The sequence below is a fragment of the Ochotona princeps genome, chromosome X, assembly GCF_030435755.1.
Source record: "Ochotona princeps isolate mOchPri1 chromosome X, mOchPri1.hap1, whole genome shotgun sequence".
In the NCBI taxonomy this organism is placed as follows: domain Eukaryota; kingdom Metazoa; phylum Chordata; class Mammalia; order Lagomorpha; family Ochotonidae; genus Ochotona; species Ochotona princeps.
In genome coordinates this window covers 89,029,605-89,088,333 of record NC_080865.1, presented here as the reverse complement: position 1 = coordinate 89,088,333, position 58,729 = coordinate 89,029,605, and the positions used below count along the sequence as shown (strand labels likewise).

General features: G+C 43.6%; 1 protein-coding gene and 1 non-coding gene across 2 annotated transcripts; one reads left to right on the top strand and one right to left on the bottom strand.

Moving 5' to 3' along the window:
- Positions 1–12,360: 12,360 nt before the first annotated feature.
- On the bottom strand, positions 12,361–12,467 carry LOC118760510 (U6 spliceosomal RNA). The gene has a single exon (XR_004996818.2). It is a non-coding gene; the product is annotated as a U6 spliceosomal RNA (small nuclear RNA).
- A 9,721-nt stretch (positions 12,468–22,188) lies between these two features.
- ZDHHC9 (zinc finger DHHC-type palmitoyltransferase 9) lies at positions 22,189–58,189 on the top strand. The gene is made up of 10 exons (XM_058658242.1): positions 22,189–22,396; positions 23,988–24,289; positions 37,462–37,622; positions 42,488–42,646; positions 48,668–48,805; positions 50,027–50,065; positions 50,789–50,901; positions 53,534–53,637; positions 54,007–54,103; positions 57,984–58,189. The coding sequence occupies exons 2-10, from the start codon at positions 24,123–24,125 to the stop codon at positions 58,098–58,100; spliced, it is 1,095 nt and encodes a 364-aa protein (XP_058514225.1). The 5' UTR covers positions 22,189–22,396; positions 23,988–24,122; the 3' UTR covers positions 58,101–58,189.
- Positions 58,190–58,729: the final 540 nt, after the last annotated feature.

Below are 58,729 nucleotides of genomic sequence, written 5' to 3'. Positions count from 1 at the left end.
TTCTGAGTGTCCCACAAATGTACAGCGGCCAAGGGCTTGGGCCGTCATCTGCTGTTGCTTTCTCAGGTTAGGAATGGAGAGCTGAATCAGAGGTGGAGCAGCCAGGACATTGACTATCACTGGTACGAAATGCTGGCTGCAATGGCCGGAACTGAGCCAATCTGAAGCCAGAAGCCATGAGTTTCTTTGGGGCCTTCCACCAAGGTGCAGGGTCCCAAGGTAATGGGCCATCCTTTACTGCTTTCCCAGAGCACAAGCAGGGAGCTGGATGGGAAGTGGAGCGGCTAAGACATGAACTGGCACCCATATGGGATGTTGGTGCTTGCAAAGCAGAGGATTAACTAATTGAGTCATCGAGCTGGGTTCATCTTTTGATAAATATCTTGAAACCTCACAATCTTGCTTACTCACAGTACTTAAAGTTTGCCCCATTTTTCTGGCAAAGAGAACTAACTGTCCAAAATCTCACTGTGATGAACCCTGATGGTTCGGGGTTCCAACACTGCTGGACCCTGTCCTTTTTGTTTCTGTTTCTGTTCCTGGTCACTTGTAGCATTGTGTTCAGTGATTCTTCCTCTCGAGACTGGCTGTTTGTGTGCCAATCACCATGACCTGTGTGGCATGAAGTTGGTTAGAAAAAGAGGTGACCTGCAATTGAGGAAATAAAAAATGAGGTAGGCACAAGATAAAGTTCTGTGTGATGGCTTGGTGACTAAATCCTCGCCTTGCATGTAGCAGGATCCCATATGGGTGCTGGTTCGTGTTCTGGCTGCTCCACTTCCCTTCCAGCTACCTGCTGTGGCCTGGGAAAGCAGTAGAGGATGGCCACTTGAGGAGTGAGCCAGAAGATGGAAGATCTTTCTCTGTGTCTCTTCTTATCCTTATAAATCTGCCTTTCCAATGAAAATAATAAATGTTAAAAAAAAAAGAAAGAGGGGTCTGGCACGGTAGCCTAGTGGTTAAAGTTCTCCATATGGACATTGGTTTGTGTCCCGATGGCCCTGCTTCCCATCCAGCTCCCTGTTTGTGGCCTGGGAATGTGGTAGAGGACGGCCCAAAGCCTTGGGACCCTGTGCCCACGTTGGAGACCCAGAAGAAGCTCCTGGCTCCTGGCTTTGGATTGGTTCACCTCTGGCCATTGTGGCCACTTAAGGAGTGAATCATTGGATGGAAGCTCCTCCTCTCTGTATCTCTCCCTCTCTGTATATGTGACTTTACAATAAAAAAGTAAATAAGCCTTTTAAAAAAAGAGAAAATAAGTGGTCAGAGATAAACCCCCTTTCCCCTACCCACACCTTCTTGGGAGTTCTATCCAGAAACCTTGCTGTCTCAACCTTTTATTTAACAGTTTGGGGAGTCAAATTGCATGACTGGGTGTGGCCTAAGCTTTGATAACCATACCCCATATTGATGTTAACCAGCTAATGCTTGATGATCAGGAAGGAATAGCATGATCCAAGTATAGAAGTCAGCATGTTTCCGTGGATATCCTTAAGGCACACAGTTCTGTGGCCTTGGATTGTTGCCCAACTGCAGACCCTTGTCCACAGGCCTTGACCTTGGTCTTAGACCGTTGCCAACCTGCAGTCGGTTGCCCAGTTTGACTTGGTTTTTGGTGCCATCAGTCTGTGAACTGAAGATTCCAGATACAGTCTACCCTGCTTTTCCTTATCCAGTCAAGCTGTTATTTATTTATTTAGTTTTACAAACTGCCTGTATCCAAAGCTACAGAGCTTGGTGATTGATTTAATGTAGCAAATAAGCTAGATGGAGGGGGCAAAAATGATTAACAAGTTTCTAGTGTGACTGACTGGGACATGATAGCACAACTGAGATTTAAAAAAAATAGTTGGTAGGTGTTGTAGCATGGTGGGCTAGGTTGCTGCTTGAGACACTTGTATCCCATATTGTAGTGCTTGTTTTGAGTCCTGACTGATCTACTTCCTGTCTAGCTTCCTGCTAATGTCCTGGGAGGCAGCAAGTGACTCAAGTACTTGGATCCTTATGACTCATGCCCTGGGTGAGTCCCTGATTCTTGGCTTTGGCCTGGCTGTTACTGGATATTTGGGGAATGAGCCAGTGGGTGAAGATGTCTATATCTTCTACCAGTCTCTGTCTCTCTACTGCTCTGCTTTTCAAATGAGTGTGTAAATATCAACACAGAATATGGGGTAGTGTCTAATTAAAAAAAGATGATATAATGGCTAATTGTATGAATTGATGTGCTCAGATGTTTGAACATTCTGGGTATGTGTGAGAAGATGAGTCTTGAGATTAGCATTTGAAATGGTGTACTGAGTACAACAGATTTGTCTCTCCATGTGTATGTGTCTTCCAATTCATTTGGAGGTCTTTATGGAACAAAAGGCAGGACAAGAGCAAATGCTTCTTATCTGTTTGGCTCATTTCAAGCTGAGATGTTGATCTTCTCCTGGACTGGGACTGGTGCTTGACACCATTGATTATTTTGGTCCTCAGGGCTTTGGCCTTGGACTGGAACTACAGCAGCATATGGGTGATAGCTGAAATCATGAAGGTCATTGAACTCCACTGGGACTCTGATGTATTGAAATAGGAGGAAAAGCAGGAAGAACAGGTGCAATGACATGTAGTTTGTTCGTTTGGTGGTTGGAATGTGGACTTTGTACTTTTTTGGGAGGCAGGGAGAGAGATGAAAGAGAGTAGAGAGTAAGTATCCCCATCTTGTGGTTCACACCCCAAATGGCCACAAGACTAGGTGGAACAGATTGAAGTTGAGATTCAGGAACTCAATCTAGGTCTCTCATGTGGTCACCAGGGACCCACCACTCGAAGCTTCACTGTTGCCTCTCAGAATGTACAGTAACACACAAAGCTGGAATTCAGGAGTAGAGGCAGTACCCAGCCAGTTCAACTTGTGATGGGGGAGTCTTAACTACTACGATAAATTGTCTCCTTGGACTTCCTATATGATGTGTGCATGGTGTGTGTGTGTGTGAGTGTGTGTGTGTGAGAGAGAGAGAGAGAGAAAGAGGAGGAGAGAGAGACGCTTGTTCATTGTGAAGTCAGTTGTTCAGTAATATGCACAAAAGTAACTTTGTAGTGTGGTTCAGATACCCTTGACTAATTTTTAAAATTGCTCTTCTAAAGTTCTGAGTTGGAAGAATCCGTGCTGGTGGTGTAGGTAAAAGCTTCTATCGGGGTAGACCTGGCTGGTGACTGCAATCAAGATTCTCTTAGAGAGAGGAAGATGCACTAAGTTCTGACCCTTCTCTTGTGTTGCCCTAACAGGGCTGTGTTTATCTAGCAGAGCCGTATGTTATATTGTTATATTGTGTCTTACATTCATTTTTAACTGTCAGCAACAACTCCCTCCCCCAACACCTTGATATAAATTGCTTTCATACTCTAACAGAATTTGGGGATGTTGATATGCTCAAGCTATGGTATCCTGATGTTTCCATGGTAACTAATGCACACCAAGGGGGATAAGATGGAGGATAAATGAGAATAACATTTTAACAAAGTAAGTGAGGGGCAAAGAGGCTTTAGACATGTGATTACTTCTTGTTTAGGAATATGAAGATATTCATCTCCTTAATAATGGGGTTATAAAAGTTGCTACAATGAAACCTGTCAGTAGCCATTTATATTCCATTTCTCTCTATAATCAACACCATCAAAAGCATTTCAGTTCTTTTCGGGCCAACAATACTGTGGTGAATGAGTTAAATGGCCATAGTTAGCATTTTCCTCTGAGCCTGCCATCAGGATGGAGCAGGTCCTACCAATGTTCACATTCCAATGTGCCAAAGCAGAGCTCTGACCCAGTGGGGAATATGAGGAGGAGAGGCTCAAAAAGCCTGCTCACTCCTGCAGAGTTGGTTTGTGTTGGTGCAAGACTCTGCTAGCGCCTTACCACTGCTATCCTGCTTAGAGACTGTGTGTACAGAATGAGGCTGCTATTTCTTCCCTAGTCCATCAAGTGATTTCCCCTATTGGTTTTTTTTTTTTAAGTTTTATTTATTTCTATTGCAAAGACAGATTACAGAGAGAGAGAAGGAGATCGGTTCTCCTTCTCCCATGGCATCCCCGTACTTGCAAGGTGAGAATTTAGCCATTGAGCCATCACACTGGGCCCTAAATTGTACTCTTTAATTCCTGTAATCCAATTGGTGAAAGAGGAAGCAGACATCTTAAGCCTAGTGGGTCAGATGCTCTCATTCCACATCAGAGTGCCTGGGTTTAGCTCGTGGCTCTGGCTCCTGATGATCAGTTTCTTGCTGATGCCCTGGGAGGCAACAATGATGACTCAATTGGATTCCTGCCACTTGTGTGGGAGACCTGGATTATATCCTGGTTCTCCGCTGCAGCCCTGGCCCAGCCGTAGCTGTTGTTGAGTGTACCCATGGATGGATGTGCTCTCTCTCTCTCACTCTCTCTCTTTCTCTCTCATGCTCTTTCTCTCATTACTACTACTACTAATACATGATGGAGAAATAAGGTTAAGCCTAATGCCTGCTGAGTCACCTACCTAACTCCCTGGAGCTAATCAGTTACACTTTCTCTCCTATGATTCTTGTTTTGAACTGAATAGCTGTCTCACAAGTTATTACATTTATCTTATAGAATTGTAACCTCTGTTATTCTAAAGCAAAACCCCAACCCCCCCCCAAATCCCTCATCTCTTCACCCTTACAGAGTCTGTGCTTATCTGACAAAAGTGTAATTGACTGTGCCCACCCACTGATATCTTATTCTCATCAGACTGCCATAACCAAATAAAACAGATTGAGTGGGGCCCTGGCGGCGTGGCTTAGAGGCTAAAGTCCTCCCCTTGAAAGCCCCGGGATCCCATATGGGCGCTGGTTCTAATCCTGGCAGCTCCACTTCCCATCCAGCTCCCTGCTTGTGGCCTGGGAAATCAGTCGAGGACGGCCCAATGCCGTGGGACCCTGCACCCATGTGGGAGACCCGGAAGAGGTTCCTGGTTCCCAGCATCGGATTGGTGCACACTGGCCCGTTGCGGCTCACTTGGGGAGTGAAACATCGGACGGAAGATCTTCCTCTCTGTCTCTCCTCCTCTCTGTATATCTGACTTTGTAATAAACTGAATAAATCTTAAAAAAAAAAACAGATTGAGTGATTTACACAAATTGATTTTCTCACAGTCTTGGAGGTAAGAAGCCTAAGATCAAGGGCATGGCCAATTTGACTTTTTGCCTGAAGCCATCAGAAACAGAGAGAGAGAGAGAGAGAAAATATCTCATATTTCTTCCTCTTTAATAGCCCTATCAGATTAGCACTTGACCCTAACGACCTCATTTAACCTTTATTGCTTCCTCATAGACCCTATCTCCAAGTACAGTCATGTAGGGTATTGGGACTCAAACATATGAATTGCAGGGAGGGATAAGATAGGATTTAGTCCATGGGTTTGACAATAAAACAGAATTTTTCCTGTTTCAGGAAAGTGACAGGTTGTCTGAGGTATGTACGGGGCATATGTATGTATGTACAAAATTTTAGAGCTGGGCAAAAGGAGAAGCAAACAAATTCCTGTCAGTGTGGATGGGACTGGAAGGATGAACAGTAGAAAGTATTAGGGGCGGGGCCGGTGCAGTGATTCCATAAGATAATTCTCTACCTGCAAAAAACCAGCTTCCCGTATGGGTGTCAGTTTGTGTCCCTGCTGCTCCACTTCCCGTCCAGCTCCTTTCTTTTTTTTTTTTTAATATTCATTAATCATTAATAACATGACACAATTTCATAGGTACTGGGATTCCCCCCCCCTTCACCCCAAACCCTTCCCCCATCATGAATTCCTTCACCTTGATGCATAACCACAGCTCAAGTTCCGTTGAGATTCCCTAATTAAAAGTTTACACCATACAGAGTCCAGCATCCTACTTGTCCAGTTCAAGTTCAACGGCCTCTTAGGGAGGCCCTCTCAGGTTTGTAGGCAGAGCCAGCAGAGCGTCACCTTGATCAATTAGAAGCTCCAATATATCATCAGCAACAGTCCAGGTATGATGAGGCTGGTGCAGAGTCCACTGATTGACATAGTCCATCTTAGGGTTTCCCCTTGTCCAGTTTTCCGCTGGAAGCATATAGCTGAGGTGGTTGATTCATCTACTCCATTTTCCATCTTTTCTTGGTTAATTGCTTTGATTCCTCCATTTTGTTCAGGGGAATCCCCTAAAAAAACTTTGAGGCATTCCCAGTCCAGGCTCCTACATGTACTACTAATAAGCACAGTGCCCGCCACCGTCCATCACTCCGATCAGCTGGTGGTTTTAACCCCTGGGTTGGTTCTCTTCTGAGCCCCGACCTCTATTGGAACCAATGAGTATCGCATCTCTCCCTGGCTCTGCCCATCACACTCTCGTCCCTCACCTAAACCAGTGGGAGGAGTACTGGTCGGGTGTTGCATTCCCTACTGGCACAGGCCATTTCACCTTGGCATTTTGTGTTTTGTACTGTTTTTTTTTTTTTTTTTTTATCGCAACCAAACCCGGCCAGGCCCCCATACAGTTTCAGCACTTGGGCTTGCCAGTGGATGACGTGAACCGACTCAGCCTGGTCTGCCCCAACCCGAGCCAAGTGTATGCCAGTGGGTCACATTCCAAAGCCTCTTCTGGGTTATTTACCTCCATGCTTCCTGCGTTTATTTGTAGAGTCAGTGTCCTGTCAGAGGAACTGTTCAGGTTCCTCCCTCCGACTCCTTCCTGGTGTCGGGCTTCACGCATTCCAGCAGGTCCTTCGGCAAGCTCCGCTCTTCAATCCATTCTGGTTCCTGCTGTTGAGAGTTTCAGCCCAGCCATGGCTCGTCCATACCCACGCGTATCTCATATATGGCTCAGATGGGGTTGAGGCCTAGCCGAGCCCGTCCAACGTCTATCCTGGTCCTCTGGAGTACCAAACTGTGCTGTGGTCTAATCCGGCATGGTGCGTCAAATCCGAATTGATATTTGTGCCAAGGGATTACAACTGTGACCTGACCAGAACTCAGCCTCCCTCCAGTTCCTGTGCCCCTTAGTGGTAGGCTCCACGCAGCCAAGGCCTCCCCCACGCTCTCCAACCAGGCCTGTTGCCAGCCAGTGTTAAGTATGCCAGAGGTTGCTCTGGTCAGCCCAGAGCGCCCTATAGACTGTCATGCCTCCTGCATAGACTCCACCGGCCCTTCTAAACCGTCCAATGGGGTCAGAGTTTCAGGGGATTGGTCCACGCATGCCTCACACATTCTAGCCCCGAGTATGGTTCTCGAATGCCAGTCAATGTCATAGTCCTGCCTTCTGTGACCCCTCTGCTGATCCCTCATCCTATCAGGTAATGGGGTATCCTGCTGGACAAGCCCGGAATTTTGCCTTTTAAGTGAGCTGATGTTGGCGATCGGCACTATAAAGTGACTACAGGTTCTTCAGAGGAAGATTAAATGCCTTTGAAAAGCTTAAGGACTAATACATATTCTCAGAGTACTGTGGGTTCAGCACGGAGCGTCTCATGCAGCATATCAGAGAAACCAAATTCCAGAACTTCCTGGCCGGGCGGCCAGCAGGCACAGCCTGGCGCCAAAGAGCCGCTCACCCCATGTACGTACCTACGTACGTGGTGGAAAGCTTGGCTGTGTTAGGCGTCCAGCTCCTTTCTTATGGCCTGGTGAGAGGATAACGTAAAACCTTGAGACTCTGTACCCACCTGGGAGACCTGGAAGAAACTCCTGACTCCTGACTTCCAATCAGCTCAGCTTCTACCATTGCGGCCATTTGGGGAGTGAATCAGAGGATGGAAGATCTTTCTATCTATATCTCCTTCTCTCTGTAAATCTGCCTTTCTAATAAAAATAAATAAATATTTTTTTCCTAAAAAAAGTATAATTTTAAATACATACTGTTCAGGCCAGTTTAAGTTGCTGCTTATGTTGCCTGCATCTCATATCAGGGCTCTGGGTCAAGTTTTGGTAGCTCTGCTTCTGATCCAACTTCTTACTAATGTGCTTTGCAAAACAGCAAAAGATGGCTTCTGCTATTCATGTGGGAGATCAGTGTGGGGTTCTGGGCTGCTGATTACAGCTTGGTCCAGCCATGGCTGTTACAGTCATTTGGGGGAAGGAACTTGAAGATGGAAGATTGATGTCTCTTTCTCTCTCTTCTCCCCACCTTCCTTCACTTTCAAATAAAGCTTTTTATAAAGCAAGAAGCAAGATGTAATGGGATATGTCAATAGGAGAAGGTTCATCCATGGGAATAAAAAAGTTAAAATCTTGTCAACCATGAACACTGCTTGCAGTGCTCACTGCGGGCATTCATTTCTTTTTCATCTTTTTCTCAGTGTATTATTCAGTGTTTAATATATTGCTAAAGTATGAGGGAACCTCAAAAATTTTATGGAACCTGCTGCCCACTTTTTTTTGGCAGAGATGAGACAAATGAGAGTGAGTGAGAGAGGGTGAGCATGAATGAGAGAGAAAATCCATTTGCTGGTTCATATCCCAAATGCCAGTGTCTGCAACTGGTCCTGGGCAAAGATAGGAGCCAAGAACTCAGTCCAGATCTCCCACACCATGTTTGCAGCAGGAAGCCAATCACTTGGACCAATATCTGTTGCCTCCAGGAACTATGTCTCTAGTAGCAGAATTTAGTCAGGAATCAGAGCCTGGAATCAAACCCAGGTAACTTAGAATGTGGGCATTTTAAACAAATTATTTTTATTTTATTTGTAAGAGACAGACAGATACAGACAGACAGAGCAAGCATTTTTATACTCAAATGTCTGCAACAACCAGAATTTAATCTAGGTCTTCCATATGGGTGACAGGTGCACATTAGCAGGAAACTTAATGAAAAGTGGAGAAGCTGGGACAGGAACCAGGTACTTCAATACAGTATGTGGGCTTCCAGTGAGATTTCTTAACCAGCACACTGAATGAGAACATCTTTTTTTTTTTTTTTAGATTTATTTACTTTTATTGGAAAGCCAGATTTACAAAGAGAAGGAGAGATAGAGAGAAAGATCTTCTGTTCACTGGTTCACTCCCCATGTGGCGTCAGCAATCGGAGCTGAGCTGATTGTCTGAAGCCAGAAGCCAGGAGCTTCTTCTGGGTCTCCCTTGTGGGTGCAGGGTCCCAAGCTTTGGGCCATCTTTGACTGCTTTCCCAGGCCACAAGCAGGGAGCTGGATGGGAAGTGGGCCACCTGGATACAAAGAAGTGCCCATATGGGATCTCTGAGGTGGATGCAAGGTGTGGACTTTAGCCAATAGGCTGGGCCCAAATGATAACTTTTTTTCTTTTTAAATTTTTATTTTTGATGATATTTACATAGCTAATCATGGTGGGAAGGATTGAGGGTTAGGGAAAAGTGGGTGTGATCATTGTTGGCAAAGTTACTATTCCTGTTTCTGGGGGAAGGGGTGAGATAAGGGGAAAAGCCATACTCAGTTTCCTGACTGCTCCAGTATCTGGGGATGACCTGGAGAATGACCACCTGATATCAACCCAGGGTCCTGATATGTTGCACATTCCAAGGATTCTGCCCAAATGGTTTGGATAGTTCTGAAACGCTGTTGATTTCGCAAATCCTAGATTGAGGAGGCCAAATGAGAACATCTTAATAGTCATCTTAACTGATGAGCTAAATGCCTGTTCCATCCAATATGCATATGCGTATGTGTGTGTGTGTGTGTATGAATAAGGTAGAGTTACAACTAGAGAAAGAGAAATCTTCCATCCACTGATTCACATCCCAAATGGCTGAAATTGCTGGGCTAGGATGAAGGCAGGAGTGTGGAACCCCATCCTGGTCTCCAATGTTGGTGGTAGGAGCCTAAGTACCTGGGCCATCTTCTACTGTTTTCCCAGACATGTTACCGGGCAGCCTTATCATAACTGAAGCAGCCCTGTATTCAAATTGGCACCCATAGGAAATGCCAGCATTGTATGCAGTTTAATCTGCTGCATTACAATGCTGGCCCCTATTTTATAGTTTGGTTTCATTTCCACAGACTCTTTGAAGCCCCCTTATATATTTAATATCTGAATTTTGAATATAAGAAATATGGTCATTCTACATGCAATTAGACAGTGGTTTGGCTTTATACAGTTTACTGATACAAAATTAATTTGTAGTTTTACAAAACAAAATTCCTATTTTTGTCTAGCTAACACATGAACACAGAGCCAAATCCACCTTATTAAAGAATATACACAAAAGAATATGCACAGAAAGTTCTATATCGCTTTTCTCCAAGTTCTCCAGTTTCTCCCCATAAAGACGACTGTTAGCAGTTTCTTCTGTATGTTTGTTTCTAAAAAATTTCTAAGATTACACTTTGTTATCAGAGAGAGAGAGAGAGAGAGAGAGAGCATGCACAAGTGAGAGGGGGAGAGAGAGAGACTCCTGTCCATTGGTGCCTACTCCTCTTCTGTGTTTCCTGCTATGGATGGTTCATAATGCATTGATCTTCTTCTCCTTTCTCCTATCTCCCTTCTCCTAGGAAGCTCTTAGTACCTGGCAGTCCCCAAAATGCTACCATTCAAGGTAAAAAAGCCTTCACAACCCTTCCCTTGAAGCTGTATTCCCAGAAGAGATCACCAAATATGTGCCTGAAAAATTTCTGACTGGACAGAACCCAGATGCAGCTACATTTATCATGAACACATGACAACTTGAAGTCTTAGCCAATCCAGACAGTTAATGCTTTCTCAGTGTATCTGGAAGAAAGTAGACAGTGTTGGGAAGTTGTTGAGGAAGGTAGGTGGGGAGGGCATGTTTTTATAAAGCAATATGCAATGAGTGAGAGATTGTGCCCTCCTTCTCAAGGAGTTTGAAAAGAGTTCATCCAAGAGGTGCTGTGTGAATGATGGAAGGGAGAAACCTGGCTCCAGGAAGTAGCGAAGGCATTCCAGCGTGGAGGTTGTGGTCTCAGGGAAATTTTGGAATGGGCATTTTGGAGGAAAGAGAGTAGTGTCGAGGTTGATGAGTGAAGAGCAGAGGGGACAAATTCGATGGGCAAGAAGAGGCAGGGAAGTGAGAGTGTGGGGCCATGGGATGAATGGCCCATTGATGCTGGTGCATAGAGGAGGCTTGTGTAAGGATCTGTAGACAGAAGTTTGCCAGTCTCTCTGTATTTACCATTCCTCCTATGTCCCTCACACTGTTGTCAGAGCGTCATAGGGGGCCAGGAGTTTTCTCTAATAGATGCACTGAAGAATAGATTGGGGGATACTTAGGTAGCCTGGCTACATTTTATCTTCTCACAAGCTAACTCTTATTTACTTAACAGTCATAACTTTCCTGAATAGCTTATTTTAGATTGATTATCTCCCCCATTTATGTAAAATAGGGCTCCTCAACCTCATGCTGATGGACATTCAGGTTAAATCATTCTTTGATTTAAAAAATGTTTATTTCTATTAGAAAGGTAGATCAGATTTACAGAGAATGAGAGAAAGATATCCCATGCATTGGCTTATTCCCCAAATGGTCACAATGGCAGGAGTTGAGCCGATCTGAAGCCAGGAGCCAGGTGTTTTCTTCAGGTCTCCCACAAGGCAGCAGAGTCTCAAGGCTTTGGGCTGTCCTCTACCATTTTCCCAAGCTATAAGCAGGGAACTGGACGGGAAGTGGAGCAGCTGGGACACGATCTGGCACCCACATGGGATCCCAGTGCTTGGAAGGTAAGGATTTAGTCAGTGAGCCATTGCACTGGGCCCGAAATCATTCTTCATGGCTGGCAGCTCACTGTTGTCCCCTAAGGAATGCCACTTTGGCTTGGGTTTTGCTAACTGCTGCTGACATATTCATTCACCTAATTATCTACTCATTTAAGTAAACTGTTGAACACTGTGCTTATTGACTAGAGCTGCCATAACAAAGCATCACCTATTGGTGGCTTAAACAACAAAAATTTGTTTCCTCAAAATTCTGGAAGCTAGAAGTTCAAGATCAAGATTCTGCGGGGTTGATTGTTTCTGAGGGATGTAAAGGGGGAGGATCTGTTCTGGGTCTGTCTCTTTGGCTTGCAAATGGAACACTCTTTCAAAATTTTATTTTTATTTGAAAGGCAGTGTTACAGAGAGAGGAGAGACAAAGCAAGAGATTGTCTATCCACTCACTGGTTTAATCTCAAAATGGCCACAACGGCCGGAGCTGAGCTGATCAGAAGCCAAGAGTCTGAAGCTTTCTCAAGATCTCCCACATGGGTGCAGGGCCGTATTCTGCTACTTTCCCAGCCCATAAGCTCGGAGATGGATCAGAAGTGGAGTAGCCTGGACATGAACTGGTGCCCACGTGGGATGCCAACACTGCAGGAGGAACCTTAACATACTACACCATCATGCCAGCCCTTAGCAAATGGACATTTTCTTTGTTTTTTTTTTTTTTAAATATGGAACGCTTCACGAATTTGTGTGTCATCCTTGCGCAGGGGCCATGCTAATCTTCTCTGTATCGTTCCTATTTTAGTATATGTGCTGCCAAAGCGAGCACTGGACATTTTCCTAATGTCTCTTCACACGATTGTCCCTGTGTACATTTGCATCCCTGAGGTCTCCTCCCCTGCTCCTAAGGAGGTCAGTCACGTTGGAGTATGGCCTTGCCAGGACCTCATTTCATTTTAATCACTTCAGTAAAGACCTAATCTTCAAATACACTTCCATTCTGGGCTTCTGAGGATCAACATGAGTTTTGGCACATACATAACAAATGCCTACTGCTGAGGGCTTGTCACTGCTGTGGGCATCAGTGAGAAGTACAGGTAAAAATCCCTGCTTTTATTGAATTTGCATTCTGGTGGCAAGAGCAACAATAAACAAGCAGTTACAATATGCATGCCGCATGCTAAAAGGCAGTAAATGCTATTGGAAAAAATAAAGAAAGAAAGTGAGATAAGGGGCCCGGCGGCATGGCCTAGCGGCTAAAGTCCTCGCCTTGAACGCCCCGGGATCCCATATGGGCGCCGGTTCTAATCCCGGCAGCTCCACTTCCCATCTAGCTCCCTGCTTGTGGCCTGGGAAAGCAGTCGAGGACAGCCCAATGCATTGGGACCCTGCACCCGCGCGGGAGACCTGGAAGAGGTTCCAGGTTCCTGGCTTCGGATCCGCGCACATCGGCCCGTTGTGGCTCACTTGGGGAGTGAAACATCGGATGGAAGATCTTCCTCTCTGTCTCTCCTCCTCTCTGTGTATCTGACTTTGTAATAAAAATAAATCTTAAAAAAAAAAAGAAAGAAAGAAAGTGAGATAAGAACTTGGGAGGTGGGAAGGCTGCAGTTTTTTTTTTTTTTTTTTTTTTTTTCTTCAGATAGGAAAGCCAGGGACCTGGAGGAAGTTCCTGGCTCCTTACTTTGGATCAGCTCAGCTTTGGTCGTTTGGGAAGTGAATGAAAGATCTGTCACTTGCTCTCTGTCTCTCCTTCTCTCTGTAAATCTGCCTCTCCAATGAACATAAATAAACCATTTAAAAAATTGCTCAGAGAAGTGGCCATTAGAGTGAGAACCTATAGGACGTGATCAAGCAAGCTGTGCAAATATTGATAAAAGATAATTACAGGCGGAAAGAACAGCTGGTGGCAAGGCCCTGAAGTGGGAACACACCCAGTGTGTTCAGGGAACAGCAAGGAAGCCACTGGGGCTGGTGCAGAACCATAGAGGACGCAACAGGGGCTAGGGACTGTGAGACTGATGACTGCGTGAAGCCCTAGTAAGCCACTGTAATGACTTTAGCTTTTGTTCTGAGTGATAGGGAAAGCCATTGGAAAAGCCATGGGTGACAGGGTCTGAGTCAAGTTTGAAAAGAATGTTTTGAGCTAGTATGTAATGATAGACCGAAAGGAGACAAGGCGGGGAGACCAAGAGTGGGGTTATGGTAGTCATGTATTTTCTTGAAATCCCTTTAGTTTTACCAGCTTTAGACATCTTGCATTGACTTTCTGTGTTGACGAATAGGGATGCAGTTTATGTACCGTGCAGCTCCACCCTCTGCTACTACATCACTATTTTTAGTTTCCTCTGTTTAGCTCTTCTCTCTACAAACAACCATGCTAATGTGTACTTTTTAGCTTTATTTATTTATTTTTTTGAAGTTTATTGAAAAATGCAATACAAGAAGCTTTTGGTTATCTATGTGCTTCTGTATGAGACACACAAACCTCCTTTTTGTTTGTTCATAGATAATATCCTTGGATTCTGCACTTTTCTAAGAATGCTAAAGCTTGGGCCCAGCGGCGTGGCCTAGTGGCTAAAACCCTCCCCTTGAACGCCCCGGGATCCCATATGGGCGCCGGTTCTAATCCCGGCAGCTCCACTTCCCATCCAGCTCCCTGCTTGTGGCCTGGGAAAGCAGTGGAGGATGGCCCAATGCGTTGGAACCCTGCACCCGTGTGGGAGACCCGGAAGAGGTTCCAGGTTCCCGGCATCGGATCGGCGCGCATCGGCCCGTTGCAGCTCACTTGGGGAGTGAATCATCGGATGGAAGATCTTCCTCTCTGTCTCTCCTCCTTTGTGTATATATGGCTGTAATAAAATGAATACATCTTTAAAAGAAAAAGAATGCTAAAGCTTTTCCTCATCCTCCCCCCTGCTCTAATTCAACTAACTTCTGCAAAGTATACATTCACATTAAGTTTGCTAACATTTACTTTATGCTGTGTAATCATAATCAAGTTTCCCTATACTTTGTCTCTGGGTTGCATTCCAAAAGCTAAAAACCAATAAAACCAGTGTTCATATAATTATGCTCATATATATATTTTTTTCAGTGCAAAGCCAAGAGTTGTACCTTGGTTTGCATTTTCTTCTTTATAGTTCCAATGTCACAACCTCCGTGAGTTGCTCTACATCATTCCGTATTCTAGTTGCCTTCATTATTGGAAAATGACATTTTGTGACAATTTTGTATAATTGTTGAATTTCTGATTGCTTTTTTATTGCTTGTGGGTAAATATGTAACTTCCTTACATTATTACTACTATCTTCCAGCTTTTTTCTCATGTTGTCTGTTTTTCAGAAAAAATTCTACTCTTTTTGAAGCCCACTTTTTATGTTAATCCAAACCAGTTTTATGCATTTAACCCATGAACTTCTTGTATAGATTTTGTTTTCTCTGTTATTGTCCTCCCCCATTTTTGTCTGCTTCTTGCACTTCTTGCATCCACAATGTTCCTAGCTCTTCACCGTATCATTTCTCTCTGATTTCTCTTTCTCCTACAGTCATCCTTTTGTGTTCTCTATGACTTTTTTTTTCTATTTTGCACTGGTTGGCTTTCTAATTTGTCCTTAAGTCTTGTGTGTTAATATCCTTTCTTCTAGTTCTATCTTCCAGAAACTTGTGAAATTTATTATTGTCTGATACTGCTTTTCTTTGATGTGGGCTTATGCTTTTTCAGTGTCTGTACTGTGATTCCAATAGTATTTTAGCAGGGAGGAGAGATAAATGCATGTAAGTCATTCCACTAGATTCAGCAAGAGGTGTACAGCCTTATGCCAATTGTTCAAATCTTTATTTTTCAAGTTTTAAAATTAATGCATGTCTCCTGTAACTAATTCACACATTAAAAAAGTAATATAAAGTAAAGCCTAAAGGTTTTCTCGCTACTCTTAAACCTCTTTTTGATGAATATCCTTCCAGACTTTTCAAGTAAAATCATACATAAGCATACAGTTTTTTTAAATGAACGAAAGTTGGATTTTATAAATATTTAGACACTCTTTAAATGTAATGTATACTGAGGACACTTGCATGCCAGCATATGGATATTTAGTTTTTTAAAAAATAAGGGCAGGAATTGGGGCACAATAGATCAAGCCTATAAGTAGGACACCTGAATCCCATATCTAAGTGTCTAGTTTGAGCCCCAACTACCCAGTGCCTTTAATACAGTTTCCTGCTGGATTTCTTCCCAGTTTCCTGGGAAGCAGTGGATGATAGTTCTGGTACATGGGACCCTTCCACTCACACAGGATGAAGATGGAGTTCCTGACTCCAGTCTGGCCTATCCCTGGCTGTTGTAGGCATTTGAGGAGTGAGCCAGTAGGTGGAAGACCTCTGTGTTTTTCAATCTCTTTCATGATTCTGTCTTCAAAATAACTAAACAGATTTTAAAAATACTTTAAAAAGAATTTATTGACTGCTCCATTTCCCATTAAATTCCCTTCTAACAGCCTGAAAAAGAAGCAGAGAACAGGCTGAATGCTTGAGCCCCTGCCATCCACTTGGGAGACCTGGAAGAAGGTCCTGGCTGCAGACTTAAGCCTGGCCCAACTCTGGCCATTGGGCCCATATGGGGAGTAAGCCTGTGGATGTAAGATCTCCTCCATGAGGGAGAGAGAGAGAGAGAGAGAGAGAGAGAGAGAGAGAGAGACTCCCATCCACTGGTTCACTCCCGTGTCTGTAATAGACGGGTTAGGCCAGGGCAAAAGCCAGGAGCCTAACTCCATATGTCTCATACCTGTTATTTTCCCTTTATTTGAAAGGCAGACACAGATATACACACAGATTTTTTTCATTCACCGGGTCACTCACCAAATTTTACAAATGCCAGGACTGTTTCAAAGCAAAGCCAAGAGCTTGGAACTCATCTGAGTCTCCCACATGAGGGCATTAAGTACTTGGGTCATCATGGGTTGCCTCCTAGTGTGTACATTAGCAGAAAGCTGGATAGGAAGCAGAGGAGGCTGAACTTGAACCAGGCACTGTGATATGAGATGTGGGTATCACAAGCAGTATAATTTCTTAGCTACTATGCCAAATGCCTGCCCCATTTCATTATTTTTAGCAGCTGCATAGTACTCCAGATGCAATTATGCAATAATTTAATAGCTTGTTTTCTTTGCTAATTTTTGCCATTAAAGATGCTATACTGAACCTCTTTGAATGTATGTCTTTTAATGTTTATGTTAGTAATTCTATATAGAAGTAGGATTATTAGATCAATGGTTATGTGGTGAAAAAATGTTGAGCACTACTGCCACATAGCACTAGTGAAAATTTTACCCGTTTACTGTTTATTTTTTAAAGATTTATTTATTTTTATTGGAAAGGCAGATGTACAGAGAGGAGGAGAGACAGAGAGGAAGATCTTTCGTCCAATGATTCACTGCCCAAGTGACCGCAACGGCCGGTGCTGCGCCAATCCGAAGCCAGGAGCCAGGAGCTCTTCCGGGTCTCCCACATGGGTGCAGGGTCCCAAGGCTTTGGGCCATCCTCCACTGCTTCCCCAGGCCACAAGCAGGGAGCTGAATGGGAAGCATGGCCACCAGGATTAGAATCGGCGACCATTTGGGATCCCAGTGCTTGCAAGGCGAGGACCTTAACTGCTATGCCATCGCGCCAGGCCCTGTTTACTCCTATACTGAGAGTATTTGATGGGTACAACCTGTTGAGGCAAGCTATCCTTAGGTATGAGACTGCTGCACATTGTTGCTAATTTGACTCTGCAATGTTTCGTATTTTTCTTTAAAGACTTCATAGATGCCAGTCTTTTCTTCCCTGGAATGTTTTTTGTTTGTTGGCAGCTGGGATCATGTCATATACTTCTTTGGTATTTCCCATAGTGCCTAGCACAGGCTGGGCATACTATGGGTGTTCAATGCATACTTAGTGATTGACTGATAAGCCAGCTTATGTTTTGGAGCTACATAGCCTCCTATGTCAGCTCCTGGAATGAGAGGACTGGGCAGAGTCAAATACCAGGTATTGCCAAATCAGGATCAGATGCTCTCACCTGGACATCATGTTGAGACTGTGACCTGGGAACATGATTTGTATAAAGCATCAAGCACTATCCCTGGCTCAGAAGACACCCTCAATAAATGGTCTCCATTGCTGTTGCTAACAATTCTTGTTTAATGAGAGACTAGTCTTAAGGTGAATGTTGAAGGTTCCACATGGCATCTAAAATCATGCCATGTGCTGACATAGTTTAGAGATGAAAGCAAATTGGGAACTAGCAGGGGCAGACAGATATCAGAGGGAGAAAGAGCAACTCAGTTTTGAGCAGTTCAGTAGCATTTGAGGCACACTTTTGCTGACACTGCAGGTGGTTTCATTGTGTGTTCTATGTGATTGACTTTCATGTGCAGACATCTTAAAGGTGCTTTGCACTCTCTGAGGTGAGTTACCAATGCCAGCCCAGTGCTGGGAACACAGGAGGTGCTTAATGAAAGCCACTGCTCTCTTGTTGTAGAAACAGACAGCGTAACAGTAATGTGGAGAAGATGGTGCTGCAAAACAGGTGCTTGACTAGAGCAAGGTTATTTTCCATGCTTTTTCTAATCAGGGGGAAACATGGTAAATGGTAAGGTTATACAAGCTAGGAATAGCACCGTCAGGATTTGAACCTAGGTCTGCCTGGACATCAGGCTTATGTGCTTTTCATGTTACATGCTACCCTGCCTCTTCTATGTCGGTGACACTAGGCCAAGCCTCAGGGAAACAAATATTGCTTAAGAATATTAGCTGGCTTTGTGTGGGCAGGGCAGCGTGATTTTTTTTCTCATCCAGTCTACAAATATATACTGTATTTATTTATAGCTGCAAAGTAAGGAGAGGACTACAAGTCAGCTAGGTGGGGCAGGAAGGCACATTTGCATAGGGGCGGGACAAGGCGACTGGGGCAGGTGGAGTTGAAGGCTGATGCTTTGTGTCTGTTCTTGGATGCAGTGCCAAATAGATCTTTGGGAGACTGCAGAAAAGATCTGCTGGATCAAGCTCCAGCCTTGCAGTGACAGATTAAAAGTATGTATTTATTTATTTCAAAGGCATAATAAGAGAGACAGAGAGAGAGAGAGAGAGAGAGAGAGAGAGAGAGAGAGAGAGATCTTTTATTAGCTTATTACCCACATAGCTGCAATGACTGGGGCTAAACCTTTCTAAAACCAGTAGCAAGTAACTTCATCTGAATCTCCTACATAGGTGCCAGAGGTCCAGACACTTGGCCTATCTTCTCTTGCTTTCCCAGGCTCATTAGCAGGGAGCTGGATCAGAAGTGGTGCAATTGGGATTTAAATCAGTATATGGAATGCCGGTATTACCAGCATCAACTTTATATAAAAGATTTATTAATATTATATATATTAAAGATTTATTTATTTATTTTGAATCAGAGTTGCAGAGAGAGGACAAGCACAAAGAGGTCTTCTCTTCACTGATTGATTCCCCAGATGGCCACATGGCAGGGCTGTGCTTGCCTCACTCAGGAACCAGGAGCTTCTTCCAGGTCTTCTACCTGGCTGGCAGGGGTCTGAGCATATGGGCTATCTTCTTCTGTTTTTCTCAGGTCATTAGCAGGGAGCTGGATCAGAAGTGGAGCAGCTGGGACATGAACCTATGCCTACATGGGATGCCAGTGTAGCAGGTGGTGGCTTTCCCCTCTGTGCCACCATGCCATCCCCCTGGAAGACTACATCTTAATGATGTTTTGAGAGATCATCACTGGCTGTTACTCCCCTTGAAGAGAATCAACAGTGGAGCTGGTGTTGTGGCCAGCGTTCCATATGAGCAACAATATGAGTACTGGCTGCCTCACTTTTTTTTTTTTTTTAAAGATTTTATTGTTATTGGAAAGCTGGATATACAGAAAGGAGGAGAGACAGAGAGGAAGATCTTCCATCCGATGTTACACTCCCCAAGTGAGCCGCAACGGGCCGGTGCGCGCCGATCCAATGCCAGGACCAGGAACCTCTTCCAGGTCTCCCACGCGGGTGCAGGGTCCCAAATCTTTGGGCCGTCCTCGACTGCTTTCCCAGGCCACAAGCAGGGAGCTGGATGGGAAGTGGAGGTGCCAGGATTAGAACCGGCGCCGATATGGGATCCCGGGGCTTTCAAGGCGAGGACTTTAGCAGCTAGGCCACGCCACCGGGCCCGCTGCCTCACTTTTGATCCAATTCCCTGATAGTGGTCTTTTGGAAAGTGGCAGAAAATGGCACAGATACTTGGGTTCATAACTTCCATGTGGGAGACCAGGATGGGTAAGTTCTAGACATTTAGCTTTGACCTGGCCTATACAGCACCACTGGCCATCGAACTCACATATGGAAACTCTCTCTCTCTCACACACAAACACACACTTCCTCACAAATAAGTAAAACAAATCTTTAAAAACAATAAAAAGTAACCCCAAAGATTCGATACCAATTTGGATTCACAAAGTGGAAGATAAGAGAAGAGAATGGTGGTGGTGGGAATCTGTCTATAGTCATTAGTTATGCCTGTATTGAGATTTTATGGATTACATAAAAGAAAGTAATTACCTAAAAGGAAGTGCAATGGAAGTGCAATGGATTATCATCCCCTATAAATTTTTCCTGATTGTTTTTTTTTCTTAGTGGGGAGCACGACTAATAATAAATTGTAAGAAAAGAAGTCTGATTGACAGAGCCACTTAATTCCAGGGGAAATGTGACCCAAAGCAGGGAGGGGCCGCCCTGAGGAATGTGTTGCTATGACACATTCATTCCAGGACTCCACAGGCTCCACCTGCTTCTGAGCTATGGGCAAAGTATGTTTGAGTGCTACGGAGACCTACCTGTGACTTCTCCATAATCAGAAGGATGGCAGCTGAGGTGACCACGCTCATCTTAAGGGCATCTGATACACACCCAGGCCCGGGAATTCAGAGAGCTCGTGTGGCCAAAGAAGTCCACCTCTTCCTTCCATATTACCAGCACCTTACACAATCAAAGAACACCCCTGGAGGCAATGCAGCTTGTCATACACTTCATAAGGAATAAACTGACGGTTAGAATAAGGAATAATAGAAGGTTTGTAAAGATATACTTTCCTCTACAAATTAATTATAATGCTTCTGTCTCATAAAGGAATTACCTAGTTATTTTTTAATCCTTTAAATTTTTTTTTTTTTATGGAAGGGTGCTATGAAAGTGTCAAATGTAGTCTATCGTGAAATGGTGTAGATTTCAGTTTCATTTCATATGGGACCTTAACACTGAAAGGGGGAAAAGCCCTTAACCTTGTAACAGCTGGCCCTTCAACCAACAACAACAACAACAAAAACTGCCTCCGGAGGAAATCTCTTCTGTACTAATGCCAAACAGCCTCAACCTGAATAAACTTGTGTCAAGCTCAAGCTGGTGAGATAGCCACTCATCCTCAACAGTGTGGTGGGTAAACAGAGGCCACGCTCCGTCTTTTTTTTTTTTTTTTTTGTATTTCCACTAGCCACACCCGTGGAAACAGACAGGATGCTTTATAAAGTTCACCCTACAGTAGAATAATGCGGTCCTCCACCATTTTCTCCATTCCAGTCCCAGTCTTTTCATGGTTGAGGCTCTCTTGGGTCACTAGCAATGGCTCAAGACAGCAGTGACTGCAGAAGGGTGGCAGAAGGAAGGAATTAAGCTGGTTGGTGACTGGAAATTCTGCAGTGGATTCCTCTGCTTAATTATTATAAGCTCTCCAAATCCAATAGAGATTGCCAACCTTCTTGGCAATCTTTACTTCATTAGCTACCTGGAAGGACTGGCGCTCCTCGTGCTCTCTCCTAAGATCAATTACTCGTTTCTGCGGCTGCAAAACTGTTCGTGGGGACAGTTACCCTTTCAACTTCCTGTTTCTGTTTGTTTTGTTCTGAAAACCTTAGAGATGCAGGCCAGAGTGAGGGAGACAGTGGTGGTGGTGGTGGGGTCCTTGGCTGCCGCCCGGGACTTGGGAGGTACAGGGTGTACCTTCTTGCGGCTCACGAGTAAAATCCGGAGTTGCGGTAGATTTGAATGTAAGAGGGCTGGAGAAGCACAGGGCGGACCCGGTTTGCAGTGAGCACCCGGATCTTGAGCTAGCGTGGCTTCAGCATCTTCCCGAGTGTGTGTGTGTGTGTGTGTGTGTGTGTGTGTGTGAGAGAGAGAGAGAGAGAGAGAGAGAGAGAGAGAGAGAGAGAGAGAGAGAGAGAGAGACTCGGACGGGGAGGGGGTGGTCCCCGCTCCTCCTTGTCCCGCCAGCACCACCCTCCCTCTCCCATCGCTGCCGAACTACATCACCAGAAGGCAACACTTTGCATACTGCCTACTAGGACCCCAAAGAGAAGCTGGTAGTGGCTTGGCAGGTGGGCAAGTAGCAGAGAGATGGGTGGGGGAGTGGGCGGAGGCAGCATGGAGTGGCGTTCGGAGTTGCCAATGGAAGCTCGGAGTAGGGGCGGCAGGGGCGGAGGCGCCGAGGCTGAACAGCCAATGGGACGCGAGCCACTACTGGAGCGACCTGGTGACGTGAGGAGCGTTCCATTCGGCCAGCGGTGGGCGGTTGCCACAGCTGGTTCAGGGGCCGGCCTGTAGGGGCCCCTTGTCAGGAGGAGAGAGTCTCCCCGATTGGGGCGAAGTCGCTGCCACCTTGGGGCAGCGGACACGGTCCCCTGGGGCTGCTCCCTCACTGTCTTCTGCTGCCTGCCAGAGTTCGATCTCCTGGGTTCAGGTAAAGCGGGGTGGGGGTGGGGGGCTCCCAGGCTTAGCTGCCTGAGGGGTTTGCCTCCCCTTCGCTGGCGGTGGCGCTGGGACGCAGACACGCAGGCACCGCCCTTTTCAACTCGGCCAGCCGCCAAGCCCCTGGCCCGGGGTGACTACACGTGGCGGGGTGTGAGTGTGTACGAGCGTGTGGATCGTGTGCGTGTGGACGGGCGCGCGTCCCGAACTGCTTGGGGCGGTGGTCCTCGGCGTGGTGGAGGCAAGGGCGGGCCTCCCAAGGCGGCTCCTGCGGCCCGGCTAGGGACTGGGGCCTGGGCGGGGAGGCTTGGGAAGGGGTGGGGGCAGTCCGGACTGGTGGACCGATTGCTGGTTTCCCGGCGGATTTTGATCTTTGTTCTCCGTGGTCGGGTTCCCTTTCCTGGTCGCCCTTTCTCCCGCTGGGCCAGTGGATCACAAGGAGATTGTTTTGGCAGGTTAGTTTTACACAAAGGAAGTGTCCTCTGCACCCCTGGGACCCCCTCCCCTTTCTCCAAGTCTTCTTCCTTCTCCTTTCTCCGGCTTGGTTCTCGATCGCTCCTTGGATCCTTGCCCTCTCCAACCCAGGGAATAATCTCCAGTTGGTTGTTTTCTCGCTCGTCAGTCGGGCCGCAGGCTTCCGCCTTGGTCTTGCCAGCGTGGGGCATGTGGTATCAGTAAATAGAGGCCACATTGCACCGCCCCTGGCAGCAGAAGGCTGGCGGGGACTGAGAAAGGCTAGGCCTGGGAATTCGGGATGCTGAGCAGAGATGGCACTTAGGACATGTCCCAGGAAGTCGCCCTGAACTCAGCTGCTGTCATCTCCTCCCCTGATCCCAGTCTCCCCCTCAATACTCTTCATGAAACGCCAATGATTCCACGATCTCTGCTTAAGTCAGTCCTTCACCTTTGGCTGTGTGATGTGGTTTCATTAAGATTCCCACAAATGTTAGGTTAGAGCAGCCCAATTGTTTCATTTCCTGGACTCAGGAAGTTACTGAGGGTTTCATTGGGAGAACTCGGTTTTGTGTAAATATGTGTGCGTGTGCGTGCGTGTGCGTGCGTGTGAGCGAGCCTGTGTGTGTGTGTACAGAGTGTTCAGAACCTCCCGGCCTGGCCAGAGGCTGGCTCGTTCCCTGGTGTGTGATTCATATTTGAGTGGCAAGGTGAAGAAGTGCAGGAGGGGAAGGGAATGGCTCCTTCAGGACAGAAATGCTACTGTTATCAGCACAGTCCTGGTAAAGAAGATTGGAGAAGGTTCCTCTTTGGCAGCAAGCACCCTGGACATGCAGTTAGTAGCAGACATGCTTTCTTGCCTCAGCTGTGCTGCTGTGTGACCCTGGTTAAGTTCCTTCCTCTCTCTGGTTCTCAGTTTATTCATTTCCCAGACAAAATAATTGGGCTGTCCCCTATGGAGATCTGTGAGTTCCAAGGCTCCTTGATTGTTAGTTCATCAGTATTTGACTGGAAGCATAAAGGTTTACTTGGAAGTGAAATTCTCCCACATCTTCATCTTTCTGCCTCCGGGAGAAGAGGATGGAAGTGTATTTTCTTATTTTGCCTTTCTTTCTTGTGCTTTTTCTTAGGAGTAGCAACTGGACTTCTGATGATGCTTGACCGAGCAGCAGCAATTGCCACCCACAGGATTTCCAAGCTGGGCTCAGCCTCTGTCTGTTTCCTTGTGTGATTATACAGCCCCTCCTGGACCGGGGATCCCAATCATGTCGGTGATGGTGGTGAGAAAGAAAGTGACCCGGAAGTGGGAGAAGCTCCCTGGCAGGAACACTTTCTGCTGTGATGGCCGGGTCATGATGGCGCGGCAAAAGGGCATCTTCTACTTGACCCTTTTCCTCATCCTGGGGACATGTACACTCTTCTTCGCCTTTGAGTGAGTTTTCATTAAGTAAAATCACTTGGCTGTTTACTTCGGATTTACCAGGGGTAGATGGGGGTGGGGGGTGGGAGGCTTCCTGGGAATTTGTGGCTAGTCCTAGTTCTTGGATGACTTTTAGTGTTTTCTTGAGTAATGTCTTCAGATCACATCAGCTGAATTTGTTGCTTTGTGATTATAGCAGAGTATGTGCTTCCTTAAACGAACAAACAAAATAAAACAAAAAACCATGACAAGAACTTCCATCCGTCCATGCCAATTTTGTAGCACCAATGCGGGACTACCTCTGGAAAAGGGAAATAAAAGGAGGTTGTTGTAATTATTATTCCCTCCTTCTGTTCAGTCTTCTTAGGAACATGGTGCCAAATGGCCTCTTCTGTATCCCTCTTAAGCCTAGGGACACCTCTCACCACCCAGCAGCACTCACCAACTCTTATCTTGAGTCCTATTCCGTTAGGGCTCAGCCCTCACCTGGCTCTGACATTGACAAGCTAGCTACGTGGAGACCCCGCAGATGGGTAGCCACTGTGTCACACAGTAGCTGGCTGTGTGGCACGTGTGTGCTTATTAAAAAACAAGTTGCTCTTTCTTTTCCTTTGCAGTTATTCAGCATAAACAACTCTTGATCCCATCCTTGGAGTTATTTTGTTCTGTGATGTCATACTACCTAGTACTAGCGTGACCGTTTGAAGTGTGTGTAGGCCACTGCTCTAGGGAGGTGGCCAGTTGGATTCTAGGGCACTTTGACACCACTCTTGGGTGTGCTGAGAAGGCTCTGTACTCTGGGGATGGCAGCAGTGCTAATTGTTTTGGGATTACTGTGATGAGGGCCTAGAGGAGCCAAGGGATGTGTGTGTTGACCGCACACAGCATTGATGAAAGCCTGCTACAGCGTTCATGTGTGGGGATGGGGGGCTGAAACGGAGCTTCCATTTCTGGGGTGTGGCCTGGGGAAGTAGGAGGTGACTTCTTGGCCTGCCTTTATGGCTAATTAAAATGAACACTGATACCTTTGGGGATTTTTTTTTTTCCCTCTGTAAGGGCTTCGGGCTTTTGCGGTGCATCCCGAGTGATTTTTGGGCTGCTTTGCCAGACTTTTGGTGGTTGCAGCTGGCTTGAGTAATACCAGTGGGAGAAGGGGGCCCAGTTTAGAGGAGGGCTGGAAAAGTAAGGTCAGAGAAGCTCTTTGTTAAACGCTCTTAGCTGCTGCTGCTGCTGACTTTGTCAAGCGTTTGTTGAAGTTGGGCTGGCTGCTAAAGGCTTCTTAGCTGCTCTCAGTCCATCTCATGGCTGTGTGTGTGTATGCACTTGTGCTCCTGTGTGGTACCAGTGAGCATGTGAAGTCAGACAAGCATGTGCATAACAATTTTTTTTCCCTTTTTTTGCAGGCTTCTTTCTCTGCAAGCGTGTGTGTGTTTTCTGCCTAATTTCTGTCTTGTTTTCTTTTTGGAAGTACAAAATGCACTGTGTTCTCTATCCTTCTTCCTTCTCTCTTGATCTTTTTGTCCCTGCTCCTTTCTCTGGTGACATGATTATGATTTAGAACCATTCAAAAACAGAGATGAGATTTGTTTCCAGGCTTTGAGGGAGCCAATCTTTCTGGGCCCAAAACCTCTGCTTTGGCTGGCCAGGGGAACTTGGAACTGAGAGCTATTACCGTTTAGCCCTTTTTGTATCTGGGAGTCAGTGACAGAGTCTCTGATTTGAATCTGTTACATGGAGGCCTCTGTAGAAGATTGCCCATAATTAGCCAAGTTACTCTTTGACAGACACTGAGGGTTTTTTTTTCTTCAGTGACATCCCCCTTCCCCCAGCCACCCCAACCACCAAATTATTTTTTGTGTTTTGTCCACTAATACGAAGGGCACGGTTGTCTGTAAAACTGCTCTGGGCTCCAGCTGTCTGCATGAAAGAGTAAATATATTTGAGGTTAGGACCTGGGGAGTGGATGATGGGAGGAGACGAAAAGGAAGCAAGTAGTATTAACTGAGGATGGAATGGGGAAATATAAATCTGACCGAAGAGGAGAGCACCCCAAGTGATGAGGCTTTTTACTGTGACTTGTGGGTTGTATTTGTGAATGTGCCTGAGCGTATATGTGTGTATGCATGTGTCTGTCAAGTTATAGGTGCTGCAGGTGATGGTTGCCCTAGCTTAGCCAGTGCCACACTGTGAAAGGCACATTGGCATGCCTCGGAGGAATTTTTCTTAATTGACCTCCTTCTTCAGAGTCTATATTTTACTACCAACCACATAGTGGTGGGTAGGATTTGTGGGGGCGAGGGGCAGGATATGAGCTCCTTTGTTAGTGTTAGAACTCAGTGAGATTAACTGGCCTCACTCTCTGTCTTGGCTTGGGAGAGGGTGTTGGACTAGGCAGACAGCTGTCCGTTTTCATCCTCCAGTTGTCTAGGAGTGTAGGCTCAATGTTCTCTGGCTGCTGCTTTTTTTTTTCCTTGTGGGAAGACAGTGCGAACTTTGAGTCACATCTGGTTCTGGATCTGCTTGCAGCAGGTGCTTAGGAACAAGTGTGAGTTGATTTATAGGCACCCGTGGCACAACTCTGGGTCAGCCAGATGTCTTGAGAAGTCCACTCAGACACATGGCTGTACCTTAATGAAAACCATATGGTGTTGGTGGTGCGGGTGGCTAGCCTTTCAGTCTGAGGTTTTCCAGACCTCGACTTTGCATGGCAGGGCCCTTTCACTCTCTGTGGATAGATATTTGATTGACCTCGTGTGATACAAAAGGTTGCCCACCTGAGAGGGTGGGCAGTGAGCTCTGTACTCCTTGAAGTGTTTGTGAAGGTGCACGACGCAACCGCCACCCGCACCCCACCCTGAGCCATGCCTGGGAATGGGAGTCTTCTTTGTCCTGGGAAACTGGGTATGACCACAAAGTGGGCCACCCCCTTTGCCCGTCATGCAGAGCATGTTTGTTATGAATTTGGCACTGGACCTCTCACCCTTTTCTGGGTTGTTTTTTTTTTAAAGATTTATTTATTTTGATTTGAAAGGCAGATTTTACAGAGAGAAAGAGAGACAAAAAGGTCCTCCATCCACTGGTTCACTCCTCAAATGGCAGTAATGGCCAGAGCTGAACTAATCCAAAGCTGGGAGTCAGGAGCTGTTTTTAGGTCTTCCACATGGGTGCAGGGGCTCAAAGACTTGAGGCATCCTCTGTTGCTTTCTCAGGCCATAAGCAGGGAGTTGGATCAGAAGTAGAGCAGTTGAGACACAGACTGGTGCCCACATGAGATGCCACTCCTGCAGGGCAAAGGATTAGCATGCTATTCTCTGTGCCAGACCTCCCCTCCCCCAAGTTTTTTTAAGTGTTTGTGGAGAATCTGGGTAGCTATCTCTCAAGGCTACTGTGATAGACTAGACAGGGTGATCAGGCTAGATCGTCAGTAAGCCCCTTGCAACTCCGAGAGGCTGAAATTCTGTATAACTCTGAATGTTTACAAGATTCAAATACACCACAAAAGGAGAGTATCGATTACCAGCAGGTAGCTGCATTTTGTATTCATAGTAAATGTATTTCCATTTAAAAGCAGGGTGAAGATTGTATAATGTTTAAAGGAAAAAAAAGATTTCCTAATTAATTTGGAGGGCAAGTTAATTGGATTTAGGAAACATGAGTGTGTTTGCCAGTTTAACCTTTGCACACATGTACAGGTTTCAGCTGTTTGGACTCAAACCCTGTTGGGCTTGTATGCTGGCTGCACAGCTGCCACTTTGGCCTGGGATGTTAGGACACTAGAGCCGACTGACACTGACGACCTGTGAACTGTCCAGCTCCTGAAAAGCTGTTGTTTAGTCCCATTCAACTTGCTGATTCAGTGTGGCCTTGGGGAAAGGCCCCAGTGCACACTGTCACCTGGAATTTGCTTCCTAGCTTTCTGTTTTAATTTTGCAACCAGATCCCTCCAGTGGGAGCAAGATACTCAGGCTGCACTTATGGTGAGAATTACTGTGCAACTCTTGACCCTTGAAGTAGAAGTAGCCTGCTATTTTAAGACCATATATGAAGGAAATTACACCCAGCTACCATCCAGATGGATTTCTGTTGGATTGGTTCCCATAGGTGCTTTTGGTGTACATTATTGCCAGTGGAATCATTGAACTGGATGAACCGAGTGAAGCTTTGTAACATCTCTTAGGAATTGTTATACCTCTCCTAGCCTGTTCAAATTCTACCTCCTTTTCAATGAGTTTTCAGTTTTTTCAAGATGTATTTGTTTATTTGAAAGGTAGAGTTACAAAGAGAGGGGAATGCACGCACACACACACACACACACAGAGAGAGAGAGAGAGAGAGAGAGAGAGAGAGAGAGAGAGAGAATTTTCCATCTGCTGGTTCATTCCCCAAATGGCTTGAACAGCTAGGGCTGGGCTAGGTTGAAGCCAAGGAGCCAGGAACTTTCTACATTCCCCATATGGGTGACAGGAGCCCAAACACTTGGGCTTTCTTCCACTGCTTTTTCCCAGGCACATTTAGTAGGTGCAAATGGAACAACTGGAATTCGAACTGGCACCCACATGGGATGCCTGTGCCACAGGCAGTGGCTTAATGCACTGCACCAGAATGCCAGCCACTCAATTATTTCTTGAGTCTTTGAGAGCTTCATTGATCTAATCATACAGCCTTATCATTTAACAAATAGTCACACGACACTGATTGTAGTTCTGAATTCTGCACTGATGGCACTTTTTAGGTGTTACTGGCCTCCACTGATGTATAGGAGCTCTTTCAGGATCAGGCAAGGATGTTTTCCCATGTCTGGGTAATCCCCTCAGTGCCTTCCACCAAGGCTTGTAAAGAGTAGGTAGTCAATTACTGTTGCTGCATTAGTACATTCTGGATACACTTGATATTTGAGAGTCTTGAACTCAAGACTCATAGAATGATGGAGCTGGAAATGACTTTGGAGACTCTCACCATCCCTTTGTGGGTGAGAGAAGCAGGCTCACACAAATAAGGCTATTTCCTCCTGGTCAGTTGGCTAGCCAGTGTCTTTGTATGACACTGCTTTTCATCTCATTGCAGCTTTTTTGGCTATAGAGTCCTGAAGGCATTCAAATTAAATCCATGCATAATGACAAATGTTAGACCAGAACATTCTGGGTTCTTCCTTCCTAATGTATATTTTACCTAATGGCACCTAGGTTATTTGGGTCTCTCAAGTTCAGGTTCCTAGAAAATAAAAGCTTTTTTTGTGGAAGACAAACAGCATTTTTTTTTAAAAAAAGATTTATTTTATTTTTCTTTGGGTGGCAGAGTTACAGAGAGAAGGAGACACATGCGCACATACACACATGCACACACACACACACAGAAAGAGAGAGAGGAGACACAAAGAGAATTTTCTGTCTGCTGGTTCACTTCCCAAATGGCTGCAAATGGCTGGAACTGAGCTGGTCTGAAGCCAGGAGCCTCATCTGGGCCTCCCATGTGGATGTAGGTGCCTGAGGATTTGAACCATTTTCCCAGGCACATTAATGGAGAGATGGACTGGAAGTGGAGCAACCAGGACATGAACTGGCACTCATATGGGGTTGCAGACAGAGGATTAGTGTACTGTGTAATGGTACTGGCCCCCCACTGACAGCATTTTGATTTGGCATTCTGGTAACCTTTCAGGAGTGGGGTAGCCCCTTTTTAAATGTGAATGTGTAGCATGTAAGGAGCTTTAGGAGGTGATGAAGACGTATCTTCTCCGTGGCCATTGCTAGCCCCTTACTGCCAGATGGGGACAGTTTGGAAAATATCTGTGCAGTGAGTACTCCCAACCCTGTTACTCTGTGCATGATCCCGATGCAAAGGATGAAGTGTCCTTAGGGATGGGTGGAGTAGCAAAAGCAGATCTGACAGTGCAAATTATCAGGTTTGAGGACAGACTGTGTAGACCAAAGCTGAACCTTGACTATGATAGAACATTAGCATTCATGATGACAAAGTTCAGATTCCCAGAGTATGTTAGGTAACATTAGAAAATGTTTAATGTTAGGTAACATTAGAAAAGAAGAAAAAGTGATTTTGTTACAATCTCTAACAAAGGAAGCTTTTTTTTTTTTTGGAGACTTTTTCTGTGGCAGTCAATCTTGTGCTTCATCTAAGTTAGGATGCAATATATGACTTGGTCAATCATGTGACAGCTTTGGAAAGGCATAGTTGCTTCTGTCTTCAGGCAAACTGAACTTCCTGACTAGGCATGCCACTGAGGCAGGCTTGGGTTATTTCTCCTGAACAGCTTGCTTTCCTTTAACTGTTCCTTACATTTGTGTCATTTTGAATTTCTCTGTGTATTTTCTACCTCTGCAACCTTTTGTAGTAATGAGTTTCATGTTGTCGATCTCCACTGAATTCCTCTCCCATCTTTTGAGAATGAGTCTTAATTAAGTATAGTGATCCACTCTTGAGAAAAACAAGCACAAAGAACAGGGATGTCCCTTGGCAGGCTGATATCAGTTGAGATGTTAGCTATTAAGGGAGAGAAGAGACTTATTAAATTTGCCTCAGAAATGTCAGAAATTGGTATTGTGTTTCAGAACAAAGGGGGCACCATATGCTAGTTCAGTAGCAAGAAGCTAGCTAATTCAGGGTAATTATTGGGGTATTTCTGGGTGGAATGATGAGAAGCAAAGAGCCTAATGATGGTGATGAACTAACAATGGCAGCTAGATTTATTTATTTATTTATTTATTTGAAAGGTGGGGTTAAAAAGACGGGGCCAGGGGAGGGCAGGCAGATCTTCCATCCGTTGGTTAGTGAGCTATAAAGTCTGATTTACAGAGAGGAGAAACAGAAAGAACTTTGTTTCACTGGTTCACTCCCCAAGTGGCCGTAACAGCCATAGCCGAGCTAATCTGAAGCCAGGAGCCAAAGGTTTCTTCCATGTCTCCCATGAAGCTGCAGCATCCCAAGGCATTGGCCCATTTCCACTGCTTTCCCAGGCCGCAAGCAGGGAGCCAGATGGGAAATAGAGCAGCTGGAATACGAACCAGCACCCATATGGGATCATAGAGTGTGCAAGATGAGGTTTTCAGCTGCTGAGCCATTGTGCTGGGCCCACAATGCTGGACCTTAAAAGCTGTTGCTTTTTTTTTTTTTAATTATCTTATTTGTTTTGAAAGGCAGTGTTCCAGAGAAACAAAAGACACACACACACACACACACACACACACACACACACATCTTCCATTCTCTAATTCACTCTCCAAGTTGCTGCACTGGCCAGGGCTGTGCCAGATCCAAGCCAGGAGCCTGGAACTACATCCAGGTCTCCCATGTGGGTGGCGGAAGCCCAAACACTCGGCCCAACATTTCCTGGTTTCTCAGGTGCAATAACAGGAAACTGGACTGAAAATAGATCATCTGGTACTCAAACCAGCACTCATATGGGATGCCAGTATTGCAGGTGGCGACTTAATTTATTGTTGTACAATGTCAGCCCCTAGTTTGGGTCTTGCTATCATAGGTAGAAAGAGATTGTTCTAAGTTCTTGAGCAGGGAGTTATTGTAATTTTTCCCTATTACTACTGCAGCAAAAGTGGATAACACACTTCCTTCTGACCCTCCTATAACAGTAAACCTTGAAGCTGACTTTGTTTTTAGTGTTAAAGGAAACTTGTTTCCTTTCAGCAGACTCTGAGCATTGTCCCAAGATCCTGGAAACAATTTTATGGGTGATTCTGTGTATTTGTTGTACTTTAGCATAATATCTCAGTCTGTTCAGGCTGCTGTAACAACGACATAATCTGCAAGGGGGTAGAGCTTATAAGCCACAGAAGTTTATTTTTCTGTGCTCTGGCCTGGGAAATCCTAGAGCAAAGATTTGGTTTCTGCTGAGGTTCTGCTTCCTGATTGGTAGCTGACCATGTTCTTCTTGTATTCTCTTTCACATGGCCAAAGGGAAGAGGGAACTTCCTGTTCATGAGAGTGAGTTCTTAGATGACCAGATTCCACCCTTCCAATGTCACCACATGGGGAGGGGTATGGCTGAACATGAATTTGTGGAGGACATGCATCTTCAGGTCACAGAAGGGAAGCAGTAAATAGGATACACATTCCATCCATGTCTGGGAGGACTCAGAGCAAAGGCTGCTTCTTCTTCTTCTTCTTCTTTTTTTTTTTTTTTGCAAAGGCTGCTTTTTTTTTTTTTTTTTGCACTTCTTTCGCTTTAATACCAGAACTCTTTGCACCAGTCTGTAGAACTCTCATTTTCAAACCTATGCCCTGTCCCGATACCAACCTCCTGCTTATACATGGCTCCTTGCCCGCCCTACGAGGGACCCACCCAAGCTGGGGAGAATGGGCAGTGGCTAAGACTGCCAGGGCATGGGGAGAACCCTGGCTTCTTGCCCAGCCTAGGCCCTATCAGCCCAGGAGTGTTGGAGCCAGGGAGGTATTCAGCCTACCTCTGCCTGACGACACGCTGGGGAAGGCAGGGCTACCCTGAGCATGATGTGCACAGGACGGAGGAGGGTGCTTTTTTTTTTTTTATTGTTGGAAAGTCAGATATACAGAGAGGAAGAGAGACGGAGAGGAAGATCTTCCATCTGATGATTCACTCCCCAAGTGGCCACAATGGCTGGAACTCAGCCGATCCGAAGCCAGGAGCCCAGAGCCTCTTCAGGGTCTCCCACACGGGTGCTGGGTCCCAGTGCTCAACTGCTTTCCCAGGCCACAAGCAGGGAGCTGGATGGGAAGCGGGGCCACTAGGATATGAACCGACACCTATATGGGATCCCAGTATGTGCAAGGCTAAGACTTTAATCGCTAGGCTACCGTGCTGGGCCTGCAAAGGCTGTTTTTTTTTTTTTTTTTTTTTTTACCATATGGGACCAAAGTGCATCCTTGGGCTCTTCCTGCTGCTGCTGCTGCTGGTCCTTAAATTGAGTCTTCTTTAACAGCTGCAATTGGAGCAATTGTGAACAGCCACCAGCTCCCAAGAGAGTTCTTTCCTGACCACTTTTAGTTCCAAATCACCATTCCAACACTAAAATATTGGCCTCAAATTATTTTTTTGCATGTCTCATATATTGGTTATGGTTTCCCAGCAAAACCAACTGTCATTTCTCTTGTTCTTAATTTATTATGCTAGTAAATACTTGTTGGCTGAAAAAAGAACAAACAAAAACTGTAGCAAGACAGATATCAGAGAGACTTAAAAGCAGAATGTTACAGAGAACACCGATCCAAACGGCCAGCCTGTGAGGCTTACTCCAGCTATGGAATTTGAGATTTTTTTCCTTTTTAAACCAGCTGCACTCATGAATCTCTTTTGGGTTTTCTTGTGTGACTTCAAGTATGTGTCATTATCACCATCCCCCCACTTGAACTGTCATGGTAAGGGTGGGGGATGGAACATGACACACCACCCTAGCCTGGCACTGCTGGTTTGTGCTGGTCTGTACCACCATGGGTCCACTGGGACATGTGGGAGCTCTGTCAGTTAAGCCAACTAAGGAGTCCTGAAGTCAGTGAAGAAATTGATAGAGGATTGCTTAAAATTATGGTGTGTCTTTGGGTGGCAGAGATAACGATTTAATGGGGACATGGTTGCATTTACAAAATTCACCAGGGAGAAAAGGAACTTCTAACCCTTGAAAGGAGGAGGGCTTCTTGGTACTTTGAGGACAAAGGAGAGTTCTGTTTTGACAAATGCTTGGATGTTATTATTCCAAGAAGTGACACACATGGAAAGTACTGAGGGATTTAAAAAACAATTAGCTCATATTGGTGGATGTCAGATCCAATCTTTTCCCAAGATACCCCTAACTATCGGGGTCAGTTTTGGAAATTACTATTAAATATTCACATAGCTTATTCCTGGCAGAGATAGACCTTCAGCTTTCTGCAGTTATGTGGCTCACTTAGGGTAGTGTTTTTTTTAATTAGCTGACATAAAAATGTATATTTACATCATACAATATGAATTCAAATATGTATGCATTTTGAAATGACTAAATCACACAGACTAACGTGTGTATTACCTCGCATTTATAATTTGGGGGGAATGAGGACTCTTTAAACTTATTCTCTTTAACAATTTTTAGGAATATGATATGTTACTCTTGACTGTCACCATGATGTACAGGATATTTCTTGAACTTATTTTTCCTTACTGAGAGTTTGTGTTCTTTGACCAACGTTTCCCCTATCCCTCCACTCTAGGGGATATTTAAAAATTATCGCTATTGAAGACCAAACATTGTGGGTTGTAGGTTACAACAGTCATAGCTGCTGGCTCTCAATTTTCTTCTTGCTTGGAGTAGAAAAGGCTTACTGGTTCCACATCTGCTCTCCCAGCCACACCCACTCACTAGAGAAAACTGGCTGCCAGTAGCCTCATCTCTGGAGGAGAACAATACAATGGGCTTGTTGTGTACTTGTTGACATACAGAGTGCATTGTTTTAGCAGGTGCAGAAGATATTCTGTGTGGAGCTTACAGAGACCTTTATCCTTGATGGCGTAGTGTAATTCAAATTCAAGTTGTCTTTTGTCTGACCCACAAGCAGGTGTCAGAGCTGGACTTCTAAGTTCTGGTCTTTCCATGCATGGATTAATGCATTAATTTTGAATTTTTCTTCTAGTTGTTCTGCTCACTCTGTGTCTTTTCCCTTAAAACAAAGATATGAAAGTCTCTTTGCTGGCCAGGCTGGTAGTTCTGGTTTTCCTAAGGTCTTTGATTGGACACTGTACACCTAGGGCAGTTTGAGGCCTGAGGTCATTACTTATTTGCCTTCAAGAGAGAATGTAGTGATGGGCAATGACTCAGAAGAAGATTCTTTCCTGTTTTCACTTGTTCACCCAAACAAAATCGCATGCTTCTGTTGTCTCCTTTGGGTCTCTGATAGGTGGAAATGACTTTTCTTTCTGAATTCACTGCTTAATTATCTCTGTGCCAGTGAAGTGGAAAAATGGAAGGATGGGTAATTGTCAGACGAGTGATAAGCATGAATTGTAGTTACCGTGAACTCAGCTGTCAGATCTCCAGTTCCCTATTTCTTTTAGGAGAAGGAAGTAAATCTTTAAAAAGCATGATAAGACCAAGGGCTTGTTAAAAACAACTGGCAGGCAAATCAGAAAGCCACTAAAATCATCTCTAGGTTCAAAAAATTTATATATATTCACCTTCATCACAAAGTGCTTAGCCTAAAATAACAATTGGTTCATACACTTCCCTGCCACGCAGTTGTGTGTGTGGCAGGGAGATTGAGGTGGGAGGAGGAGGATCTCACGGGGGTAGTTCTGCAGCTTCAGCGAGTATACAACCCCGGGTTAAACATTTGCTCTGAATGGAAGCAGCTTGCTTATTCCCCATGCTGATGAGGTAAGCTTTTTCCTTAGCTTATTTCCCTGCTCTCCTTCTCCTCCTTGCTCATCCATTTGGAGTTTGCCTCCAAGAGAAGAGTTCTGTTTTGAAGAAGAAATGTGCCTCGGGAAAAGGAGAAGAAAACTAGGGCAATGACAACTCTCATCACATATTTCCAGTTTACTTGACGTGAAATTCGGCTCAGATCAACAAGTGTTTATTGATAGCTTCTTTATTCCATTACTCGTATTAGCCTCTTGGAAATATAAGATCCAGATAACATCAATAGCGAACATTTACTTAGTGTTTACTTTGTGTCAAGTGTAGTTGTAAGCACCTGATTTATATTTAGGACATTTGTTCCACACAGTGACTCCATGAAGTGCTATTATTACCCTCATTTTACAGATAAGGAGATTGAAGTGAACCTGGTCACCCAGCTAGGAACTAGGAGAGCCAGAATATGAAGTCAAGTGTTCCTGGGCCAAGATGACTAAGTTCTTGCCCCTAGGAGATTCAGTTGGGGAAGATGTGGTCCAGGTACTGACAAACAGCTAGGCAATGAAGACTACAGTGAGCAGAGAGGGAGAAGTTATTACAGTGTAGCATAGGCCTTTGGAGAGGAGGCAGGACTTCTTTCAATTCCATATTTGTCATGTATCAAATGGATATAACAGAATCTGCCTCCTGGATTCAGTGTGCCACTTGGATGATAGAATGCTTATAGCAGTTAGTGCAGTGCCCAGCATTTATACATTAAGCACTTCAGAAATTGTCTTTGTGTTGATGGCAGCGATTGTACTGATGTCTCCAGGACCTAAATGATGAGTAGAACTGGGCTATCCAGAGAGGGAGGAGAATTTGCGTTCAGGTGCGTTATGAGGTAAGAGGGCAGTGAACCTAATGGCAGGAAGGGGTACTAAGAAGATGTGAGTGCCCTGTCTCCTTGTGATGATCTTGAGGAGACACAGAAGGGATCTGCAGTCACTTGGAGGCCCTGAACCTTTTCTTTGGTCTTCACTTATGCTGAGACAGCCTGTGATACTGTGAGCCTGCTTCCTGATTGGTCCTCATCCTCTCTTCCTCCTCATTTTTGCTCACTTCTAATGCCGGATACAGGATATGAACAGCCCTGCAGTTTCACAAAATGAGATCAACCTGTGCTGCTTGGAGATCCAGACTCAGTTGCTTCCCAGCCCTTAGCAGGAATGAGCCTTGCCTGAAGTAGAGGAAATAATCGCACCCAATGGGCTGATTGGAGGGCCTGGTCTAAGGGAGGGTCCTTGAGATTGTCTTCTATCTTTGAAGATTTATTTATTTTTATTTGAAAGGTAGATTTTTACAGAGAAAGAGATACAGAGAGGTGTTCCATCTACTGGTTCACTGCCCAAATGACTTCAGCGGCCAGAGCTGAGCTGATCTGAAGCTAGGAGGCAGGAGCTTCATCTGGGTCTCCCAAGTGGGTGCAAGGGCCCAAGCACTTGGACCATCCTGCACTGCTTTCCCGGATCACAAACAGGGAGCTGGATGGGAAGTGGAGCATCTAGGACTCAAACTGGCAACCATAGGAGATGCCAGTACTGCAGGTAGAGGATCAGCTTGCTCTCATACCATGCCAGACCTCAGGCTATCTTCTGTCCTGAGTGACACCAATCAATTAAGTATTTGTTGAACTCCTACTGTGTGTGCAGAACAACGTAGAAGTTTGGGGTAATTCAAAGGAAGTAAATAACATGTTCTTTAGAGGTACTGCTCATTTTGTGTGAAGACCAAACTGATGTATTTGCAACAGCTGGCAATCAGCATAGGGTAGGTTGAAGTAAATGTTTAATTACCTCTGTTTTTCAGATGCCGCTACCTGGCCGTGCAGCTGTCTCCTGCTATACCTGTGTTTGCTGCCATGCTGTTCCTCTTCTCTATGGCTACCTTGTTGAGGACCAGCTTCAGCGACCCTGGAGTGATCCCACGGGCCCTGCCAGATGAAGCAGCATTCATAGAAATGGAGATAGGTGAGTTTTTCTGCCAGCCCACAAGCTGCTGGGAAGTGGGTGGCATTCATCAGTAAGGTAGTAAAATTGTAATAAGGAGTTGCAGGTAAACAGTCACTTCTGTTTCTGTTCCTCTTTGAGATCCTCAATCTAAGATCATGGTCACCCTGTGAATTCGGGAAGGCAGGTGTCATCAGATTTAATGCCATTGCTTTGTTCTAACCCTGTGCAGGGTTGTCTTTCCGATTTGTGAACAAGGCCCTGCTGCATTGTTCTCAAGTGAATTGGCTTTTTGTAGGGGTCACCAACATATTTGACTTTTTTTTTAAATAAGAAACCATAAACCTTATCTCCTTAAAATATTCTTAGATGCATGTACTTACACACAATTTTGAGTGTAATTTAAGGAATCCATATATCTTCTGAAGCATAGTCATGGCAAAAATTTCTGTTTTAGGGGGAACTCCAAAAGTGAGAGGAATGGCTGTGGTCACAGCAGCCACTGAGAATTCTGGGAGAGTTAGGGATGCAATTACTGTCTCTGGACTGTGAAGTCTGCAGCTGAGGGTTCAAATCTTGGGGTTGGGGTGGGGTGGTCTTGTGGTGTGGTAGGTTAAGCCACACTGAAAATGTCAGCATCCATCCCCTGTTGGTATCTGTGGGGAGTCCACAGACCAACAGTGCCTACCCGAGTAGTTGTGTGTGTGTGTTTTTTTAAGATATATTTGGGTTTTTTTGGAAAGGCAGATTTACAGAGAGGAGAGATAGAAAGATATTTCATCTGTTTTCATTCCCCAAATGGCCACAATGGCTGGAGCTGAACTGATCGGAAGCCAGGAGCTTCATCTGGGTCTCCTGGACTGGGTGCAGGGTCCCAAGGCTTTGGGCCAGCCTCTTCTGCTTTCTCAACTACGGGGAGCTGGATGGGAAATGGAGCAGCCAGGACACGAATCGGCGTCCATTTGTGATGCTGGCACTTGAAGGTAGAGGATTAGCTTGTTGACGATCCCTTTCCTGCCCCCTTGCACCACCAAGTGGTTCTTTTTTTTTTTTTTTTTTCTGATCAAGCTCTAAAAGCTTTATTTTCATTTTTTAAAGATTTATTTATTTATTTATTTTATTACAAAGTCAGATATACAGAGAAGAGGAGAGACAGAGAGGAAGACCTTCTGTCTGATGTTCACTCCCCAAGTGGTCACAATGGCTGGAGCTGAGCCAATCTGAAGCTGGGAACCTGAAACCTCTTCCAGGTCTCCCACGCGGGTGCAGGGTCCCAAGGCTTTGGGCCGTCCTCAACTGCTTTCCCAGGCCACAAGCAGGGAGCTGGATGGGAAGTGGAGCTGCTGGGATTAGAACCGGCGCCCATATGGGATCCCGGGGTGTTCAAGGCGAGGACTTTAGCCGCTAGGCCACGCCGCCGGGCCCACCAAGTGGTTCTTAAGGTCATTTACAGCAGTAGCTTCAGCCAACTATCCAGGCCAGGTGGAGTAAAATAAAAGGATCCAGGACTTGTAAGCCTCAGATGCCCAGCCTGGGAGCAAAGTCTGCTTGCTCTTGTTTTTGATTCTTTGAGGTTGCTTTGCAGACTTCTTTGCTTTTGTATTTATTTGTTTAATCGTATTTCTGCCCAGCTTCTTAATAGTTATTTTTGAAAAATCCCAGGCTGTTTGAGTCGATCAGTTGGCTTGTGTACCTGTGAGTGAGCAGAGGTGGCGGGGTGGGATGAGGATGGGAACAGTGGGCAGAAAGCAGATGAGACGTGTTGGCTCAGCTGGTGTTCTGGGAAGGGCCTGACGGAAAACTAGAGCGTAGTGAGGGAGAATTGGGAGTGCTGGCTTTTCTTCCCCTTCATCTGGGTTATTCCTTTATAGTCCCATTTCCATTGACGTATGGAGAAGCTGAGGTCAAGCCCATATATGACTTGTCTCTTGCATCTCACAGCAGGTTGTTAACAAGGTTAGCTCTTTGCCACCTTGTCACTAGACTGGGACCTAGAGTCAAGTTGTTATGTTGTAACCTCTGCATTTAGCATGTTTCCCCATAGAAGAGCACATTCTTGAGGTCGAACGTGTCTCTGCTAGCCAGGTTTTATCAGCGTATATTCAGCCCAGTATTCGCACATATGGGGAACTGGAGAGAGAAGTGACGTCCCGGGGACAGTGAGCCAAGACCCCTATCTCCCAGGTGCCATCATGTAAAGTAGGTGCAAAGGAATATGAAGATGGCATGCTGGTACTTCTTTTTTCAATGAATAACAGTCCCATCCTTTTAAGACTGACATACTGTTATTGTTTGATTTCACAGCATCTACCCCACTCCACACAAAAAGGAAAAATGCTCCATATGGCAGATATTTTTAAAACCAAAGTGAATAGAAAAATACTCTGTTTTTAGAATTGCACTGCATGATGAGGGTGCAGTGAAATAGGCACTCTCGTGTGCTGCAGTGGACAGACGTGCAAATTCATACAGTCTGTCTGGAGGCTGTTTGGCGATAAGGCTTTAAAATTCGTGCCCTTTGACCCAGTGATTCTACTTGTCTAAGGGTTTAGCTAAAACAAACAATCAGAAAAATTTTAAACAGATTACTGTAGGAGAATTTCTAGTGCATTGTTTCTTCTTTTTTCTTTCTTTTCAAATGTGAATATAGCTGTTTTAGTGCCAAAAACTTAATGTATTACTGCTCCTACTTGAACATAGTTTTCTTCTTTCTCTCTGATTTAGAGATCAGTTTTAACACATGGATTCTTGGGGAAGGGAGGAGAGGCCTGGGGTTGGAGTGGTGATCAAAGGGGATATAGGCTATTATCTTTAATGTTTTAACTTTTCATGTGCAACAGCCTTTGACTAATGAAAAACAGGAGACAGCTTCAATGCCCAACAATAGGGAATGGTTAAGTAAATCATAATACATACCATGGGATATTGTCAATAATGCCGATTTAGAAAAAAATTAACAGCTTTGGGTGAATGTGCATAATATATATATAATATTTAATGTATATATAATGTATAATATATACACATATACAATGTATATATGTAATGTATAATATATAATGTATATATGATTCATAAAAATGTCATTTGTAATTTCTCACACTTTAAAACAATCATGAATATTTACTTATCTGTTATGAGATTAGAAGGAAATGCACCAAAATACAGGAGTGTCAGAGCTGAGAGACTCTCAATGATTTTTACCTCTTCTTTTTATGCCTTCTCTGTTTCTTTTTTTATGATAAGCATATAATATCTTTTGAACATTTTACTTATTTGAGAGGGATTGAGAAAGAGAGAGAGGGACCTCCCATTTGCTGTTGCATTCCCCAAATGTCTGCAGTGGCTGGGGCTGGGTTGGGCTAGGCTGCACTGAAGCCCGGGAGCTGGGGAACCAATCCAGGTCTCCCATGTGGGTGGCAGGAGCCCAGTTGTTTGAGCCATTGTCTGTTGCCTCAAAGAATCTGCATCAGTAGGAACCTGGAGCTGGGAACCTGATGTGGGACTCGAACCTAGGCACTGTGATATGGGCAGGCATCTTAACTGGTATTTGAACCACTAGGTCAAATGTCTGCTGCTATTCTTATTTATTTTAAAGATTTATTTTTATTTATTTGAAAGACAGTAACAGAGAGAGGGGGAGATACACAAAAGAAAGAGAGTGTTCATCTATTGGTTCACTCCTCAAACGCTACAATGGCCAGATTTGGGCAGGCTGAAGCCAGGAGCCTAGAACTCCATCTGGGTCTTTTATATGGGTGGCAGAGGCCCAGGTACTTGGATCATCCTCTGCTTTCCCATGAGTATTAGCAGGGAGCCGTATTGGAAGTGCAACAGCCAGGACGGAAACCCTTGCTCAGATATGGGATGCCAGCAGCTTAAGCTGTTATGTCAGTTTGAGTGGATGGGATTTAAGTGGGTGGGATAGTGGTGTAACAGCATGAGGCTTGGGCTGCCTCCATCCTGTTCTTATTTTAATGTTTTTAAGTGTTATCACTCTTTTTCATATGTATGTTTTATTTTTGCACAGTAGATCCTCATATTTTCCTTTTAGGTATACATTTTCATTTGCAATATTTAATGCATGTTTTCTATGTCACCATCTATTCATCAGTATGGTTTTAAATGGCTAGAATTCCACTCCATGCATTTATCATCATTTACTCAACTAGTCTCCTATTATGACATTGAGGTTATTTTTAGTTTTTCGCTATTTTTTAAAGATTTATTTTTACTGGACAGTCAGATATACAGAGAGAACGAGAGACAGGGAGGGAGATCTTCCGTCTGACGATTCACTCCTCAAGCGGCCACAATGGCCAGAGCTGCACGTGGTGTCTCCCATGTGGGTGCAGGGTTTCTTACATGTACATGACAGAATTGCATGACATTCAGTGGAACTTGGGAAGGGGCTACTGTGTGATGTTAAAGTCTAGTCTGGGGATGGGAGAGTGGTGTACCAGTCAGGATGCTGCTTGCGCTGCCTGCATCCTGTATCAGAGTGCATGGTCAAGTCTCAGCTCCTCCGTGCTGACCCACCTTCCCACTGATGAGCACCCTGGGAGAGAGGCAGCTGACAATGACTTGAGTTTCATGCCTCTGCGTGACAGATCTGGTTTAAGTTCTGGACTCCTGGTATTGACTTGGTCCAGGCTAAACTGTGTTGGCACTTACAAATTGAATAAGCCGATGAAAGATCTCTGTCTCTCTACCCACAAATTAAAGAAAAAAAGAATTAAGTAAATTTTTAAAGTAAAATATTTTCACGTGGAGAAGACCATGGCCAATCAGCCTTTGTTTATGCTTGTTGCTTTTAGAGAGATGCTGACATTTGGGGGTTGAAATAATGACCAGTATTAACTTGAACTGTCTTGACTGATTTATAGAAGCTACCAATGGCGCAGTGCCCCAGGGCCAGCGACCACCCCCGCGTATCAAGAATTTCCAGATAAACAACCAGATTGTGAAACTGAAATACTGTTATACATGTAAGATCTTCCGGCCTCCCCGGGCTTCCCATTGCAGCATCTGTGACAACTGTGTGGGTGAGTAAAACTAAGGGGATGAGGATTTGGGGGAAAGGCTGAATTGAGCTAGAGGCTACGGGTGGTCAGCAATTCTTGGAAAAAAATCAGTAGCTGTGGGAAGATAAATGGGGGAAACAAGCTAGATTTTACCTAGGAAATTGAGAGAGGAAGCAACGTCTTGAGCAACTCTAAATCAACTTACCTGTATAGGTCAAGTTGTAAGTTAAGTATCCTCTAGGTAATATTTATTTTTAAAAATCACCGCTTGGGTAAATGGGAGATAACAGCTTTGGCCTTGGAGGGTTTCTTCTACTGGGTCTGCTGCTGGGCCCACCTTACCCAGGGGGAACGAAGCTCCTCGTCCACTGGGGGGCAGTATTGAGGAAGGAAGACCTGAGAAGCAGTGTTCCCTAATTGAGGTCCTGTGATATACAGGGCACCATGTTAAGTGCATTTCATTTCTCTTGTGTGAGACTTAGAACATCTCTGTGAGATCATTGTTTATCCCCATTTTACACATGAGGAAAGAGTTCCTGTAATTAGTCTGAGACAAAACTGAAACCAGCCTTATTCTAAAGGTCTGCTTCTATTTTTACTGCTGCAGCAAGAATGATGTGTGTGTGTGTATGTGCATGCACACAAGTGCATAAGATATGGTCTGTGCTTACATCCACATGGGTGGCTTCCTTTAATCACTGCGTCCTGTGTGCTGAACCTTGGGGAAGATCAGATATGGACCATAAATGTTCCTATTGATAGGCATATGTGAAATTGCTGATATTATCACTAGGCAGCTTTCTGAGTTCTATATGCCAGGCAGCATGCTTGAGGGTCCTGCTTTCCTGCTTGCCAGTTCTTCAGGCAAAGTTTACGAAGTGCTATATCTGGCTTTGTATGGCGCAAAGCTCTAGGCAGATAGGATTCAATAAACCAGGAAACAATATTTAGAGAAGGTCTGATGTGAAGGTTTTCATAAATAATTCCCTCTCTTTAAGCATAAAGAAAAAAAACCACTTTTTAAGACAGCACTGACATTCCAGTGGATATATGGATGGTTCATAAAACTGGAAAGAAAGGCAGTTGCCTAGTTAGCATGAGGTAAATATTAAAGCAATACTTTTTTTGGATCTGCAGAATAAACAAAGAAGACCTGATAATGCCTAATCCGACAATGGTGGGATTATAAATTAGGGTAAGCTTTTGGGAAAGCAATCTTATAAAGATTCATCAAAAGTCTTAAAACATGTATATCCTTTCATTCCACTGGCTTAGTTTCTGGGAAATCAGGGTTGTGGTAAAAGATCTAAGAATACAAATGCCTACTGCAGGACTATTGTGATAATGAAAAATTGGAAGGAATCTAATAGTTGACCAATAGACAAGTGGTCAAATAACTTATGGGATATTCATACAACAGACTTATGGAAAAGGCTCATACTAGAAAACTAAGTGACATAAATAGGAGATAGGCTATGTTTACACTGTGATCACAGCTATACCTTAAAAAATGTAAATGCGTGAAAAAAAAAACAGGCAAAAAAACACACCTCCGTGCTGTGGCTCTTTATGAGTTGTGGGATTCTGAGTAATTTTATTTTTTAATTTCAAATTTTCTAAAATGAGTATGTGTTACTTACATTATCAGAAAAAGTGTGATTTAAAATACTGCAAGAAATATGTCTGTATAAACCTACATTTTCCCAGTGTTTTTGCATGACTGATTTGCTTAAAGCTTTAGCTATAATTCGTAGCCCAGACGTTACAGTAATCACCTGGGCATGCCATTTTTCTCTATTCCTTACATCCATTTCCTAGAAAGATATATGAGGAGTCTTCAAGAAGTCTGTAGAAAAACAGAATTAAAAGATGCTTATTTTGTGCAGTGTTTTGAAATCCATGCAGAGAATTTTTTTTTTTTTACTTTTTAAAAAAAGATTTATTTTACTTGATACTTTCAGCAGGAAACAGAGAGAAACAAAGATAGAGTGAGCTTCTTTTTTTTTAATTATTTATTATTTAACTTCATTAATTACATTGTATTATGTGACACAGTTACATAGATACTTGGGTTCTCCCCACCCCTCCCCATACCCTCCCACCATGGTGGATTCCTCCACCTTGTTGCATAACCACAGCTCAAGTTCAGTTGAGATTCCCCCATTGGAGAATTTTCAAAATACACATTTCCATGAAGTTTTTGAAGATGTGTTGTATCATCAAAACCAGAAGATGTACCATTCTTATAGTATACAGTGTGTGGTTATTTAACAATGATGTATTTTATTTCCTTTGTGTAGTCTTTATGATTCCTTAAAACAGTACATATTCAGTGTAAAAAATGTGGAAAGTAAAGAAAGTATAAGTCTATATTTCCTTCCAGACTTTCATTTGCAGAATTAGACCATACATGATAGTTTTTTAAGCCTGTTTTTGTCACTTAACAAGGACCATACATTTTTCTACATCTTTTTATTAAAATAAATTTATAATTTTTGTAAGTTTTGGTGATGTTTGCATAATTAAGGATGCATGCTCATGTGGACCACTGATTAGGGTGGGGAGGGTGGAGCAATGGAGGAAAGTCAGTAAGACAACGGTTTCAATCTCCATTGTTCATGTACCTGGGAAAAATGGGGAGAGGGATGCTGCCAGCAGCCCAGCCACATCACTGCCCTAGGATGGGGGACAGCCACCCGATATCCCAAGGTCCCCAAGAGTGGAGCATATTCTGAGGGCACTGCTAAAGTGGTTTTCCTAGTTCTGAGATGCTGTTGATTTGTTGCTCCAAGGATGAGGAAATCCTCCTGAGGTCCATTGGCTGACAGTCCACCTTAGAGTCAATTCACCCAGATACTTGCTGTCAGAGCTTGGCTGGGAGAGCTGTACAGTTTTGTTCTGCACTCCATGATACTAGATGTCCTCCACAGGCCTAAGTGAACTGGGTGTTATGTCCCCCAAGCTCATCTGGGCATGCAGTCCACTGCATAGGCTTCAAAAACTGAGGAAACTCAGTCCTGACATGCACTCCATGGTCAGACCACAGATCTATTTCCCTCACAGATGGAGTTTTGAGGCCAGTGATGCAGACCCTGTCTGCTGGCATGCCCACGTCTGCACTCCACACATCTTAAAAAAAATAGCAACTGTGTTGGCACACTGGTATAGTTAACACAAATTTGACATTAACCACACCCAGAATGCCTGCCAGCTATTAGCTGCTTTTCTGCCAGCAATTTAACACTTGCCTAGGTAAATCAGTCTAGACAGTTGCCTACAGCTGGGGACATTTTTCTACATCTTAATATTTTTGGATAGGCTATTTTCATGACTATATAATCCATCATATGGTTATATTCTAATTCATTTAAGCAGTCTCCTGTCATTAGATGTTATTCATTATTTTAACGTTATGACCAAAATTATTGGGCTTAAGGATATAAAGAAATTGGAACTCCATACATTTCTGGTGGGAATGTGAAATACTGCAGTTGCTATGGAAAACAGTTTGGCAGTTCCTTAGAAAGTCAAATATAGCATTACCATATGACCTAGAAATTCTACTCCTGGGTATATATTTGTTTTAGTTTACTTGGGCTACCATAACAAAATATTACAGACTGGGTGACTTGAACAATAGAAATATATTTTCTCACAATTCAGGATGCCAGAAGTCCAGAATCAAGGTGTCAGCATGGTTGGTTTCTGGCGAAGCCTTTCTCTATGGCTTTCTGATGGCTGCCTCCTTGCTGTGTCCTCACACAACCTTTTCTCTGTGCATACACTCCCAGTGTCTCATGCACATCTTGTTAAGACAGCAGTCCTATTGCATTAAGGCTCCACCCTTATGACCTCACTTAACCTTAGTTCTTGCCTTTAAAGGTCCTATCCCCAAACACTTGTATAGCCACATCTGAAATTAGGGCTTCAGTATATATGAACAGGGCCGGAGAGGGGTACAAGTCAGTTCATAATAATACTCAACTGAAGACAGGGACTCAAAACTTGCTTATGTAGCAGTGTTCATTACATCCATATTCACAATAGCCAGGAGTGGAAGCGATCTAAATGTCTATTAATGGATGAATGAATTAAACAAAATATGGCATATAAATACAGTGGGCTATTATTCAGTTACACAAAGGAAAGGAGTATGAATGTGTCCTACAACACGCATGAGCCTTAGAAGATGCTACATGAAAGAAGTCAAAACCAAAGAACACATAAAGATATCATATGATTCCACTTACATGAAGCATCTAGAATATAGGATATATGTAGATAGTTAAGATTAGAAGTTGCCAGGCCCTGGGAGAAGGAAGAAATCGAGAGTTACCACTCAAAGGGTATAGAATTTCTGTCTGGGATACTGAAAGGTGTTGGATAGAGACAGTGGTAATAACTGTACAACATTGTGAGCTTAAGTAATACCACTGTATTGTACTGTTAAAATAATTACAGGGGAAAATTATGTATCTCCTACCACAAACAAATGAAATTAAAAAATTATTGAACAAAAAACCCCCCAAAATTATTGAACTTCAGTTTTTGTAAACATTTCCATTTCCTTGTGGGAAATGGCTGAGAATAGATTTATTCTGCCGGGGGTAATGAACATTAATAAGGTTCTTGATACATACTGCCAAATTGCTTTCTGGAAATATTGTCTCAATTTGTATTCCCACAAGCAGTGCATTAGAAGATCCTATTCCCACTAGTGCTGGATGTTGTTATTTATATTCTTATTTTGATAGACAAAAAATAATCTTATTGTTTTATTAGCATTGCACAGAATAATGAGTGAATTTGAAGAAAATTAGACATGTTTATATGGTATTTATTAACTGGTTTTGCCTTTTTCTTTTTATATATAGTTTCTATTTCCAGTTTTATTGAGGTGTAATTGGCAAAAAGTATATGTATTCAAGGAATTCAGTGTGGTAATTTGATGTATGTATACACTGTAATGATTACCATGATTAACATAATCAAATTAGTCAAATACCCACTACCACTCACAATTGCCATTTGGTATGTGTATATATGTACATATTTGTATGTGGTGAGGACACTTAAGATATACTTATCAAATTTCAAGTAACCTTTGACTATTGAGAAAATATTTGTACTTTCTTATTAATTTGTAAGGATTTTTAATATATAGTCACATAGAAATTTATATAGGTTGTCATTATTTTAAAATTTCTTCATAGTATTTTTAATATAAACTGAATATTTTCTCAAAGTTTATGAAATAAAATCTGTTTTTCTTTGTCATTTTTGTAATGTCCTTTCTTTTCCATACAGGGAATAAATGTACATCTGTTCCTTATAGTTGTATTTAATGGCTTGACTGTTTTAATGTTTAACTTTCTAATTCATCTGGACTTTATTTTGATAACTAAATAGTCTAAGGAGAAAAAAAATCCACCCTTAGTTTCTAGCAACTAACCAACTGTCTCAAGATTGTTTGCAATAATACCTCTCTTTCGCCATTGATTTTGAAATGCTGGGTTTACTGAAGAATAAACTCTTACATATTGTAGAGTGTGTTTTGGGTTCTTTCCATTATTGAGCTATGCCAAACCATTAAAATATATTGTAGTTTTTTTTATGGTTTTAATAACTGGAGGTTAAGAAAGACAACACTACTCATTCTTCAGATTTTCTTTGTCCGTTTCCCTCTATTTGGTGCAGAACTTAGTAGGCCCATCTGCTAAGGCTTTTGTTTTGGAAACCAGTATCTTTGCTTTAATTGGCAGAAGGTGACAGATCACCTAACTGCTTGGTGTCCTAGTTTCGTCATCTGTAAAATGGATGGGGAGGGGGAGTGTATTCCCTTTTGCCCAACTTGTGGGGTGTGTGTCGGGATCAGATGAAATGGTTTTGTAAGCCTTTCTAAAAAGTGAAAGATGGAAATGTATATTTTCTCAACTGAAATGGATGCTGACATTAGGGCTCCTTGAGTTATATGTTACATGGATGGCAGGGCAGCCCTTTGTTCTGGAGGCTTTGGCATTGGACTCTGTCTTTCTCCCACAGAACGCTTCGACCATCACTGCCCCTGGGTGGGGAATTGTGTTGGGAAGAGGAACTACCGCTACTTCTACCTCTTCATCCTTTCTCTCTCCCTGCTCACAATTTATGTCTTCGCCTTTAACATCGTCTATGTGGCGCTCAGTGAGTATGAAGGGTAGTGTCTGTTGTTGGAATAGTGCTGAGTTTGGGGAAGACTTGAGGACAGCTTGGGGCATGAGGTGGCTGGGTTTCCTGGTGGGACTTTGAGCACAGTGAGGGCATCATAAGACCCATTAAACAATGAGGCTGTCCTAAGACAGGGCTGCAAACCTCAGCAAACAGTGAAGCATGTTTACTGGGGATGTTGCTCTTCTCACTGGCTCTGTGCTGAGAACTGGGCCTTAATTACTGGTCTGAACACAGAGCGCTGCACATTTTGAAAGTGATCCCAAAGACAAGAGGTATGTTTTACATCCTCACTTCTGCCTTGTAACACCTGAGGCATGCAAAGTGTTAGAATAGGTTTTAGCAGAGAAATGCTTTTTAATAACTCATGGTCTGCTTTGGGAGATAAGAAAATGTGAGGTGTGCTTCAAAAAGTTCAAGGAAAATATGGAATTAAAAGATATGTTTATTTGGGAATGCTTGCATCCCATACCAGAGAGCCGAAATTCAAGTTTCCTCTTCTGATCCAGATTTCTGCTAGTGCATTAGGTCCCTGCCATCTGCATGGGAGACCCAAATTGAGTTCCTGGCTCCTGGCTGCACAGCCCTAGCTATTGCAGGCATTTAGGGAGTGAACCAGTGAATGGATAGTTTATCTCTGTTTCTCTCTGTCTTTCAAATAAGAAATGATCGAATTAAAACCCCTAGATTTGCACCGAAATAAACTGATCTTTTAACTATATTTTCCATGAACTTTTTGAGGCACACACACAGGGAAGGTAGAATGTGGGGTTAAAGTGTGGTTTTAATGAAGACAGCTTCGCAAAGAGAGGAATCTGAGCTGTATCTTAAACTAGGAAGTGGCCCAGATAAGTCAGGAGAAGAATTTTTGTTGGCGAATTCTGCTTTCTTTCATCTGTCAATACCCATCTTATGGGTCTGTAGTTGAGGGCTAGGGAAAAGGGAAGGGATCAAGGCTTGCCTTAGGCCCAGCTCTCTATCCAGTGCCTGATCTTGCACCAGAAATATGGGCTCTTTTGTAATGAGTCTACCAGCTTGGAGGTGAGAATCCTCACCCTTGCCTGTGTGAGAGCTTATTTCTTGCCAGGGAGTAACACGTGATAGAGCAGGAAGGAAGGAAAGCACTGAGCAGGCATGAGGAGGGTGTGTGGTTTTGACTGAAGTCCCTAATTTTTCTCTCCACTCTCAATTTCACAGAATCCTTGAAAATTGGCTTTCTGGAGACGTTGAAAGAAACTCCTGGAACATATCCTCCCCTGGCAGTGTGTTCTGTGAAGCCTTCTTCAACTACTTTCCCGCAGTCTTCCTCCCTGCAGTTCTCCCACCATCTAATGTTTCAGACATCAGAGAGTGCCAAAGTCTCTAAAATAAAAAATGTAGTCTTAGTGGTAACAACTGCAGTGGAAGATAGCCAGGCATTAAAAGGAAGTTTTTTCCTTCAGCTACTTGGAGTCTGTCTCTCTTCCGGGCCCTTCTTATCCCAGGCTCAGCCCTGGCTCCTCTAGTAGACTACTTCGCTTAATAAACCTCTTCTGTCACTTACTGGGAGCTCCATCATCCTGCTACAGCTAAGGCTACATTTCTGAAAAGCAGATTCAGATGAGATGTCTATAAACCATTTTCTCCCACTGAGTTTTCATTTATAAAGTTTATTTTTTATTACATTTTCATTGGCAGTGATGGCCACCATTGTTTAGTTTCAGCCTCCTCCTACACCTCTCCTTCCAAAGGGCAATGAATGATAAGTAAATAGGCAAACACTGGAACACACTAGAGATTTGTTCATAGTGAATAAGCAGAACTCCTTTACCTTTTGTAAGAGACCTATCCAATGAGTTTAGAGTTGATCTGTTGTTTTATATGGCTGCTTGGCTTCTGGAGATAGACAACTACAGAGGTAAAGATGGTGGAACTGTGGTCATGGAGTCCCCTGCTGTAGCTTCTTCTGCATTCCTTAACTTCACCTCACTGTGCTAGAAGTTCTCATTTGCTTCTTCACCCTGTGGTCCGTCGTGGGACTGACTGGATTTCATACTTTCCTCGTGGCTCTGAACCAGACAACCAATGAAGATGTGAGTCAACTTCTTTTCCATTCACAATTTATTTTCCTCTCAAGAGACTGTTTTGTTGTTATCTGCTACAGGGCTAACTCTTTAGCCTGGGAGGCTGAGCAAAGCAGAAATGTGCTATGGGAGAATATTACATGTGTGGAAGAGGAATAGACTTTTGTTTGGAGCTGAATGTCTCAAGGGCACTAGAAACAAGAAGCTGAGGGGCAGCTACGATGCTGGTGGGGATGCCGGCATCCCGTATCTTAGTCCCTGCACTGCCTCTGCTCCTGATTCTAGCTTCCTACTAGTGTATATTCTGGGATGCAGTGGTGCTAACTTGAGTAACTGGCTCCCTGCCACTCCTGCAGGAGGCCTGGATTAGGTTCCTGGCTCCAGGCTTTGGCCTGGCCCAGCGGTGGCCATTGTAAGCATTTGAAAAGTGAACCAGTGATTGGGAGCTCTCTCTTTCTGGAGACTGGTACATGGGTTAACCTGCTGTCTCTGATGCCAGCATTCTGATGGAATGCTGCTTTCCTGTCCTGGTTGTTTGACTTCTGATCCAGCTTCCTGTTAATGTACTTGGGATGACAGTGGGTAGTGGCCCCCATGCTTGAATGCCTGTCACCCTTGTGGAAGACCTCGATACAGTTCTTGGTTCCCAGCCTAGCCTAGCCCCAGCTGAGGCAGCCACTGGGGAGTGAACCAGCAGGTGGAAAATGTGTGTGTGTGTGTGTGTGTGTGTGTGTGTGTGCCCGTGCTCTTGTCTATCATTCCACCTTTCAGATAAAAAAACTAAATCTTAAAAAAAAAAGGAGGGGCCGGTGATGTGGCATATCAGGCTAATCCTCTGACTGCAATGCTGGCATCCCATATGGGTGCCAGTTCAAGTCCTGGCTGCTCCATTGGTGACCCAGCCCTCTGCTAATAGCCTGGGAAGGCAGTGGAGAGTGACCCAAGTACTTAAACCCCTGCACTCATGGGGGAGATCCAGAAGAAACTCATGAATTTGGACTAGCCCAGCCCTGAGCATTTGTAGCGTTTGGGAAGTGAACCGCTGATAGAAGTTCTCTCTCTCTCTCTCTCTCTCTCTCTCTCTCTCTCTCCTTTCTATAGATTTGCCTTTCAAATAAAAAGAAAAAAAGGTTAAAGGAAGGATGAAAAGGTTGAAAATTTATATGGGTATAAGGTCGTTAACAGTAGGTCATTAAAAGCTGAGTGTGTCTCAGATTTGGAGTGACTCAGGACAGTTGCACTAAATAAATTCTTACTTCTAAATTTCCCAATTAATCCACGTTCATTGGAGAAAATCAGGAAACACAGATGAGCAAAGGAAACAGAATAAGTTCCTGCAATTTTACTTCCCAGGCATCAGCTGTATTAATAGTTTAATTTAAATAGTCTTACAAACTTGTATAGGTTCATGTCCAGGTTTGTGTATCTGTATACATTATGTTTTTTAAAATAGAAATACATATCATTCAATCATGTGTTTTTTCCCACTCACTGTATTGTGAACATTGTTATAGTTGTGTATATATTTCCCTTTTATTGTGACTAATGCACACAATATAACAATGCCATCTAAATATATCATTCATTCACATTGTGTAATTATTGCCATCATATATTTCTAGAACTTTATCTTATTTATTTGAGAGATTACATATAAAGGGAGAGAGACAGACTGATATTTTCCATCCGCTAGTTTACTCCAGAAATGACTAGGCACTTCATCCGGATCTCTAATGTGGGTAGAGGGGCCCAAGCGCTTGGGTCATTTTCTGCTGTTTTTTATAGGAGCATTAGCATAAAGAACTGAATTGGAAGTAGAGCATCCGGGACTTAAACCTGTATCCGTATGGCATGTCAATATTGTGAGGAGCTTGGCTCACTGTGCCACAATGCTGGTCCCTAGAATTTTTTAAAAAGATGTATTGATTTACTTGAAATGCAGAGTTACAGAGAGCAAAGAGAGCAGAGAAAGAGAGGTCTTCCATTCACTGGCTCACTCTCCAAATGGCCACAGTGACTGGGGCTGGGCCAAACTGAACCTAGGAGCTTCTTCTGGTTCACTTACATGAGTGCAGGGACTCAAGTAGTTGGACCATCTTCCACTGCTTTCCCAGGTGCATTGGCAGGGAGCTGGATGGGAAGTGGAGCAGCTGGGACTTGAACCAGAGTCCATATGGGATGCCTGTGCTGCAGGCAATTGCACCAGTGCTAGCCCCATTTCTGGAAACTTTTTCATCATCCTATGCTGCACGTCTTTCTTCAAAATAATTTTAATTTGTATTATTTTCTATTGTCTGATAGCAGAGTGACACACAGAAAGAGTGAGCGAGATTTTCCACCTGCTGGTTTACTTTCCAAATGGTCACAATGGCTGATTTGTTGTGAGCCAGGCCAAAGCCAAGGCCAGGAGCTGTATTTTGGCCTTGCACTTAGGTGGCAGGGGCCCAAGCACTTGGGCCATCTTCCACTGCTTTCCCAGGCACATTAGCAGGGATGAATGGGGAGAACAACTAGGACTTGAATCAAAATCACCATTCTAGATACAGAAACATAGGATCACTGATGGTGGCTTAACCAGCTGTACCACAACTCTGGTCCCTTCAAAACAATTTTAATGTGAGCCTTGACTTTTATCTTGCAGATCAAAGGATCATGGACAGGGAAGAATCGTGTCCAGAATCCCTATAGCCATGGCAACATTGTGAAGAACTGCTGTGAAGTGCTGTGTGGCCCATTGCCCCCCAGGTACTCGGGGGACTAAAGGGTCCTGGGGGGCTCTTAGGATGAACAAGTCCACCTTATCTCATTACCTGATCTTACATGTTCTGCTGAATGGGATCTCTTGGTGTCAATTGATCTCCCCAAGGATTATTACTTGATAGCATACCTACAGAGACTCTAGACCATGGACTGGTTGCTTTGAATGCATGCTCTTCCATTCTTATTTCATGTGTTTGTGGAAGAAAAAGTGAATGAAAGGAGGTCTGTGCTCAAATCAGGCTAGATTGCTAAAGGCTTGATTTGTGTTTTCCAATATGCACAGCAGGGCTCAGAGGGCTGTGTGGGTGGAGGAGTGAATGCTATTTTGCTGATAAACTCTCCTGTCTCCTTCAGCGTGCTGGATCGAAGGGGTATTTTGCCACTGGAGGAGAGTGGAAGCCGACCTCCCAGCACTCAAGAGACCAGTAGCAGCCTCTTGCCACAAAGCCCAGTAAGTGTTATTGCAGGCTGAGTTGATGCTAGTCAGGATGTAGGCTAATTTTATTTTATTTATTTTATTTTTTTTTAAAGATTTATTTTAGTTTTATTACAAAGTCAGATATACTGAGAGGAGGAGAAATAGAGAGGAAGTAGAGCTGCCGGGATTAGAACCAGCAGCCATATGGGATCAAGGCGAGGACCTTAGCCACTAGGCCACGCTGCCAAGCCCAGATGTAGGCTAATTTTAAAGCTTAGAAGAGTAGTTCGGCAATTTTTTATCCTGATCCCCTCAGCTTCCCTATCTACTACTGCGTCACTGTTGCCACCATATCATTGTACCTTTAAGTAGATTAAACTTCATTTCTTTTTTTTAAAAAAAGATTTATTTGTTTTTATTGGAAAGGCAGATTTACAGAGAGAACGAAAGATAGAAAGATCTTCCATCTTCTGGTTCACTTCCCAAATGGCTACAATGGCCACAGCTGAACTGATCTGGAGCCAGGAGCCAGAACCTTCTTCTGGGTCGCCCATACAGGGGCAGGGTCCCAAGGCTTTGGACCATCCTTCACTGCTTTCCCAGGCTGTAAGCGTGGAGCTGGATGGAAACTGGAGCAGCTAGGATACGAACTGGTATATGAGATATCAGTGATTAGAGGTGGAGGATTAAACAGTAGAGCCATGTCACTGGGTCCCAAGCTTCACTGATTTCTTTGAGATCTATTTAAGCAGCTACTGTGTGCCAGTTACTCTGCTAGGTGCTGAGAATACACCAGGGAGCAAGGCAAACGATGTCCCTGCTCTCAAGGTGCTTGTCATATAGTGGAGATGAGAGGTGTGGTATCACTCCTCAACATCGTGAAGAGGACCTTGATGAGGGAAGTGTGTTGGAGCAAAGATAGGGCTCAGGGATGGTGTTGGAGTTAGTGACGTGTTTCCCTTGGTAGAAAGAGGCTTTCTGGCTGGGATATACAGATGTTGTGGACACTGTCCCAGCTGTGCCGCTCAGGATATGTTTTATAAAATATATGTTCTTAGTATTTGAGCATTTTTCTAACAGCTTTATTAGTGATGATTCACATATCATATAGTCCCTATTTAACATGGATGATTCACTGATTAGTAATGTATTTTTAGAGTTGTACGATTATCACAACAATCAATTTAAAGCCATTTTAATTAACCCTGTCCCCAGTTACCATTAGCAGTCATTCTTCATATTTCCCCCAGCCCCTCCCTAGGCAACTAATAATCTACTTTCTTTTGTTATTAACCTTGCCTCTTCTGTACCTTTCATATAAATGGTATCATTCAATATGTGGCTTTTGTGGATAACTTTTACTTAGCTTTGTATTCTCAAGGTTCATCAGTGTTGTAGCAGATAGTGGTATTCTATTCCTTTAGATGCAGAATAATATTCCAGTACAGGGGTATGCTACATTTTATTTATCCATTTACCAGCTGGTGGAAATTTGAATTATTCCAGCTTTTGATTTTTATGAGTAACTCTGGGTATTCATGTGTAGGTTTTTCTGTGAACATATTTTCATTTCTCTTGGCTGTGTACTTGGGAGTAAAATTTCTGGATCAGATGATAAATCTACATTTGCAAGGATAATTTCAGAAGGTTCCTGGAAAATGCATAGTATGAAAAAAATTTTTCCACCAGAATCAACTTCTCTTTTGACTCCATTTTTCCATGAATTTTTGCTCATAGAAGTACCCTTGTATTTAACCTTTTGAGGAACTTTTAGACTCTGCCCAAGTGTGCCAACAACAACTACTAACATCCCTACTAACAGTGAAGAATTCCAATTTCTCTGCATCCTTGGTGGCTATTATGTGACATTTTGACTAAAACTGTCTTAGTGAGTTCATTGTGGTTTTGACTTGCATTTTCCTGATGACTAATGATTTTGAGCATCTTTCGGTGTGCTTGTTGGCACTTATATGTTGTCTTTGGAGAAGTGTATGTTTGGAAAATTTTTCCGTTTAAAAAATTGAGTTGTCATTATTGAGTTATAGTTGTTCTTTATATGCACACACTCTTTGCCAGGTATATGATTTGCAAATGTTTTCTCTTACCCTGTGGGTCATCTTTTCAGTTTCTTGATGGTAACCTTTGAAGCACAAAGTTTTAAATTGTGGTGTAATTTAGCTTACTTTTTTTTTTTTTAACTTATGTTGCTTGTGCTTTTGATGTTATATCTAAGAATAACATCAAAACATGTTGCCCAATATAAGGTCATGAAGATTGATATTTCTGTTTACTTGTAAGAATTTTATAGTTTTACTTCTTACATTTAAATCTTTGATTCATTTTGAGTACACTTTTATATGGTGTGAGATAAGGGGTCTATACGTTATTTCTTTTGCCTGTAGATATTTCATTGTTATTGTAGCATTTGTTGAAAAGACTTTTTCCATTCCTTGTCGAAAATAAATTGATCATAAATGTGAGAGTTGGTTTCTAGACTCTTTAACTGTTAATCACTATTATTATTATATTATCCATAAATTAATATAGTTAAAATTAGTGCAATTACCACACTCTTTTGGTTATGTTAGTGTTGTAGTAAGGTTTAAAATTGAGTAATGTGAATCTTCCAAGTTTATTTTCTTTCATGATTGCTTTGGATATTCTGGATGCCTTGAATTTCCATGTGAATTGTAGGACCAGCTTGTTAGTTTCTGCAAAGAAGCAAGTTGGGATTTTGATGAGAATTGCATCGGATCAATATTGCATATAGATAAATATTGCTATTCTAGAAAATTCTGAGCCGATGACATGACATACATTTTCATTTGTTTAAGCTAAGTTTCAAACTTCTGTTGCCTTAAACATAAAAATTTTATTCTTTTTGTAATTGTTGTAAATGAAGGATTTTTTTTTCCTAGATTTTTTTTCAGATTGTTCATTGGGAGTGTGCAGAAATACTTGGTTTTTGTGTATTGATCTTGTATCCCGAAACCTTATGAAACTTAGTCTAATAAATTTTTAGTAGACTTCAACTTTATTTAAATGGAAATCTATTCTTAAGCAAATGTTTTTTGTAAGGCAGATCATTGCTCTCTATCTAGCTTTTCCTGAATTTTGATTTTTAATTTTGTTATCATTTGAGAAAGAAAGAGAGAGAGAATGCAATCCAGGACTCCCTTATGAATGGCAGAGACCCAGTTATTTGAGCTAAGGGTGCTCCCTCTCAGGATGTACGTTCACAGCATACTGGGATTAGAATATCTGAGACACTTAAACTCAGGTACTCTGATAATAGGATGCGGGCATCCCAACCACTGGCGCAACGGCTAGGTCAAATGCCTGCCCCTAATTTTTAAAGTCCAGCAAACGAATGTTTATGTAATTATCATAATCACTTTGAGTATCACTTTTTAAAAAGAGTCTGTCTCAAATCTAACAATCTAGGGTAGTGATTATCAGCTGAGAGAGTCTTTTCAAACCTTACCTATGACCATCAAAATTTGATGCCCTATGTTCTTTGGTTTAGAATCACAAACGAGCTGTGTATTAGGGCAGAGGCAGGTTTAATAACCTTTGGGCCAAGCTATGTTAGACAAGTACTTTATGGTATTCTGTTGGGAGGAGCACCTGACCTCTGTACTTATTTATGGTTTCTTCTTTCTTCCACCTTCTCCTTGTATTTATTGTTATTTTAATTATGATTAATAATGGGCAATTGGTGCAGGAAGACAGCTTCTGTCACATCCTGCTGAGAAGAAGATAGCCTGGCCTTTGGTTCTGAGTTCGGGGTTTGTGGTTGCATAACTGTAGTATCAGCATGGTTGAGGGGTTCAGGGGAAGAGTGTGTGTGGATTATTTGCATTTGGACTTGGAAGGAGAACTTTGTGTTAAATAAGATCTCTTTTTCTCTAAGGCACCAACAGAACATCTGAATCCAAATGAGATGCCCGAGGACTCTAGCACTCCGGAAGAGATGCCACCTCCAGAACCCCCCGAGCCACCACAGGAGGCGACTGGAACTGAGAAGTAGCCTCTCCATGGAAGAGACTTTTGTTTGTGTTCATTAGGGCTAGGAGCGATTTCAGGGGAGAAGATAAACTTGAGACAGAGAGCAATCAAGCTGTTCATTTTCGTCCTTTTCTTTAGTCCTTCGTCAACCAATGGCACAGTAGCATTTTCTTGCTGCAAGGCCTTTTTTTATTTTCTGTGCTCAAGGCAGTTAGCAAAAGATGTCATCATCACTTGTAACTGGACAAATGGATCTCTTGCACTGGGACACCTGTTTTCCATGTTCTCCATTAGGTCTTCCTGAATTCCTCCCTCTCTGCCCTCCAGATCGCAGCCCTCCAGATTGGGGGCCATTGATCTCAACTTGGGGCTTAAGAGTTTTTTCAGACTAGGCTCTAGCTGCTCCAAGCTGCTGCTTGTGCCTAGTGTAGAGGTAATTCTTGAGGGAATTCTAACCGGATTCTTGGGGCCTTCAGAATTGATGAAGATAGAGAAAGGGATTGGCAGATTTTCTCAACTACAAAGTGCCAGCCTGGTCAGTTAATCCTTTTAGGAATGAGGCAGATACCTTCTACTTGTTGTATTTATTCATGTAGTTTCTCCTTTGCCCCACCCCATCTACTCTCTAACACCCAAGTTCCCCTATCTTCC

Coding starts and splice junctions, on each gene's coding strand:
- ZDHHC9 (XM_058658242.1), top strand. CDS start 24,123: ATGTCGGTGATGGTGGTGAGAAAGAAAGTGACCCGGAAGTGGGAGAAG. Junction 42,647..48,667: donor CATCTGTGACAACTGTGTGG/GTGAGTAAAACT, acceptor TTTCTCCCACAG/AACGCTTCGACCATCACTGC. Junction 53,638..54,006: donor TGTGGCCCATTGCCCCCCAG/GTACTCGGGGGA, acceptor TGTCTCCTTCAG/CGTGCTGGATCGAAGGGGTA.